This window comes from Ruditapes philippinarum, unplaced genomic scaffold (assembly GCF_026571515.1).
Source record: "Ruditapes philippinarum isolate M1 unplaced genomic scaffold, ASM2657151v2 ctg7597_1_1_1_1, whole genome shotgun sequence".
NCBI classification, from domain to species: domain Eukaryota; kingdom Metazoa; phylum Mollusca; class Bivalvia; order Venerida; family Veneridae; genus Ruditapes; species Ruditapes philippinarum.
Window position 1 is genome coordinate 1 of NW_026855763.1, and position 65,825 is coordinate 65,825.

The 65,825-nt window shown below is 33.2% G+C and overlaps 2 protein-coding genes, 3 long non-coding RNA genes and 1 pseudogene across 5 annotated transcripts; 2 read left to right on the forward strand and 4 right to left on the reverse strand.

Annotated features, from left to right (window-relative positions):
* Positions 1–4,762: 4,762 nt before the first annotated feature.
* Positions 4,763–14,615, forward strand: LOC132744293 (putative nuclease HARBI1). Its single transcript, XM_060732951.1, has 5 exons — positions 4,763–4,975; positions 8,972–12,062; positions 12,358–12,465; positions 13,245–13,440; positions 14,478–14,615. The coding sequence occupies exons 2-4, from the start codon at positions 11,356–11,358 to the stop codon at positions 13,432–13,434; spliced, it is 1,005 nt and encodes a 334-aa protein (XP_060588934.1). The 5' UTR covers positions 4,763–4,975; positions 8,972–11,355; the 3' UTR covers positions 13,435–13,440; positions 14,478–14,615.
* LOC132744294 (uncharacterized) lies at positions 13,879–18,043 on the reverse strand. The gene is made up of 5 exons (XM_060732952.1): positions 17,624–18,043; positions 16,197–16,364; positions 15,732–15,864; positions 14,886–14,936; positions 13,879–14,613 (listed from the first exon to the last, which is right to left on the reverse strand). The coding sequence occupies exons 1-5, from the start codon at positions 17,769–17,771 to the stop codon at positions 14,421–14,423; spliced, it is 693 nt and encodes a 230-aa protein (XP_060588935.1). The 5' UTR covers positions 17,772–18,043; the 3' UTR covers positions 13,879–14,420.
* Positions 18,044–19,887: 1,844 nt separating this feature from the next.
* LOC132744295 (uncharacterized) lies at positions 19,888–21,307 on the reverse strand. The gene is made up of 3 exons (XR_009627678.1): positions 20,886–21,307; positions 20,407–20,477; positions 19,888–20,154 (listed from the first exon to the last, which is right to left on the reverse strand). It is a non-coding gene; the product is annotated as an uncharacterized LOC132744295 (long non-coding RNA).
* A 4,117-nt stretch (positions 21,308–25,424) lies between these two features.
* On the reverse strand, positions 25,425–30,810 carry LOC132744296 (uncharacterized). Its single transcript, XR_009627679.1, has 3 exons — positions 29,251–30,810; positions 28,552–28,650; positions 25,425–28,159 (listed from the first exon to the last, which is right to left on the reverse strand). It is a non-coding gene; the product is annotated as an uncharacterized LOC132744296 (long non-coding RNA).
* Positions 30,811–33,041: 2,231 nt separating this feature from the next.
* Positions 33,042–37,258, reverse strand: LOC132744292 (uncharacterized). Its single transcript, XR_009627677.1, has 3 exons — positions 37,130–37,258; positions 35,040–35,214; positions 33,042–33,318 (listed from the first exon to the last, which is right to left on the reverse strand). It is a non-coding gene; the product is annotated as an uncharacterized LOC132744292 (long non-coding RNA).
* Positions 37,259–41,193: 3,935 nt separating this feature from the next.
* On the forward strand, positions 41,194–50,119 carry LOC132744297 (putative nuclease HARBI1; annotated as a pseudogene).
* Positions 50,120–65,825: the final 15,706 nt, after the last annotated feature.

Consider the following 65,825-nt stretch of genomic DNA (forward strand, 5'->3'; position numbering starts at 1 on the left):
GAACTATTCATGAAAATTGTTTGGAATTTGTGAGCATTTGAATGAAATTTTCTGTATAACTAGAACAGTCAAAACTGCAGAACTGGAGATATAAGCTTGCATACCTCTTAATGTTCTAAACTACTATGCCGGCAGCTTTCAGTATGTCTAAAAACATTAATCTGCAGTGCAAGCACTATCATAATGTCAAAAATAGAAAGCATTGGCTATATACTTGGTCACAGCTTCTGAAATATGTATTTTCTTCTAACATGTATGTGTGATTTAAAAAAAACTGTTCATGTAAAGTTTTACATTTGATAATGCAATTAAAAAGAAATAAATAATAAAAAAAAAACAACCTGTGTCTTGTTTACACACTAGGTGATTTATCATTTAGAAGCAGAATAGCTGAAAAGCATGACATGTAATTTAAATGCCTTCTTTTTGTATTATTTTAAAAGAACTTTTATCGCAACATTTCAATGAAAAAAATGAAATTTTAGCCATCTGTCTGTACTAGGTTTAACTTTCCATGCATAAATAAGTTCTACCTTTATCATGGGCTTCATACACTTATTTATACAAATTTAAGCAAGTCACTTCCTCCATCTCCATTATTTAATTTTTTTATCCTATGTAATGGCTAGCCTAACCCATCCAGTTCAGTCATCTTATATGAGCCGTGTCACGACAAAACCAACATTATGCGTTTGCGACCAGCATGGATCCAAACCAGTCTGCGCATCCGCACAGTCTGATCAGGATCCATGCTGGTTCGCTACCAGTTTCTTCTACTTGTAATATGGTTTGTAAGCGAACAGGCACGGATCCAGATCAGACTGTGTGGATGCGCAGGCTGGTCTTGGAGCCATGGCTTGGTCGCAAAACCCATTGTGTTGGGTTTTTTCGTGACGCGGCTCATGTGCTATTGAGTTTTTGCCAATACATAGCCATGGCCTTGACAAGAACCAAAATGGAGTATCCATTTCCCCCCAAATAATTTTCCCATTTTAGGCTATTTAAAACTTAAGTATTAGGTTTTATACTTTAGATATAGATTTTCATTTATTAATATTCATGTTGCGCCATTACCTTCCAAAAAATTCTACACTTTTAGTTTTTATATGGGTACCTTCTTGACATTTTTTCAAGCTTGGATTTGACAGTATCCGTATTAAACACCCGCGTTCTAATTTTAGACATTGAAGAAGCACTTCCGTTACTATTTTTAGTAACGGGAAAACCCCTCTTTCATTAGCAACCGACTTAAGAATTTTCTTAAGTGTAATATTTATTACTTAAGATATTTCTCAATCTTAAGAAATAATCTCAGCTAAGTTTTTCTTAAGTCATTTTCAGAATACGACTTAATCTTAAGATAAAAAATTTTCTTAGCTAAGATTTTTTTTTCAACTTATGTTTTAACTTAAGAAATAACTTAAGATCAGTTGTGAATACGGCCCCAGGGTCCGTATTCAATATACATCTTAAGTTAATCTTATCCTTAAATATGACCTTAAAGATAAGAAAATCTTAAAATCAGCGTTTTTTCTAAGAAAAATCTTAAGTGATATTTAATAAACATCTTATCTTAAGTTTTTCCTTAAAAATACGATTTTCAGTCCTTAACTTTAAGGAAGCCACATAGCAACCTTAACTTTGCTCTTAGAAATAAGGAATTTAGATTGATTCATCAAAAACGCCATTTTCTCGGGCAGGTAAATATCTTACGATGTACATGCGTGTTAATTGAAATATTTTTCGTTCAAAAATGATTTTATATGCTTATTTGCTAATTTGAAGGGCGATAATCGATGTATGTTCCGTAAAAGTCGCGCGTCACAGGTCGAATGTTTACATCGTTTAAGCTCAATTTACCTAAAACACGGGGGTGGAACCCCATATGAATCTCAAAAATGAGCATCGGTAAAAATGATATGTGAATTTCCGCTGCACCAGATGTGAAGCATAACACCAGATGTGACTGGAAAAATAGGCCGATCGCAGGGTAAGTTTTCATCTTTTTAAACATTTATATAAAATTCAATCCTTTTTTTAAGAAAATCGAAATGTGATTCTACCCTCCTGACTCTCCTCTATATTACCCCTTGTTGTTTTGGATTTCTATGCAGTCTTCATCGAGATATTCTTTCCGTCGTGGGTTCTGGTGTGTCCAAAACATGCAATATGAATGAAGAAAATGTCACTAAACGGACTCGAAAAACATAGATTTTACGAAATCTCACTACAGGTCGATGCTAAACATTCAAACAAATCCTGGTTTAAATATTTATTGAGATTTGGCTACATACAAGGGAATCGCTGCTCAAAATTGCATTTGAGCTCCAGATGTGCTGAAGAGATTCATATGTGCATAGCATGAAAAATTAGCAACAATCTAGAATTTATTCTATTGTGTATCATTCTGTAATAAATTCTATTATCCGAAATAGACACATTTTCACGAGACGAGCTTGAATAACATAGTATCCATATAGAAAGAGATATAATTATAAGACATTCTGCATACGAAAGGTTTTTAAAATACGTAGATATGGTGGGAAGGCCTTGCTTATTTTCACTTATTGACGTCGTGTGTACTGCAATCTTCCCCTTTTATGCCACCATGCATTAATTAATTAATTAATTATTCACTCGACTGCACTGTCTGCTTAATAGGAGAGTAATGTGAAGCGTGTTTGAATTTTATTATGATGCTGTAAGAAAGTTAGTGATAAACTTTTAAAAAAAGATCAAAGAAGATTTGCATATTTATTTTCCACATTAAGAAACGTCCCTGCAGAATATTTACATGGTTCACTTCATGCCCACAGTCGCAATTATGGGTCATTGCCTATCTGAATTTTATGCCTGCTCTGTAATTCTTTGAATGGTTTTAAAGAAACTTTAACATATCTTAACAGTATTTAGCGGACATGCGTAGCTCATAACATAGATTGTTTCCTGAAAATGTTCATGTACGCAAAAAGATCAATGAACTTATTCTCCGCTTTATAACTGTTATTTCAGTGGGAACTGTAAATTCCACTGTAAATTATAAACACTTAATTTTTTTCGTAATTCGTTTCTTTTGTTATTTTTAGGAAAATGGGTCGTTTTCTAGGCACAAAAAGGAAAGGTTTAAAACTTTCAAGAATAAAACGTCACGTGTATCGTTTTAAAAGAGGAAGTCATCAGCGCTTACATCTCCTTTTACGCCTTTTAAATTGTCCCCATGTGTCTAAAGATTCCGCGTATCGCAGACTCCAAAGTCCAAAAATTCACCAGAAAGTGCACGTATTACTTTTTCCAATTCAAAGAAAAAACGCTTAATATTCAATTAACAACTATTAAGTCCCATGAAATGTTCTTCACAGAAAGGATTTGCAAAGATAAATAAAATCAGTTACAATGAACAGATAGACATTATGGATGACATGGGTTACATAAAAAGTAACCGAGGTTTCGGGTGGGAAATTTTATTTATGGAGAGAAGCCAATCATAAATTGAAATTTTATGTTTATTAAAATTCTCATTTCTGTTTATCATGCGATAAAACAGTTATAATATATCGAACTCGACTATTATGTAGAAATATCATGACCTGGGCGGCATCTCGGGTTTTCCTTACAGACAATGTTCTCGGCCCATATCCTGTAAAGAAAAACCTTCGATGCCGCACCAGGCCATGATATTTACACATAACAGTCTGTCGCTATAACTATAACTTGTGGAATATTAAAGTGATAGATATTTTTATGAATGTAAACATTATTAAAGAAACATATTATATGACACGATAGCTTTACAAAGTTCATTACTCTCAGTTTGGTTTGTCCAAGTTACATATCATTTATTAGTGAATTGTTTATCATAAGAGGACTATCCGCTCTGCGTCAACATTTTCATGTACTCGGGCCTTTTAGTATTTCTAATGCTATTATAAGCTAGTAAGCTCTGTCACTGTGGTAATCAAACATACTAATGTTACAATTAAACTTTCAGCCAAAGATGCAAAACCTATATTGTTTCTATACATTGGCTATTCAATGATTATATGGAAGTGGTACGTAGTTTTGTAGATGGTTTTCACTTATGAATCTCTTCAGCACATCTGGAGCTCAAATGCAATTTTGAGCAGCGATTCCCTTGTATGTAGCCAAATCTCAATAAATATTTAAACCAGAATTTGTTTGAATGTTTAGCATCGACCTGTAGTGAAATTTCGTAAAATCTATGTTTTTCGAGTCCGTTTAGTGACATTTTCTTCATTCATATTGCATGTTTTGGACACACCAGAACCCACGACGGAAAGAATATCTCGATGAAGACTGCATAGAAATCCAAAACAACAAGGGGTAATATAGAGGAGAGTCAGGAGGGTAGAATCACATTTCGATTTTCTTAAAAAAAGGATTGAATTTTATATAAATGTTTAAAAAGATGAAAACTTACCCTGCGATCGGCCTATTTTTCCAGTCACATCTGATGTTATGCTTCACATCTGATGCAGCGGAAATTCACATATCATTTTTACCGATGCTCATTTTTGAGATTCATATGGGGTTCCACCCCCGTGTAAAATATTGCCACTATTGGAGGCGAACATTTAGAAGGCAAATGATTAACAGAGTCAAGATATACCATAGCATTGGCTAAATGCGCATATGTTTTGTTGTGCTTACGTATGTGATTTATAACCGGAATTCGCGAGTTTACAACTATGATTGAAGTAGACTAAACATCTTGTTTACATCACGGAATTTAAATCCGTGTTTACATGTATTATGATCCACAAACTCTTCAACAATAACTTCCGGTGACTGTTACCAGTTATAAACAATGAAGTGTTTAATTGGTTAAATAAAAACGATGATGCCACTGCATGAAAGCACATCTTCAACGGTAACTTTCATAAGGAAGCTTATATAAAAAATGGGCACACTGGATTACTTTTATATGAACAACACCGTTGATGTTGAGGATTTACAGGTTTGTAACCTTTAAACTTCGTGATTTTAATATCACTATATCATGGAAAAGACCCCAGTGTCTATACAATCTTCATCTGTTTTCTTTATTTTACATTACTATTTTAAATTTAATTGATACATTCAAGTACCCCCCCCCCCCCCCGAAATATACAGCAGGGTCTTATCCAGGAGATATTCTTATATATATATATGTGTGTAGGAACATGTATAATATCGTAGCATCTCTTAGTCTTATATCATGTATGATGTGTATTTGACTGCCTCTGTGGTCGAGGGGTTACTGGTTGGGGACCACCAAAACCGGACAACCACCAAACCCGGACGGCCCCGAAAATGCTTAATTTAGTATTTTCTTTGTTCAGTGGTTGTCAGTCACATTTTTATCAACAATAAGTGCATGTTTCTTTTAAAATTAAGTAAATGAATTTATTTCAACCTCTGTAAATGGTAATATTTTAGTGTCTATTTCAAGAATGTTAACGTTGAAATTTGGGGGTCAAGAAAGCAATGCCTGACCTCATATACCAGCTATAATCATTTGCAGAGTGAATAATAGAATTTCCAAAACTTCAGCATTTGTTGCTGACATATTGTATATCATGTTACAAATCAAAACACCCAGGCTTTAATCTGAATTAAATCACATATGATCATGTACATATCTGTCCGGACACATGGTACTGTAGTGTAGACAATTTAGGTAATTTTGATACCCTCCTTGTCGAGCCTCAGATAAAAGTGTCAATACAATCAGAAATAAACAAACTAGTTTATTAGTTAGGAGAAGAACCTAGCTGAACTGTGTCAAATTTTTTGGTCTCTAGGTTAAAAATTATGAAATCTGTACAGAAAAATGTTCCAAAAGTGTCCGGTTGATGGTGTCCGACCAGTAGATGATTTCTAATCCAGTTACCTCTCTGGCATAGGTTCGATCCCCAGGAGATGCTTTGGTAGTTTAGCGTTTATTTCAAATTTTGGGTAATATTTGGGTATTTCGTGCATGCCGAACATACATATGAGCCGCGTCAGGACAAAACCAACATAAAGGGTTTGCGACCAGCATGGATCCAGACCAGCCTGCACTATCAGGATCCATGCTGTTCGCTATCAGTTTCTCTACTTTTCATAGAGTTGGTATGCGAACAGCATGGATTCTGCACAGATGTGCAGACTGCTCTGGATCCATGCTGGTCGCAAACCCTTTATTATGCTCCCCGAAAAAATTTCGGGGGAGCATATAGTCGCCGCCTTGTCCGTCCGTCCGTCCGGCCGTCCGTCCGTCCGTCCGTCCGTCCCCTTTTCTTGTCCGGGACATAACTTTGAAACAACAAGAGGTATCAACATGAAACTTTGTAGGTAGATAGATCTCATTAAGTAGGTGTGCAGTGCACAAGAACCGTAACTCTGCCTTGCCTAATTTTTGAATTATTCCCCTTTGTTTATTTTTACACTTTGAACTTTGTCCGGGACATAACTCTAAAAGTATAAGAGGTATCAACATGAAACTTTGTAGGTAGATAGATCTCATTGAGTAGAAGTGCAGTGCACAAGAACCGTAACTCTGCCTTGCCTAATTTTTGAATTATTCCCCTTTGTTTATTTTACACTTTGAACTTTGTCCGGGACATAACTCTAAAAGTATAAGAGGTATCAACATGAAACTTTGTAGGTAGATAGATCTCATTGAGTAGAAGTGCAGTGCACAAGAACCGTAACTCTGCCTTGCCTAATTTTTGAATTACCCCCCTTTGTTTTATTTACACTTTGAAATTTGTCCGGGACATAACTCTAAAAGTATAAGAGGTATTAACATGAAACTTTGTAGGTAGATAGATCTCATTGAGTAGAAGTGCAGTGCACAAGAACCGTAACTCTGCCTTGCCTAATTTTTTAATTATCCCCCTTTGTTTATTTTACAATTTGAACTTTGTCCGGGACATAACTCTAAAAGTATAAGAGATATCAACATGAAACTTTGTAGGTAGATAGATCTCATTGAGTAGGTGTGCAGTGCACAAGAACCGTAACTCTGCCTTGCCTAATTTTTGAATTATCCCCCTTTGTTTATTTTACACTTTGAAATTTGTCCGGGACATAACTCTAAAAGTATAAGAGGTATCAACATGAAACTTTGTAGGTAGATAGATCTCATTGAGTAGGTGTGCAGTGCACAAGAACCGTAACTCTGCCTTGTCTAATTTTTGAATTATCCCCCTTTGTTTATTTTACACTTTGAACTTTGTCCGGGACATAACTCTAAAAGTATAAGAGGTATCAACATGAAACTTTGTAGGTAGATAGATCTCATTGAGTAGGTGTGCAGTGAACAAGAACCTTAACTCTGCCTTGCCTAATTTTTGAATTATCCTCCTTTGTTTATTTTTACACTTTGAACTTTGTCCGGGACATATTTCTTAATGTATAAGAGATATCAACATGAAACTTTGTAGGTAGATAGATCTCATTGAGTAAGTTTGCAGTGCACAAGAACTGTAACACTGTCTTGCCTACTTTTGGAGTTATTGCCCTTTGTTCATTTTGACACTTTGAACTTTGTCTGGGACATTACTCTAAAATTATAAGAGATATTAACATGAAACTTTGTAGATAGATAGGTCTCATTGGGTGGAAGTGCAGTGCTTAAGAATCATTACTCTGCCTTGCCTTATTTTGAAGTAATTGCCCTTTGTTTATTTTTACTTTTTGACTTTTGTCCTGGACATTACTTTAAAACTATTAGAGATATCAACATGAAACTTTGTAGGTAGCTAGATGTAATTGGATAGAACTGCAACGCTTCAAGAACCTAAACAAAGCCTGGTCTAATTTTGGAGTTATTGCCCTTTGTTCATTTTTTTTATACTTTCCTGTGTCCAGAACCTTCTCGGGGAGCATCACCCGGTTCAACCGGTTCTTGTGTTGGTTTTGTCGTGACGCGGCTCATATGTATGTTCGGCATGCACGAAATACCCAAAATTTGAAATATACTAAAAAATAAATGTTTAAGACTTTAATTATGATTTACAATATACACTCTCACTAAGGTATATTCAAAAATACCCAAATATACATTTTCCTATCATTGTGTTTTGAACCAAAATATACCCAAATACAGTATACTCCATTAAAGCTATTAATTTTAAATGGACACTTGTATGAATTTTTAACAAAATTATACCATTAACATTTAAATGTAGACAATAAATATTATACCTTAATTTTAAATCTCATGTATATTCATTAATGAACCTAGGTAAGCAAATGTCACAAGTTTATTTTCTAACAACATCAGAACTGCCCATTTCAACGAAATTAATGAAAGTTATAGCCTGCTAGGTCATATTATTTTATTAATATCAAATCATTTTATTATTATAATCTAATTTTATTCAAACAAAAATGTATATTGCTATGTTTGGGTGCATTTGCAGTGATTTTTTTCACTGTATATTACAGCTGTAGAAAGGCTGTTTCCCCTAGCCAAAAATAGGTATATTTTCCCCTAAAATTTGTAAATATGCTAATATTTTCCCCTAAAATGCCTTGTATTCTTCCTTCCCAGAACCATGACTTAACAGAATCTGCATCTGACTTATATCACCTAGAGGATAGAAATCTGCCCCTATACAGCCTCTGCTATGTACTGAATTGATATTATTTTTTTTCACATCAAATCTGTGGGTAAATTCCATTTTCAAGTACTGGAATTTGATTTCAGGTTCTCCCCCTTTTTTTGTTTTATCACTCTATATTTTCACCTTAAAGCCAGGTTTTTTGGAAAATTGAAAAAAAATCACTGATTAAAACAGATTTGGGTATGTTAGGGTATTTCGTGCCGCCATGTGTTGAAGTTCAATAAAATTGCTGTTTATGATAACTTTATCTGCTTCCATTAAATAATGATTATATTGAGTTCATGCAGACTATATAGACTAGTAATTTAACATTAAAAGTCTTATATAATTATTATGTATTTTTTTTTTTATTATTTCAGGTTCTCAGTCACTGGATGATGTATTTTCGTGAATTCTTGCATCTAAAAGTTCCACTATTGGATGGACACTCTTTCTCTTCAAGCAAACAGTGATTTTTTTTTTTTCAAAAGCTTGTTGTGCAGGAAAGACACGGTTAACCGTTTAAGGAAACATTCAATGAATGGCCGATTCAATTAATAGGAATTGAAAAGAAAATCAATACAAGATTTTTATGAACTTATGAACTGAACATTTCATTATTGCATTTCAGTATTGTTCAAAAAGGCCCCTGCCATGAAAATCTTAATTGGAACTGAGTTAAAAAAGTATCTCATTAAATAATCCAGTATTTAAAGCACCACATGAACCTATAAAAATTGAACATTTTGATATTTATAATATGTTGTGAAGTATATGTGTAGAGAACAAGTCAATGATAATTGAAACTATTAGTGAATAAATTTATAAATAAAATGTTGCAATATAATGAGCTTGTTGTTGCACCCATATGAATTATTCATCATTTACTTAAATGCTGCCATTATGATAATGAAAAAAAAACTTCCTTCAAAGTTGAAGCAATACATCTTTACTGGCTTAGACCTACTATAGACCACTGTATTGTATACAGAGCTGACACAGTATTCTCTTAGATGACTTGGGCATTTAAACTGAAATGTTCAAGGATTAATTGGTACCTCAAGTACTTGTGAAAGTTTTTAGCTCGACTATTCCAGAAGAATAAGTAAAGCTATTTATGTAGTCACCCGAGTGTCAGCGTTGGTGTCTGCGTTACCACTTATGTTAAAGTTTTTGTAATACCTTAAATATTTTCAAAGTCCATTGACATATGGCTTTGCAACTATGCACACTTGTTCACCATTATGACCCCAACCTGACAGGAGGAGGTAACTGTATCAAGCATTTTAACAGATTATGCCCCTTTTTCAAATTAAAATGTATTTTTAGGTTTGCGTACAACCTCAGAATTTTCATATTCTATTGAAACAAGTTGAAATTTTATAGTATTCTTTGAGAGCATAATAGGACTCTCTCCAAGGCCTATAACTGTAACATGGATTTAATGAAAACTTTTGTCCTTTTGTTATTAACTCAGAAATTTTTACATTATCAAGGCTCTTTACTATCGAGCACTAAGAATAGTCGAGCGTTGCTATCCTACCGACAGCTCTAGTTCTGCTGTTTGACTCAATAATGGCCCTTGAATAGAAAAAAGATGTTTTAGCCTGTTGATGATTTTTGTTTTTGTGTCTCTTGCTGCGCAGAAGGTGCAAATATTCTACACAGTATTCCTGAAATATAGGGTGTTCATTTGCCCCACAATACAACTGCTAACATGGCTATTATAAGGCTACACATGTGATCACTAATCACTCATTTTAATGTAATGTAGCTTAAACATTACATGCTCATGGACTAGTTGATATGATTGCTTTTTGTCAGTTATCTGTCATACACCCAAATTCACTGTGTTTATCATGAGTTACAATTATCTTTTGTCCAATTAGCATTGAATTCACTCCAATTGTAATATTTTAACTTCTAGGCTTTTCTTCTATATAACATATAGTGAGGCATTACCTCAAATTGAAGAGTAGTCATAAATAAATTGTATTACTGTCTATAGCATTGAAACCTGAAGGGATGTATATTAAAATCTCATACTGTTAAATTATTTACCCCAGGGTAAAAGTCTTTGTCTGTCTGTATGTCACAAATTTTTGTCCTGAGCATAACTTGATAGTTAAACAACATATTGACATGAAACCTACTGGGTATATTTTAAAAAAATAATATATGACAAATGGAAGTTATTTCCCTGCATTTAATGTCTTAATTTCAGTGCATACCACTCCAACAAATGATGACCGTGAAAATTAAAGTGTAAGCAAATGTCATGTAAGACAAATACAGGAACTGTCTGGTTGCTGTCTTTAATTGTCTCCCTTTCTTTATTTTTTTTATTTCAAATTGTATACCTCTTAAACTAGGAATGTTATTGTCTTGAAACTTATGAGTATTATTAAAAGACAGCTAGAGGAACTTATACTAATAAAAAGAACCAGAATTGCAAACAAATGTACATCACATTATACCCAAGTATTATCTGGCTTTTTGTATGGATAATTTATTTGCCGGATTGCATTTGATATGTAAATTGTAATGTAATTGAATCAAGTAAATTTTGTATAATCAATCTTTTTCAAAACCAATCTTAAAAGAACACCTAGTTATATTTTCTAGTTATACAAAGTAGAATGTGACTGATAGGGATTGTCTCTTAATAGAGAGTTAAATAGTTTATGTAACTGTTATATTTTAACTAAAATCTGTGCTTACTGAACTTAAGATTACATTTTATTTTTTAAAACCTTAAACAGAAATGACAAACCGCCTAACTTCAATAGACACAATGCCTAATTTAGAGGTTCTAAATAGGTACAGGCTTGACAAAGGTGGAATAAGGTATTTGGAGCAGTTATTGTATAACAAGATTCAACCCCTGGCCAGGAGAAATAACAGTTTGTCTGTCAGAGACAAGATTTTGGTAACTCTGAGGTACTTGGCCACCGGACCCATTCAGCTTAATGATGCTGACATACATGGTGTAAGTCAGCCTACAGTTAGCAGAGTTGTGACTGAGGTAGTCTCAGCTTTAAGCAGTCCAGACATTGTTGGACAATTTATCAAATTCCCTTGCACCAGAGAGGAACTGATTAAAAATCAACAAGAATTTTATGGCATTGCCAAATTCCCTAAAGTTGTAGGTGTGATTGACGGCACACACATAAGAATACAGGCACCTGCAAATAATGAAGAGCTGTATGTTAACCGGAAAGGCTTTCATTCCTTGAATGTTCAGCTAGCATTTGATCCCTTTGATCAGATCATAGATGTAGTGTGTAAATGGCCTGGATCTGTTCATGACAGCAGAATACTACAGCAAAGTGGCTTAACAACAGTATTTGAAGGAGGACACATGCCAGTGGGACAGTACCATCTGCTGGGAGATTCAGGCTATCCATGTAAGAAATGGTTGCTCACACCATTTATAAATCCCCAAACTAGTGGTGAAATTGGATACAACAGGTAAATAAACTAGATTATAAGTATACATGTTATAATAGTTAATCTATAATAACTTTTTTATTTAAGTCAGAAATATTATTCAATGTAATTCAATTTCTTTAAATACAATTATTAAAGAATTCAGAACATCTAACTAATATATATATTTGTACAATACATTTAACAGTAAAGTTAATTAACAAACATATAATAGAAAGAATTTGACATTAAAGGCCCATTAAGCCTTTGATATAATATTTCATCATTATCAACATACAAGTTTTGAACTTACTGAAAAATTTGGCAAACTATGCAGGAGTCATAAAATTACAAGGGCCAAAGTAGAACGTGGAATTGGACAGCTGAAGCGGAGATTTGGAGTTTTGCATCGAGAAGTGTCATTAAAGCCTGAAAAAGTTTGCAAGTAAAAACATTTATTTTTCTTATTATTCTTCATATAAAACCCCAAACAGCTGGTTCTAGTATAAATCATGTCCAAAAAAATATACAAGGGCAAAATTGTCGACAAATACACCCTTAAAAGTTTTGACAGAGATATGGGCATAAAAGAAATGTAGTATATATGCTCTTGGCAATATCCGGAAAATTCCTGGATATTTCATCATCTCTAGTGACATTTACCTTGCAAATATTAACCTAAATTGCATGTGTACCACTTATGGTCATGATAATTAGCATTTGTGTTACAATCCATCAATAAATGATGACTAAATGCTCCCCAAACAAAATTTGACCTCTCTATGTGACCTTGACTTTTGGTAGCAGGGACCTGGATTATTATCGGTAAACTTGTGATTTATTGTGTTTAGATAAATCAAATATGATTGTCAATTAATTTGTTTCAAGAAGTGGCCCATTAATATTAGAACAAATTCATAGAAATAATGATTCAATGTGCATTTAAAAAACAAATATTTAATATGAAATACCAATATTGCTACAACTAAGAAATGCCAAAATGTATCTTTGAATTTTGAATATAATAAGTCATATGACACCTTATATATACCTTACAGACACATAAAGTAAATGTCCCAAAAGTTCTTAAATGCAAGTTTTTTTATAATAAAGTACATTATGTGCATGTATGACATTTTCATTAATTTACAAGTTCATCATAGCATTGTGTGCATATGTTTAAATGTATTTTATATGGAATTGTTTGCACTTTTGTATTTATAGAGTAGTACTAGCATGTGCAGTGTTACATAACATTTGCAAGAGGCTAAACATTCAAATGCCATTACAAGATGATGATGATGATGACAATGATGATAACAGTAATGCTCAAGACAATACAATCAATGGAAACAATGCTGCTTTTCAGAATGGTCTAAGATTCAGAGATCATATAGTACAGACATACTTTTGATGATAAGTAAGTAAATGTTATTGTATAATTCAAAATGAAAAACTCAAAAATGAAGTTCATTTGCTCAAACTAATAAACAGACATAATATTATGCTTTTAAATCCAAGTGCTTCTTGATTCCTTTTTGATGGACATATAAATTGTGCCTGTTGGTATACAAGTAATTGTAAGTTCCAGGCAAAGTGACAATTTTTCTAAGTTAGTAATATATCTATATTTAGCAGCTAATAAAGTTTACTAGAACAAACATAAAATGTTATTCACTTATATGTCTGTAAAAACATTGTTTAAGCTAATTTGAAACATTTCATTATTTCATGCTTTCCAGTGTTTTATTGTAATATATCAGATGATTATATTCTGATTAATCACTAGTGAAATTTATAAAATATAATTTTCACTGTAGCCGGACTATATCTGAATGAACAAGTTTTGTGACAGACAGACAGACAGACAGACAGATGGACAGTGCACAACTAGACTTGGTACTGATCATTCCTGTAAAGTTTGGATCAAATTGCACCATTAGTTTATGAGGAGTAGTCCGGACAAGCTTTTGTGTATCTGGCAACACACAGAAATAACACCTTTTTATCAAAGGGCCATAACTCGACCAAAAACCATTCAACCGGAAAACCAGTGCAATATGCGCAAGGACTTGAGCTACAAATCAATCCTGTAAAGTTTCATTGAAATTGCATAAGTGGTATAAGAAAAGTAGCCCAGACAAATTAAAAAAAAATTATTAAAGGGCCATAACTCTGACAAAATTCATTGAACTGGAAAATGCTGACAATATGCACAACTAGACTTGGTACTGATCATTCCTGTAAAGTTTGGATGAAATTGCACCAGTAGTTTATGAGGAGTAGTCCGGACAAGTTTTGTAACAGACAGACAGACGGACAGAGTGAGACAGACAGACAACGGAGAAGTGATCCCTATATGTCGCCACTACTCTGTAGAGGCGACACAAAAACCAGCATTCATTGTTCAATTTTTGAAAAATACTGAATTTGAAGTTCAAGTTTCTTTCTTTTCAGTTGTCTCATACTTGAACAGTCTAAACATTGGCACTTTGCGCAAGATGTTGATGTTGATGGAAGACTTCTTTTTGATGTTTTCAGCCCCACTAGATCTACCTCACTGTCATGATCCGATAACATAATTTCTGTTATACTGTAAATAATGAATCAGTTTAGTGGAAAGTGAAAATGTACTGAGTAAAATGTTATTTTTCAGTACACAATAAAATATTATTTAAGGAAAGCAGATGTTTCTTTTTAATTCAGATATAAGCATTGTCCAACAGAGAACAAACAGCATTTAATATCAAAAGTTAACACAAACTGAAAAATAGTTTATGATAATTATGAGATAACAGGCAAAGACATATCTCATATTTTCTCAATTAAGTATTACAAAATCAATAATTTAAAAGTAAATTTTACATGTCAATATCCTCTGTTGTTTTGGTGTTGTCTGTGGTCTTCTGTGTCAGTCTGGACAAAAAACAGAAAAAATAGATAGTAATAGAAATGAAATCTTGTGAAAATAGATTTTGTAACATTAAACTCAAACATGACTACAATATATTTCTATGAATCACTGAAGAAAACAATGTTTGTACACATTTTATTTCATAGAAATGATAAAGGATAAATGATAACCTTTATGAAAAGCTGATATTTTTTTGAATTCCAGATAAGCATTGTTGATGTAATCAAAAGAGACCATTAATTCAAGTTCATTACAAGATAATAGGCTTAGACACATCCAACATTTTTGTATAAAGTATTGCAAAATCAGTAATTGAAAATTAAAATTGTTACATGTCAATAGCCTGTTAAAACACAATAAATATGAATGTTTTAGAATTTAAATATAATAAAACTGCTTCAGATGAACTGTTATTTTGAAATGAACTATCACCTGCTAGGTCTAGAACTTTCAGTGTACATTTGTACATACATGTACAGCATATGTGTTATCTTGTATGCTGTATAAAAACAGACTGGCTTTATCAAATTATCATACACAAAATATACCTTTATCGGTTTATACAATTTTGTGATGTAAATAAGTATTTTCTATGCATCAAAGAATTGGGTTTAACTGACATGATTATGATGTTCTTAAATTCTGAATTTTGATAACACAATTTTCTGACAGCTAATGGAAAAAGTTTTATAAAATGTCTGTATTGTTACATAATATTATGAAACAAAACAAACTGTATACAACTATTCATTTATAGGTTAAGTGTTTACTGTGTTAAATGATTAATAAAATGATACCTTTCTAACATCATCAAGGAAGAATCATAATGTGTAGAACCAGGAATTCCTACTGTATTTACTGAATTCCTCCCAATTACATCCATCACTGCCTCAGTAATTGCAGACATTTTTCCTGGTTGTGGACCACCACCTGAAAGATAAAAAAGTTAGGCTATAACTTAGATAAAGTGAATATATGCATCATGTTATCATTATTATTGACATTGATTGTTAATATTGATGTAAAGGAATTTCTTAATTTAAATGATACATTTTTAAAAAAAGATTGAATACTATACCTACATGTAGTTGGTGCTAGTGGGCCAATGTGGTTCCATTTCTTATTTATACTTGTAATAATGATAAGATTATCCAAGATTATCCAAGTAACAGATTGAATATAGAAAAGCCTCAAACACCTACAACACATAATATAAACATTTGCTTTACTCATGCTTGAATATTAAAAAAATTGTATGTTACCTGTAGCAGACTGTTCCCTCTGGAAGTCCTGATACTTTAACCTGTGTGTTTGTACAAGGTTGTCCCATTTTTTAACAATGTCCTCTGTCTTCCTTGGAACTTCTGCCACAGTATTAAAGTTCTCAGTTATTTTGGTCCAGTTTATTTTCTTTGTTGATGATGTTATGCCTGAGCAAAAAAGGAAATGCATATTGATGAGCGATAAAATATAATGCTTGGGTTTCCATACACTTTAAAGATATACTATGCTCATCTGTAGGTAAGATATTTTAACCTTAGAAATGTATTGAAATTCATGAAATTCTTACTGAATATGTTAAAAATTGATAAAATAATGAATATACTACACTGTAATACTATGTATGGGAAACTGCATTCCCTATTACATGTCAAATGAAGTTGATCTTTTCTTAAAAAACTGCCAGTTTTTTTAATGACACTATATATATATATATTCATATTGTGACCTCCTATAGTGTGACGAGTTCAAAACATAACATATCTACTTTAAATGAAGTCGAAACATTTTTATTTTATACATTCAAAGAGACTGTGTAGCAATTATTGATATTTTTAAAATTCAAATTTGAGCATGCTAACATGCTAACTTTTATAACAACATATATACAGAGTCTCTCTTAAATGTGAAAACACTGTGGATATAGTTTCTATCAGCCAGGTAGACAATCAAATACAAAGTGAATCAAATTTAAATTTCAATAGTATATGTTGGTTAACAGGAACTTGAAAGTTCATATCAACAATTACAGTAATCTTTAAGTTTCTAGAAAAAAACATCCTCCATACATGTATATTTATATAAAGGGATATATTAGTCTAGCACTGTGGAATTTTAATATATACAAGGATTCAATATTAAAGCATACAAATGAATAAATGCACCTTTTTTAAGTTATCATATTTTTATCCAATTTTATTACCCTGCCTCCTTATTTTAATAGTATCTCTTATCTATGTCTACTATCCCACACATTGTAGTTTTTGCGTTTTTGCAACAAAATGTCATAAAAAGAGAAAAATTCACCACAGATGAGTGCATTTAGATAGTACTAAATGGTTAATAAAAGTATAAGTTTTTGCTGTGTTTATAATTCTGTACTGGTTGGGGACCACCAAATGCAGACAACCACCAAACCCTGACAGCCAAGATAATTCCTGATATATTTTTGTTTTGTTCAGTGGTTGTCGATCAATCACTGTCACTTTATATCAACAACAAAAGCATGTTTCTTCTATTATTAAGTGTTAAAGTTTATTTCAACATAACAATAATCGGAGACAGTGAGTTTAAAATACATCGTTAGTCCAAGATCGAAGAAAGAATTGTAAACAAGCTGGTTATCTCCCTTCAACTCCCGCCATCTGTCAAACGTAACATTTCATGGTAATATTGGCAAAATACTTACTGCTGGTGAACTTATGGCGAACGTACTGGTAATTCGTCAGTGTTTTATTTAAGTTTGATGACTGCCCCATAATGTTTGCCAGCAATAAGCAGTCATTCGCCGAAAAATTGGCGTTTCGGCGTTTCTTTACGTCTGCTGCCTCCGCCATGTTGAATGAGACGCTGCGCGCGCATAATTCTCATTTCCGTTACTATTTTAAGCGATGGAAAAACCAGAATAGCCTGGCAACGTACTTAAGAATTTTCTCAAACGAAATAAGAAAATTTTTAACCTTAAGAAAAATTTTAGCTAAGAAATTACTTAAGTAGCTTTTTAAGTACTATTTAAGGATAAGAAAGATCTTATCTTTAGTTAAGGAAAATATCGCGTAAGGATAAGAAAAATCTTAAGATGTATATTGAATACGGGCCCAGAATTTAAATGCATTTTACACAAATACTTATGATTTATATACATTGTATTTGCAAACCAATCCTTGGCAATGGGTAAATATTTTAAAATATTTTACCAATGTTTAACTGCACTTACTTAATTTTTGTATGAAATTTTTTTAAAAAAGACATTCTAAAATAAAATGAACATTAAGACACTGAAAAAACACAATGTTGTTTATCATTTTGTCACCAAGGTCCGACTATCCATATTGTCGACAACACTACACATGTACATATTGCCTAGCCCATGTACACTACTGAAATTATATCTTCTGTAACTTTTGTTGCCGGTGATGTTGATCCCTTTAACCTTCTCTTCTCACAGACACATTGTTTCGCATCTGCAAAAATCGTGACAACATAATATGATAATTAAAAAGCAAACTTTGCATTCTTCTTTTAGAATGAAACAATTTTATGTCCGATTGAAAATTTAGGTACTATAGTGTGAAGCAAACTAGGATTGTGTTTTTAGAATTATACGTCTACATGTATATTAAATTGTCTACAAATAATTCATACATTAATGAGGTACTTTAAGCCTCAACAATGAATACAGTTTTTTTTTAGAAAATATATATCATGTAATCATAATGCATGTAATATTGTTAATCATAACGATTTTAAGTGCGTAAATTGCCTATCACCCAAAAGAAACCCTGACAGTGAAATATTATAATGTGTCATATAGGTAGGAACAATGAACAAAATGGCACCTAAACTTCCATACTGTTAGTATTTCTACTTCGTTAATTCGACATGATAATAAAATACCCAAATAACTATTCTTGATTTCCTCGTTTCATCGTTTATTTGTTGATAATGTTTCTAAAATTAATACTTAAAGCTGCATTAAATAAATTTCATAAAAACAGAAAAAGCGACATTTCATCAATAAATTGGGTTTCATATCGACTCCAGATCTTATTTTGGTGTCCAGACAAAATGAGTTTTATAAGCAAAAAAATGCAAACATGGCTATTAGAAGTAGTCATTATTTAACGGAATATTTCTGCATTGTAACGAATGTTTTCATAGAAATTTAATCTTTTTCGTGTGATGACTACTTTTTTTTCTGAACACCAGGCCTAATGCACCGTGAAGCTTAAACGGTTTGAGTGTGTTTGCACAAGAAAATCCCATAATTGTTGTGTTTCAGATAACAACTATAACACTGTGACGTACTGCATACACGAGCTGATTATAGTCTTTATTTGCATGTTACAATTCGTATACCAACTTGAGAGTTACCGTGGGGTTTTCCGTTTAAAATCATAATTTATGAACAATATTTGATGAAATTTACAACAAACTGTTTAAAAGGTTAATAAAACAATAGAATGCTTGGTTATTAGGCCGACGGCAAAATGATTTTACATCTTTATTTAATGCAGCCTTAAATTTACAGTCAGTGTTTTTCTTTCTCACATATGTTTGACTAGTCACTATATATTTTTTTCTCCCAAAATAACATGTTAACTCTCAAAACTCTACTATCTTGACTCTCACTCTTGAATCCCCTTAGAAAATCTTGTACCAGTCAGTATTTACTCTCTCAATATTTGGAGGTTACCCTAGTGTTATATGACAAACATAAGCCTTCTATATTTATGACGACAATTGTTACTAAAATCAAACCGACTGATTCCTGGAATATTTATAATGGTAACCGATTAAACAGTTATTGCAGGCCTCTTGACCAGAATTTATGAAGATAATCGTTGACAGGGTTACCATACTAAAATTTCACAGACTGATACACAATCTAGCCCCACAGATTTATCATAATAAATAATGACAACAAATGAGGTCTCAATTCCCATACAAACTTAATCATTAAATCAAACCTTAACCAGGTTAAAAATATTGACTGTTTTTCTTTGATATACCTGTTTATGTGTTTTTAAAAAATTCTTGACCTTTTCAAACAGAGCCCATTTAGCCTCTCTCAACTTGGAAATGGAAAACTCTTGCCACATCCAAACAACGGATTGATTTATGTTCGACAAAATGTATGAGGCAGGGCTTCAGGCTGTTATCTCTCGCTAAATATTGTCTTCTGCAATCAACCGTCTCATTTTATGTTTAGCCCTTCCTCTGAAAATAAGGTAAACATTATTATAAAGATTGTATTAAAATGATAGGGAAACACTTAAGATAATGTTGGTATGAGCAAACCCTTTTGTATGTACATTTATTATACCGTTAATCATGCTGTAAGATAATGATGTGAATTTGTCTTGATATATCAATTTCTGTTGTGTTAACCCACCTGAAAGACACCCAGTTGTTTTGTTTTCATTCTTTCAATAAGATATAAATGTATCTAAAAAGTCATTTTTCACTCACGTCCCATCTCCCTTTGTGTAGAAGTCATGTGCCCATCGATGCATCTTCTAGCCAATTATGCAACAACTGTTCTATAAATGTTGAAAACAACAATGAAAACATTAATTAATTATACATTACAACTGGATCTAGTATCATAAGGGTAGATTATCAAGCTAAACAGCATTTGGAAAAAAAATCGAAACAAATTTAATATGTTTGAAAAAGAATAAAATGGTTCAAGATGGGTAAAGATTAGATTAAAATCTATTTAAAATGCAATTTTAAGTCTGGTCTGTTAACAACTCATTTTATTTTCCTCACCGAATATGTCATCCTAGTATTTCAGTAAATTTTGTGTTTTAAAAGCCATTTTGGTAAGTGAAAACTATTGCAATAAAATTAGACTAGTCCAAATTGCCTAGATTGGAAGAATAAAAAATAGTTAAAAACATAAGATATAAAACTTTGTAGAGAAGTATAAGTAGTGTATAAAGTACCTTGATTAAGTAATAAAGAACACTCTGTTTGGATACGCTTTCCATATTCATGTAACATGCTGAAATATAAACATTTTGCTTAGAAATGCATTAATAGGTATTGCAATATACGTTTTGTTCACATGAAGTTAACATTATTTGATTTAATTATGATTTCCACCATTCATAAAACATGCCAACTCTTTGAAATAAGTTAAATTTAACATTGAAAAATAAACCCTATATTTTCGTGATTTTGGTCACAATACGCTTCCGTAGAAAAGAAAAATTACAGAACTTTTGAATTTACATTTTTTAAAATACACAGTAAAAATGTATGGTTATTTCTGTTTCATTTAAGATAACTGTACAAAAGAAAACAAAGTATGACAGTGAGTAAAAGATAAACACTCTTTTAATGATTACTTCATTTAAAATTGTGTTTAAAATCGCGAAATTATATGACACCTTTTGTCATCTGCATAATCGATTAGTTTGTGGTCAATTCTATTTATCTACAAACATATTTTTTTCTTAAAATGTATACAGCTGCACATAAAAGTGACTAAAATTACTCACCTTTGCTTTTGGAATGCGGGAATTGAAGATACTTCAGATCTTTCAACGAAAATATAATAAACGTGACGTCACCAGAAGTGCATAACATCAAAGTATGGTGTAATTTAAGAGACACTTTTGCATATCGATTTTTTCTAAACTTTATGATCGATTTTTCAGGATTCTGCAAGGAGTTTTTTTGAGGACTTTTTTTCTCAAAATGTAGATTACGTTTATCATTTATTTAATCGTGAAAACATTTGTGAAGGAATTAGTTTTACCTTTTTTTTTATTATGACTGGCCTATATTGATATATAACAGTACAGTTTTTTCATTGATACATATAGGGAAAAAACTCGACTGCTATATATCGGTCGAGTTTTTTTCGCACCTTGTATATATCAATGCAGTTTTTTTTCATAGAGGCTACAATGGGGCAGTGGTAACGACCATTCCCAGTAGCATAAAAAATGAAATCATAAAATAAAATAAAATAAATAATTATATAAATACAATGAAAAATATAAACAAAGATAATTAATGAAATGAAATGTACTCTCATTTAATCAAAAGGTACATCCGCTGAATGAATTATTTCCCCTGAAAAAAAATGCACCTAATCTTGAATCAATCTTGGTAACAGTATACAATCCGCCTCTAATATTGGATGTCTTTTGTTTATATTTCTTTTTGCAGCAGCGAAAACAGCTTGAAAAAAATGCCTTATCACAAATAACTGTAATGTAGCTAACGATTTATTTATTTATTTGTTTCTATTACAAAACAAGAGCCGGTTGAACCGGGTGATGCTCCCCGAATAGGTTTTGGACACAGGAAAGTATACCTCTTGCTGTGTCAGAGGTATGCCACAGACAAAGTTCAAACTGAAAAAACAACCCAAATATTGTGCACAACACATTGTCTCAATATGGTGATCATTCCTGTGAAAAAGTTTTAAAATCCGGCTTCAAATAACAAAATAATGGGCCGGACACGATTTTGCTGCAAGGTCATGCTGTGACCTTGACCTTCAAGGTAGCGACCCAAATGTTGCGCGCGACACATCATCTCAATATGGTGATCATTTCTGTGAAATATTTTTAAAATCCGACTTCAAATGATGAAGTTATGGACCGGACACGATTTTGCTGCAAGGTCAAGCTGTGACCTTGACCTTCAAGGAAGCGACCCAGAAGTTGCGCGCGACACATCGTCTCAATATGGTGATCATTTCTGTGAAATATTTTTAAAATCCGACTTCAAATAATGAAGTTATGGACCGGACACGATTTTGCTGCAAGGTCAAGCTGTGACCTTGACCTTCAAAGAAGCGACCTAGATGTTGCGCGCAACACATCGTCTCAATATGGTGATCATTTCTGTGAAATATTTTTAAAATCCGACTTCAAATAACAAAGTTATGGACCGGACACAATTTTGCTGCAAGGTCATGCTGTGACCTTGACCTCCAAGGTAGCGACCCAAATGTTGCGCGCTACACATCATCTCAATATGGTGATCATTTCTGTGAAATATTTTTAAAATCTGACTTCAAATAATTAAGTTATGGACCGGACAAAATTTTGCTGCAAGGTCAAGCTGTGACCTTGACCTTCAAGGAAGCGACCCAGAAGTTGCGCGCGACACATCGTCTCAATATGGTGATCATTTCTGTGAAATATTTTTAAAATCCGACTTCAAATAATGAAGTTATGGACCGGACACGATTTTGCTGCAAGGTCAAGCTGTGACCTTGACCTTTAAGGAAGCGACCCAGATGTTGCGCGCGACACATCGTCTCAATATGGTGATCATTTCTGTGAAATATTTTAAAAATCCGACTTCAAGTAACAAAGTTATGGACCGGACACGATTTTGCTGCTAGGTCATGCTGTGACCTTGACCTTCAAGGTAGCGACCCAAATGTTGCGCGCTACACATCATCTCAATATGGTGATCATTTCTGTGAAATATTTTTAAAATCTGACTTCAAATAATTAAGTTATGGACCGGACAAAATTTTGCTGCAAGGTCAAGCTGTGACCTTGACCTTCAAAGAAGCGACCCAGAAGTTGCGCGCGACACATCGTCTCAATATGGTGATCATTTCTGTGAAATATTTTTAAAATCCGACTTCAAATAACAAAGTTATGGACCGGACACGATTTTGCTGCAAGGTCATGATGTGACCTTGACCTTCAAGGTAGCGACCCAAATGTTGCGCGCGACACGTCGTCTCAATATGGTGATCATTTCTGTGAAAAAGTTTTAAAATCCGACTTCAAATAACAAAGTAATGGGCCGGACACGATTTTCCTGCAAGGTCGTGCTGTGACCTTGACCTTCAAGGTAGCAACCCAAATGTTGCGCGCGACACATCGTCTCAATATGGTGATCATTTCTGTGAAATATTTTTAAAATCCGACTTCAAATAATGAAGTTATGGACCGGACACGATTTTGCTGCAAGGTCATGCTGTGACCTTGACCTTCAAGGTAGCGACCCAAATGTTGTGCGCGACACGTCGTCTCAATATGGCGATCATTTCTGTGAAATAGTTTTAAAATCCGACTTCAAATAACAAAGTTATAGGCCGGACACGAATTCGGGACGTACGTACGTACGTACGGACGGACGGACGGACAACCCGACGACTATATGCTCCCCCGAAATTTTTCGGGGAGCATAAAAAGAAAACATTATGTCATTGCGATAAAACAGTTATAGTATATGAAACTCGATAGTTACTGGGGTTTAACACTGGCTGGGGCGATATCTCGGGATGTTTCTGAAAAAAAAAATTGTCTCGGCCTAAAGGCCTCGCCATTTTTTAGCAGAAACACCCTTGGTGTCGCCCCAGCCAGTGTTATATCCTCGTAACTAACTCGTTTCATGTACTATAACCATTACGTAGCAAGCAAGGGGGTTCGTAACCGTTCTTCTTTGATAATGAAATTAAATAAAAAAGTTATTTTTTTCGTTTTTCGTGAAATATGGTATATATATTTTCACGAAACATGATAGAATGCCACATATTTTCACTCTCCGTCCTCTTAATCTCTGAAGTAGCGTTAGTGTATTAAGTAAACTGCGAAGGGAGCGTACTAAATATGACATTTCTATCGTTATCCCTTTCACTGTCGTTACAATAAGTAAACCCCGGAAAAATGAACCAATCAATGGACATGCTTTCGAGTGCGGGTAACTAAAACTGCACTCCAGTTAACGCACTATGACTGTATATGTATACGACTGAAGTCTGACATATTTTCAACAGAAAGGTCTCCAAACTATGATACAAGACTAGACTGAATTTGTGTTCTCGGTATGGTAATATAACACAGCGACATTAAAAACTAAGATTTTCTTGCACCTCAGACAGGATTATCTACCGTTTACACCGGTGCTAGAAAACTCTGTCTTACACTCCCTATGTAAGACAAGTCCCGTGCTTTAAATGACGTCATTGACGCGCGACTTTAATGAATGAATCGCGTTCTTAGGATGACGTCATTTTTCCGTTATGAATGAAGTTGTATGTTCATACGCTACTATAAGAAAAAAGTGCGTAATGAGAATATCCGTTTTCATAATTTCTGTTCCAAAAGAAATTGACATGTAATATGCAAGAAAAGAATCAAACACCGGCTGTTGGTACAGGCGGGAATATCTAGCTCTCGGGAAACTGTTTAGCGGAAACTCGACAGAGCCTCGTTACCGCTCTAAACAGTTACCCTCGAGCTAGATATTTCGGTCTGTACCGGCAGCCGGTGTAAGATTCTTATAGTTTTTCATATTTAATCTTACGGGAATTTCTTTTTGTCTTTTTAAGTCCCAGGTTGAACGTAAACTATTCTACCAAAGGAATTACAATGGAAGGAAAATGGAAGCGCAACTCGAACATCTCTTTGCATAAATAATCATATTATGTAATAATAATGTTAACTAAACTAAAGAAACACGTTTTCTGATGTCAAATTGCTGTGCTCTATGGAAAAATGAGTTCTGTCAAGTAAACCCTCATTATACATAATAATTGTATCGGGACAAACGCACTGCGTTATGTACGATCAAATCGACCGCCGTCTGCGTTGTAAACAATTTTTGTCAATTCTTCTATAAAAATGGTAATAACAATTATAAAAGTTCCAAAATATGGTTGTTTTGTGTATTTATCATATATTCTTTGTAATGTTGGCGTATTTAGTGGTCGTTTTGCACACAAGTGTACGTGATTTAACCAAAATTAGGCAAAAGTGGCGTCCCCTTATCAAACTGTACATAAGTGATTGCGCAAATGGCAATGAATTTCACCGTGTGCGTATAATTAGTTGGTAAAGTACATATGTGGGCTTCAGTCTCACTAGCTTTTTTTCCAGTAAAACATTAAAGCATAAAGCAGAATTCAGTCGTAAACTTACCGACAAAACCAAACGGCCATATTTTATCCACCGTTTCTGCGATGAAATTTCTACCGCGGCTTCGATGGACCCACCGATTCTGTGAAAGCTCTGGCCAGTGTGGTTATTATGTTCTTGGTTTACAATTGTATAAATCATTTAACTATTCTTCGTAATAGTCTTATCGTCATTTTTTTACAATTTAACAGTCCCGTTCAAACTTGGTTATGCGTTATATGTTTTTTTAAATAATGACAATTTTGTTCTTAGTTGTATTTTTTTTTATTTTCTCGTAAGTATGATACATTATTATGCAGCAAAATTATATTAATATAAGACATATAATTATAGAGGATATTGAATGAGTGTAGTTTAATACTTAATTTATTCAACGAGTTCAATAAATTTAGTATTGAATCTACACGAATATAATATTCTATTTATCACATGTATCATGTATATAGAATAAGATCAGTAAACTGTTAAAATGAGTACACTGTAAAAACGGGCGTTTAAGTTTTAAACACATTTCGAAACACTTTTCCTGTTACACTTTGGAAACACCATAGAATGGAACACGTCACATGTTCCCGAATACACGCACAAATGTTCCAGTTTTAAACGCTTCCTGGTGTTTCAAACTGAAACACGTGACATGTTTCATAGCAGAACACTTATAATGTTACAGTTTGGGAACACTTGAACATGTACAGTAAACACGTTTGGTGTTTCAAACTGGAACTTGCAACATGTTTCCAAACCCACGTGTGCTGTTTTCAAAGCGTTCCTGATAAACATGTCACATATTTCAATTTCAAATGCATTACGTGTTTACTGTATATGTTCAGGTAAGATCAAAACAACTAAGGAAATACATGTACAGCATATTGTAACTACAAAAAATGCTAATGAAGTATTTTTGGAATTTATTTATTATAACATTATACAGTTTTTTTCATTTTTAATTAAACATAATTCAAGAATACAACTTTGCTAAACACAAGCATGAAATGAGCTGTTAGAGCGACAACATGCCTGCACAATTCTCAATGCATTTACTTCAAAATGAGGCATAATTACCTTGAATGGGTATTGGTAAATAATATTTTCGTATGTAACACATGTACAAAGTTTCGGCTAAAATTCTATGACTGGAGATACAACTTTCACACAAAAAAATACATAATTTTATATATGCAGAATTTTCTAAAAGGTACATCATTTAGTCAAAATGCAGAACAGAGTTATTGGTCTTTTTATGTGAACTTATATTTGCATACAAAAAATGTGTGAAGTTCCAAATAAATATCAGAAGTCCATGGTTGTCTTTCTTTGTCTAAAAAACTTAACATTGTGTCATGCAACATTAATGCTATAATCAGCTGCTAAGCTATTGCCTTACCATTTTTTAAATAATCAAGCTAAAAATTATGACATCATCAAACATCTGTTGCAAGAAATATGAAATTATTAATTTGTACTAAAATAGCCACATTTCTATTGGTTAAAATCATTCGCTTTTATAAAATATGTGTGTTTTTTCATGAAATCTTGTGCCATTTATATAAATGGATTGTGCAACAGTCATCCTCTGTAATTAGCATAGATGATCAGAAGCAATGTATTAATAATTCATGATCATCATTAAGTACAGTCTGTGATAAACATAAAATAAATAAATATAATTAAAAAGTATGTACTTACTAACTTTTAATTTACTTGCAAACCAAAAAAAAATCTACAGTTAATGAAACTATTTATCTTTGTAACAAAACATAGGATAAAACAATTATGGATTTACTAGTCATTAAATATGATGAGATGTTCACCCCTCAATAATGCCTTCAGCTTGCAAATATCACATTTAATTTATGAAATCAGTTCTTCAAAAATACTTATGATGAAGAGTGCGAATAGTTACATATTAAGGCATTATTATTAAGTTCAACTTTTCCTTTTATGATAGCTGGATCACTTAAGTCACATTGGCTTCTTTTCTTTTTTCTCCATTTCCGTGTTCATTCTCTTTAAATATTGAACAAATCCATAGCTCTTATGCCCATCAAACTGCTGCTTAAGTTCAGTTTGCTGAAGGAACCAAAGCACCTGTGTATACATACATATTTCATTCAGAGTAGCATATTAGCATAAGAAGTTAATCAAACCAATCAACACAGCTATGACCTCTATTGAATCGGCTGTCTTTAGAAGAATATGTGTACCATCACAAACAATAGCCATGTTCACAATACATTCATCTTTCTCAATTGCAACCAACTTTGGTGCCGACTCTGGCGCTGAAGAAAGAAGTCTCACAAGATTCCCATCATCTTCAACTGAAACAAATATCGATAATTTTTATACATCAGTTTTAAAAAACAACTGTTAGCATTTGTATACACCTTAGATATCATTCAATGTTAAAAGCATTTTAGCGTTATCATCAAGTGACAACTACCATGGAAATTATGTATTCTTTGTTAGAAAAGTTTACCTACATAAATCTGTTTTGAAATAAAACTCGCATTAATTATTTATCAAACAAGTGTGCATGCCAAATATGACATGCTGATAATTATGGAAATAAGATGTTAAGGTATATTCCCTACAAAGTTTTGATGTAAAATATGTACACAGATGTACAGACATGTCAATCACTGAATCACAGCTGGTCACATAAAAAAGAAGTTTTAGGACATTAAAAGATTTGAATATCTAACACCCTTACCTTACTTATTTGCATCAAATGCTGAGTCTTCTGGCCCTTTCCTTTTCTGTAAGCTGTTTCTGATTCTAAAGTCTTCAGCACTGCCACATTAGAGTCATCCTGAAAGCAAAATTATGAACTGACTAGGCTAACAGAAAGGTGCAAAACTTCAGATGAATAAGCCACGCCCATTTTTAACGGACTTTTTTCAATTGCTTATATTCTCATTTTCACCAGCATGTGAATTCTACAATGTAATCTCATACCCTTATACAAGTCCTGAATCAAGATGCGATATTTATTTATTTATTTATTATTTCAATTTCGATTTCAATTACGAATAAATTAGATAGCGAATAGTTTTAACACCAACTAAATGAAGTGACGTCATAATTTACATTGCAAATGACATCATCAATGTTCACGTCATGCTATACATGTAATCATAACAAACAGGCGATTTTCTTGTTAACTTTACTTTGCCGGCAAGCCTCGCCCTTACTAGTCCTTATCATCCTCGCCTGATAAAATTAATATCAAAAGACAGTAGCATGTTATTCTCTAGATTTATATGTTTTGATTAGATATTCTTGAAATACCAAAGTGGGTGGGGAATCAGTTTTATGGTTAATGAAAATGATTTTTTGCGCCCGTCTTAAAAAGATCTGCCTTTTTAACCTTTGAATTTGATCTACAAATACATAAGTACATCGTACTAACCTTTTGCTGTTGTTTTTCTATGTTTTCCTTGCTAAATTTACGCAAAAATGAAGAAAGGTAAACTTTGCGCCAAAAAATTCGACTGCAGCAGGAGAAAGGAAGTTAAATTCGTAACACCTCGGATAATATCAGAAGGTGTTCTTGATCGGCACTCATGACATACGCAGACTGTTCGCCCCTGAAACACCGGCGTTTAAGACAGAGACACTTTCGCATTAAATATTTCTTAACATTCGTATTGTCTTATCCTTACTGTTATGTTTCTGTTTACTGTTATGTTTCTGTTTTGTTTGTTATTAATAATCAAAACACGAGATGAGCTTATGACATAAAAGTAAACACAAACGTTTCATGTTTGCACACAGGCATGCCAATATTAACACCAACCGTTTAAACGCTGCACATTACTGTTTTAGTTATAAACACCCGTTCCATAAAGAAACGCATGTGTTTTTATACTGCACACAACGAGAACACATACGTTTTGTTAACAAACACCTGTGGAACGCGTCAGGCGTTACTATTTTTTACAGTGTAATCTTTCAATGACGCGCCTATAGTGTAATGCTAACATTAGCGCGCTTTAACGCTATGTTTATATATAGCGCAAATGACGTCACGTCAAAGTGTTATTAAACTAGTGTAATATCGTTTTTATTAAATGGCTTTATTACACTCCTGCGCCGCGGTTTATGTGATAAAATAGTCTATTTCATGTGCAATTTTCCAGCAATCAAGTTACAGAAGGAAAGAACGGAAGTTTGCGTCATTACAAGAGCTCATTTATCATCATACAGTCTATTACACCGACTTATACAGGCAGTGGATCAGCCGCAATTAACATGTGAAACACGTATTGGCCTACTTCGAGCTGCTCCGTTAAAGACTATACACTTGTGACGTTGTTAACGTCAAATTTTAAAGTTATACCGTGCGCCGGGTCGCTTTACATGTACATCGCATTAACGGCATAACATTTTCAGTTGTTAATGTTTCTTGTTGGTATTTTTCGTTTCATATAGAGGATGTGATTTATGTTCCGTGTATTTTTATGTAAATGCACCTTACATGATATCCCCACATATAGGTTCATATCGTGGTTAAATTATTAGGCATATGAAAATCCATTATTATACGATTGCATGTCCTGAAGACTTTAAAATCTATTTCAATTTTTACATATACACGTATAAGGAGGATTAATCATATGTCTTATTCACCGTGTATATCCAGTAACACCGGGATGTGAAAATAACGCACGATTCGTGCAATAAGTAACGCAGAATTGTGCAATAAATGGCGGATAGCTGACAGGATTTCCAAAGCGGTAAGTAAACTGGTCAACATATTTTTTATTTAATCGAACTGGAAAAAAGGAATAACCGCATACGGCTGCGGAGACCTCATAAAAACGACTTGAATCACATTTTATCAGCTTATTTCAATTTTCAATATCACCAAAAGTTTAGTAAAAGTCACTTACCTACCGAAAATCGAAATTATACGGTATAATATGCATTGCTGTACTTTTAAGAGCCGTCAAAAAGCCAAAATCTTGCTCAAAACGGTGGTCAAGTCATCATTTTCACGAATGATCCGTCATATATTGCACAATTTTGCCTTACTTATTGCACGAATCGTGCGTTATTTTCACACTCCGGCGTTACTGGATATACACGGTGTTATTTACAAGCGACAGTCACAGGGACGCTGATCATTTCCACTACACTAGTCTAGTTTAATCAGGATGATAACGCCTTATCAGAAATTCGTGCTTACTATATAGGCGGGGCTTAGTATGCTAAGTGTTCTGTCCCATGATTCAAATTATCGAATAATTTTTTTTCAGTAGATCTATACAATAATTTTTTTAATTATACAATATATATTTTCAATTCTAACACTCACGTGATTTTGTCACTATAGACAAAGAAGGAAAAAACTGGTGTTAAACTGCCAATAAACACCGGTTAGGGACTACTTGTATATGCGCTGTTATGTTTTCACCCTCGATTGTATACTTTACAAAGCATTTTAAAGCAACAATAAAAAACATTTTTATTTATATTTTCAGTTCGTATAATGTTTTCTTTTCATACAATACCGAAATAATATCTCACATACACTAACGCCACATATAAGATCCACATCAGTTAATAAATATTTTGACAAAACGGCGCCAATCCGTAAGCAGCGTAATGACGTCATCCTAAGTAAACAACTCATTCATAAACAAGCTGACTTATTTCATACAGACAAGAATGATAATTGGGCACTGATGTAAACACAATACGACGTAAGTTTTTATTGTTGAAAACTTGATAAAATAACGTTTTTTTTTTCTTATTATTTCTTTTGTTTAATAATTTCTATATCTTCGCAACAGTAGGGTGCGAAAATCGAACAGCGTTATAAAATCGGCACCGGAAGTTATTTCCGCTTGAAAAATAACATTAGTGATTTTCCTTATTTCATCGTGTTAGAATCGAAATAACATCGGCCTGAGAGGTGTATATCGGCTACTATTTAACACCGGTATTGTCGTTTTGATGCGACAAAATTAACCACTCAGGCCTACGGCCTTCGTGGTCAATGCTTACGCATCAAAACTCCAAACCGGTGTTAAATAGCCGATATACACCTGTCAGGCCGATGTTATTTCTTAAATATAGAACATACATAAATAGAGGATATTCAAGTTTTTTCTATAAATACATGATTTATTTTCAAATAAATATTTCATGAGTGGCGGTAGCCACGAGTGAAATATGGTAATTTTCATGCCACAAGATGAAAATAAATCTTGTATTTATACAAAAAACTTGAATTTTCTGTTTATTATATACATTTTTCTTTTTTTTTTTTTTACATTAAAATTTGAAAGACTTTCCCTTAAATTTTGTGTACTGGCAGAATTTAAAAGAAAGTAGTCCGGCAAGACACCAGTGAAAGAAAATACGGAAAATATGTTTCACTGCAGTGAAAAATAAATTTTTACAGTGAAAATATGGAAAATGAAAATACGCATTTTATTTCATCAATATTTCTCAATATTTCATTATTTTATAAGTATATAATAAAGAAACTTATCGCACACAAATATTTTTATGATGAACAAATATTCAGCAGGATTGAATAAATATATAGAGGATATTTCAAAACAGTGAAATTATCAAAGTGGTAATTTCACTGTTTCAAACAGTGAAATTACCAGTTTTAAATCACTGATATATTTCTATAAACCACCGAAAAGCATGTAATAAAATGGTATAGCATATAATATTTACAATGTATACAATATAAATATTGGATATAGAACAAAAATTTAATTTATTGAATATTGCAACGTTTAACATGCCATATTTATATATTACTGCGCGCTGTACAATTGCAGTTGATTTGCAAGCAAGGGGATTCGTAACCATTTTTTTAAATGAAATTAAATAAAAAGGTTACTTTTGCGCTTTTCGTGAAAGAATAAGATGGTTTATATTTCCACTCAACATGATAAAATGCCACATTTTTTTAATCGACGTTCCAGCTCTTGAATCATCTTTTATCATGTTTCGTGAAATTATATTCCATATTTCACTCAAACGAAAAAAGGTCATTTTAATATTTGATATATATGATTAATTCTATTTTATTAAATAATTGTAAGTCATAAACATTAATTTTGCCTTTTAAGTAAAAATATCGTCAAATATTTACGAAACAAATTTTCCACAGCTGCAAAAGAAGACGACCTCTCGCAAGGTTCTGTTTAAAGAAGCAAACCTGTATCCCTTGTTTTCATAAACAAAGACATTAGAAAAAAAGGTTACGTATAAGTGACTGAAGATATTGCAACAAAATAATGGATTACCTCTTTTCTTTCAAATCTGAACTTTTTAACTGCTCCATTTTCCATCATGTGAACATACTTAATATGCGGAACGTGATGATTTCTTTTTAGATTTTGAAAATGTTCATGCAATTCATCTGTTGACACGTCAACATCTAATTGGTCAGGAAACTGGTCGATATACCTTCTTTGTCTTTTATCTGTAGCTACGACCTTCACCTTAACTGAAAATTAATACTAAAAGTCTTGGATGTACAATCAATCTATGGCACAATGGGCACATTTTCCATAAGTATTTCTTACAAATATTAATAAAAACAATAAATGTATCATTTTGATTAAATATATAGAGGATATTTGTGTGTTTTGCCTGTAAGATTGAAATATAATTTCACTGAGTGAACACCAGATGCAATATGATAGCTGGTGTTCATGAATGAAATATATTTCAATCTTTCATGCAAAACAAATAAATTTTCATTTTATTTTATGCATTTTAAGTGATTTTAAGTATTTTATTACTGATTTTGCCGCGTAACGTCGCGCATTCTCCTTTGTGATGTCACCATATCATGACGTCACGTCATCAATTTTGAAATATAGTTCTGTTAAATTTTGATAATTTTTTAACATGATGTATGATGACATCGTCTTTCTTTTCCTAAAAAACAAAATTTACGTATGATGGCATTTATTTCTGCCTGTTATTCCATTTAGTTATGATTTTCTTTTCATCCTCATTCAGATATAGTTCGGCTACAGTGAAACAGTGAAGGTTGTGAGATTATAAACCAATTTGTTTTTTTGTAGTGCCAGCAATGCTGTTTTCAGTGTTACCCAAACAAATAAAAACTAGAAATTGTCACAGGTGCCGAACACCCCCCCCCCACACACACACACACGAAATTGTCACAAGTGCCGAATATCCCCCCTCCCCCACACACGCGCGCGTGCTTGTCAGAAAACGTGTTTTTATTAAATAATTTTGCACGTAGGATGATGATAAGCAGAATGCAGTTTTTTACAGATATTTTTCAAATGTTTGTGAATTTTTTGTCCTACATCAATAAAATAAATTAAAGTTTGGATTTGAAGTTTTCTTGACTTCTTTTAAGGGCAATACGTTCTTTCTCCCTGATATTTCTGTACTTCTACTCAGTGAGTTCTATCTATTTATATAGTGTCATGTTGATACCTTTCGTAGTTCTCATGTTATATCCTGGACAAAGTTCAAAGTATTAAAATGAACAAAGGGCAATAACTCCAAAATTAGGGTAGAAAGGATAACGGTTCTTCCACACTGCACTTCTCTCAGTTACATCTATCTACCAACATATTTTCAAGTTGATACCTTTGATAGTACTCAGGTAATTTCCAGGACAAAATTCAAAGTGTAAAAATTAACAAAGGACAATAACTCCAAAATTTGGGATATGACGATCATGGTTCTTATTTACTGCACTACTCAGTAAGTTTATATGCCTACAATGTTTTTAGTTGATACATTGTGATGTCCCGAACAAAGTTCAAAGTGTAAAAGTGAACAAAGGGCAATAACTCCAATATAAGGCAAGGCAGAGTAACGGTTCTTTTGCAGTGCATTCCTACTCAATGATTATATATAACTACAAAGTTTCAAGTTGATACATCTTGTCGTTTTAAAGTTATGTCCCGGAAAAGTTTGAAGTGTAAAATATGGGGCAATAACTCCAAAATAAGGCAATGTAGTGTGACGGTTCTTTTTGGACTGCTTTTCTACTCAATAAGATCTATCTACCTACACAATTTGAAATTGATATCTCTTTTAGTTTTTGAGCTATATCCCGGACAAGAAATCTGCAACGGGCCGACCGACCGACTGACCACCAGCTGACTCCAGTATACCCTCTTTAACTTCGTTTGGAAATAATATTTATAAGTAACTATTTGTAGAAAAAAATCGAACCTGTTGCTGGCATCTCTACATTTCCTTGTGAATAGGGAATGGCTTTGGCAATGCACGACTGACGATTCAAGCTTATAACAAAAACCATTGCAAGGAAGATGTGACTTATTAACGAAGTCTTCATTTCTCCAGCGAATAATTTATAGCAAGTTTATCTTCTTTGTCAATTTAGATTCTGAAAAAGAGTTATAATCTGTTTTAATTGCTGTATATATGAATATTAGATGTATTATTTTAGAGATATTGTAAATGGTATGGAAGTATAAAATGAAAAAGCATTTATAAAGAGATAAACATTTTTTTTAAATTTTCTAATATACATAATAATAGTTCAAACTGCGATTGACATTCTGGTATATAAGGTCAATTTATTTTTTTATATAATTATTTCTTTATCATAAAGAGTTGATCTACGAGGGTTTTTTTTTTTTTTTTTTTTTTTTTTTTTAAAAAAAACTTTTTTAAAGGGATGGGATGATGGCAAAACTGGGCAAGCATTTCCTTTTAAAAGGAGACTTTATTATAAAATATAACTAAAAAAGTCACTCCGTAGTTTACAATAAACATGGTCACTCAGGCGCTTGCAATATATTATGTAGACATGCACATTAGTTTAAAATTCTTAAAGTTCAATTATAGTTAAAATTTTAAGTTATATATATGTACGTAACGGATATATATATTCTATAAAAGGTGTCATCGTGAAATTAATATAATATAGCACGCTGTCAAAAAGCAAATACCCCACTATGTAAAGCCGAGGAAGTTTTATATTATTTATGATAAATGTGATTCATTCCGTAAAAAATGTTCACACACTGTCCCCAAAAGTATTCCAAACTCCATTTTCTAAATCATGGATACCCCCGAAGAATACGAAAACTTTCCTTAGCATACTCAATAGTATCATAAAATATTGAAATAGTTTCGCTCTCTCTATATATAATCTGGTTATCTGCCCCCGTGTGAGATAATTAAAACAGATTATATATATGGACACGATTTTTTTTGTTCGTATGTTAATATTTATTTTAATGAAAAGGAGAGATTTCCCAGTAAGATTGTTGCTTCGGGGGGGGGGGGGGGGCTTTATATTCTATAAAATGTTGCTTGGCATTGTTTTGTGGGCCGTGTCTGAAAATACTTTCTTACGGAATGAATAATATTTAATACAAGAAGGCAACTTCCCCGAGACGTTTGCATATGCTTGTTAAACTGTGTAGACAATTCTCCCGAACATTTGCCTTTTGAACTCTTACTATGTTATATGAATTTCACGTATTTGAATACAATCATTTTTAATAAGCTTCGGTTGTCGTCCTGGTAATTTAATGTTAACAGTACAATATCAATATCATTTCAATCATTGATTAAAAAAGTAATTTTTATTTACATAATCTATTGTATTCCTTTTGTGGCCTACAAAAATGAAGAAAAAAAAACCAAACAAACAAACGAAAATTACGCGCTTCCCTACTTTCATATTCACGTAAAATATTCATTTTAAACCCCCAATACATATTATTTATAGTTGCAAATAACAAATATCAAAATCTTTTATGTAATAAATCTTTTTTTTTTTTGTCATTTTTCAGAAGCCAAGCTGACAGCTTAGAATAGATCTAACCTTGTGACAAATGATTATTTGAAATTGATTGATTGTCAATTCTTCAGTAATAATGTCCAAAACATCGTCGGATACCCACGATTGATAAACATGTCACATAACATGCGAATGTTAATGGTTCGGCCGTGGGTATCCGACGATGTGTCCAAAACAGAATATTAATATCATTTCTTTGAATGCCAAAAGTGTAAAATATCTCTCTCCTATGAAAAAACTTTGAAATCATTTCAAAGCAAAAAATATATTTAGATATTTCACTTAACAGTAGATCTAAAACTTAAAAAAATCCTTATCCTTTTTTTTTAATCAATAAAAACGGCTTAACTGATTGAATATTGGTTGTCCCGGGATACAGTAAAGAACATTGAAACATTAAAAATAAATAAATTATTTTTAAACTTTTACTTTAATAATAAGCAAATTCATGTAGAACTATAAACAAAATAAATATTTCTTCGTGTACCTTTAAATCTGTCAATTTCTTTTATCTCAATGTTTCAACTATCTTTATTTGTTATATTTTCTGTTATCTTTTCGTGATTTACTTTCGTTCTATTTGTTTACATGACGTCAACATGAAAGTAGGTTTTCCCGTAAAAACTCGGTTAATAGTGACGTCATGATATATTGATAGTTAACAAAATGGCGGGATATTCTGTGGAATGAACATTTGCCTGGTATGTATTAACAAAACGAGGTTGAATATAACATAAACCGTTTGTGTAGATTAAAAAAAAGTTCCTCTTTGAGATATTTTTCTAAGATTTTCCTCTAAAGTTTCTACTTTTCTGGTAAAAGCAAAGTTTGATTTCTCTATGGAAAATCTCTGCTGTTTATTTTCCGACGCCATCATATGAAGATGAACAGGAGAAAGCACGTTTCCTGTTTTTTAAATGTACATGAGGTTCTCGGGGTCATTTCATGAATATTTCAAAAAGCTGGATCTACAAGCTGCAACAGTTTAGTTGCGGCAGACTCTATATGATGCAAAACTTCAAAAACGTGAATAAAATGCAAAAAAAAACATCAAGTCACATGGAGCAGAAATTGCACTTACTTTTATGTTTTAAGCGGAATTTAATCCCGTTGAATTTCGAAACAGATCTTTCTACGACAAATTCACATTCGGAAGATTCCTTCATTGCCAGTCTCCATCCAGTTCCGTAAATCCTATTTCTGACTTTTAAAACTTCTGAATGACAATCATGATGACTCCTAATCTTAGGAACTTTAATCCAGATGAAACATTGCTCCATATACTAGTCGATCCGGCTTACATCGGACATCGTCGGTCATCGGACACATTCACTCTGACGTAATTTTTAGAAGTTTTTCTCTACATACACACTGCTCTCGATGCTTCACTGTTTTCGGGAGACATACCGTAGAAAATACAAATCGAACTCGCCTTAAATGACGTAATTTTGTATCGGGTTTTTGATTGGTCAAAATAACGACTCTCTTTTATTCTACTTTCATTTTGACGTCACAGAAAATATCAAAGAACTCAAAAAATTCGGTATCTAGGGATCTTTACTCTTTTTATTTTGTTATCACTGAGAATTTTATCGAATAACTTCATAGCGTTAAATATGTATAAATTTTGCATTTTGTGGGAGAAATCAATAAAAACATTGAAATGTTTGATAAATATTTGAACAATAAAATTAATCTGTCCGATATTACCCTCACGGAAAAAGCACTCTATTTTTGCCCACGGCTTACATCGGACAGTATGAAAATTCAGTAAATGTTTGATTAAAGTCTGAATGCGTCCACACTTAAGACATCATATTCTAGCCAACGGACTTTCTAAAAAATAAAATCTATATTGATATATGAGCTCTGTTTTGCGAAAGCACAAATTATTCTTTTAAAAAACCTAGCTCTGAATTTCATTAGGAGGCAGCCAGCGGCCCATTTGTCCGCCTAAAATAAAATCCGAGCGGCAAAAAGAAAAAAAATCGGTCACCGGCCATGAAAGACTGTCTAACACGCTATTTTTATAATTTATTCATATTAAACCTACACTCATTCAGTACCCTCTATCGCATTTGCGTATATTTCTTGGGTTAGACGATAACGGGATTCTTGTATTCCGAAATTTCAAGAAATCGGGAGGAATACCTGGGGATTCCGTTGGGATCCCTAAAAAAATACAGTGCAATTTGAAAAAAATATTCTTAATTGATAACATAAAGTCACAAATATTCAAGAAAAGTCATGTCAGTAAAGCAAGGTTCAAGAAAGAAAAGTGGCGGCAATTAAATCTACTCCATACGCTAATTAACTAGTACTCTTTCTTTGTACAGTCAGTCCATCAACTCGTCTGTGATATAATATTTATAATATCTGTCATATGTTGCGGTTCGGACCGGAATATCCGTCCAGAGGTGACCCGCCCATTGGGCGGGTTACCGAGGGACGGATATTCCGATTCGAACCGCAAAAATATGTCAGATATTTTTTCTTGCATATTCTACAACATTCCATTATATTTTTTAATTCTTTATCTTTATTTTCAACGGAAATTTATATCATTACAGCCGTAACTATTTTCTTACAACAGCGTATGAAATTGCAACTTCATTCATAACGGAAAAATGACGTCATCCTAAGCGTGCCATTGTACAGCACGCGACTCATCTGGCACCCCCATGCCAGATGAAATTTCCGGCATGGGTAAAACACTAGTAAACGCCAGTCTGCTATGCAAGAAATATTGTTTCAAAAATGTTTTGGCTATAGAAACAATCTAGAACATGTTTATGTCATGCAATGACTTCATTATATTAAGGTTTGAAAGTAGAATCGCCAAATTATTTCACAAGTGGTGTACTTCAAACACGTGCTGATCAGAATTGCGGGCCGTAACTACGAAACGGGTTTTCAGAAGTTTAGTTTATTTAAATTTCATGCATTATCCAATGTTTATAAAGTTTGTTTCTTTGTGCAGAAATTCAGCAACACATGGGGGGGTGCCAGATGAGTCGCATTTTTTTACGAAAATTCACCATTATAGTCTGGATGGTTCTGTTGTAAATTTCATTTTTTTTCTCCCTAGAGCAAAGGTTAAATATATGATAAAAAATAATTCATACTTAAGATTAAAATCCTTTTTGGTAACTCACAGTTTTAATGCTGAAAAATATTGTGTAACTGTTTAAAGTTCTCTGAGGTCAATCTAGGCCACGCATAATTTACCGACATCAACTAAAAAAACTCCTTAGGTGAAACATGTACCAAAGTTACGTATATTTCATCTGACAGTTCTTTGAGCCAATCAGTGTTCTGAACTGCATGATCACTGCATGCGGTGAGCAGGGGCGTAGCCAGCTTTTTTAACTTGTAGGCAAATAAAAGGGGGTCTGGGGGCTTAGCCCCCAAAAGACAAAAACAAGTTCAGATTAAAAAGAGCAAAATGCACGTTCCAAAGTATGTTCAAGTAAAATTATCAAAGCAATAATTTTAAACTATGAATTTGATTAGATGCATACTTTGAGGATGGTAAATCATGCACACACACTTGATTCGATTATACGGCTTAAACTCACTACCAACTCCACTCTCGCCTGTTTTATTGTATTTTTGGGACTTTTGAAAATGTTAATTTCTTGACCAACTTGTAGCCAAAGAAACGTGCAAGAAACGCAGACAATATAGATATATAGGGAAAATGAATTTGCCGACATATATTTCTTTTATTAACAGTATAGAACATATAGTAAAATGCAGACGATATAGAGTATATATAGTACTTGCAAAGAAACGCAGACAATATAGATATATAGTGAAAATGAAAAAAAATTGCAGACATGTATTTCTTTTATTAACAGTATAGAACATGTAGTAAAATGCAGACAATATAGAGTATATATATAGTACTTGCAAAGAAACGCAGACAATATAGATATGTATTGATTTGATAAACACGTTTTTTCAATGATAATTATATTTATATTTTTACATTACAATGTTTTTTTTTAATAATTATAAATGCTTTATAACATTGTTTTATTAATTATTTAATGATTACTTTGTAGATGGACTAAGTATTCAAATCAAATAAAAATATGTTATGTTCTTTAAATTTGTTTTGAAATTTACTTTATTGTCCCCATTAAAATTTTGCTTATTAAAGTTAAAAAACTTATATTAGACATTTTATCCTAAATTCATAAAAGTTAATTCAAATCAAGCATAGTATGTCGAATAAACCTTTTTTATATCACTTTTTATTTTTTCTTAATTGATATCATCTTAATAAAAAATCATAAAAAAAAATGTATATTTTTTTAAAATTCTAATTTATTATCAAATATTCATACCTACAAATCTCTAATATCTTAAAATTTTAATCTTAAACATGCAAATCTAAACATCTTTTTAGTGTCTAATTTACACCTTCTTATTCTATATTGTCTGCGTTTTGTAAAAACACTCTATATCTATATTGTCTGCGTTTTGCTATATATCCTATATTGTCTGCAAAAGCGTCTACGTTTTAGACCGACCCCAAGATTACTCCCCTTTATTCTTTGCCAACTGACCTTGACATTTACTTCACAATCAACGACATTTTTCTACTAAAACTCAGTAGATATTTAACATATTTTATCAGTACTGTATGGTAGCAAGTAAATGAAGAGGGAAAGGGAAGTATTTTCTGTAGCTACTGTATTTAAAGAGTATATTTTTGTAAAAACATATTAATGTATTGATGCCTGTCATTATAAATAATGACTCATGTTTTTTTCGTACCACAATAATCTCGCGCCATGTGCAAAGCATGACTTATGCAGCATGTTCAGATTGACATTAATTCTCTTTCTTTCTAGAAAAAAAAACACTACTGTAAGATAGCTGAAGCCTTTGATAAATAAGTGACTTCTCTCATTTCTAATTCATAACAGAATCTATCAGTCTATGTAAGAAATATAAGAATTAAAATTAAATTTAGAAATTAAAATTAGTACATCTGTACTGTGTAGGTCTGTCATAAAAATAGGTCAAGTAAACATGTGCCAAGGTTTTATAGGACCAAGATGACACAAAGGCTGAATTAATTTTAAGGTCAAGCTTATTCCTATAAGTTAAGTATGACGCCATTTGAGATATAATCATATATTTTCTTTGCCCAGGCTTGAGAAACATAACCTATAACAAGTACGTAATGTCTGATATATTGGACTAGGGTCAAGCTCAATTTGAGTCCTGTTTATTATTCAAAACACTTTTACTTGATTACGACCATCCCAGCACAAACTTGGTTATAAACATTATTTTTGTTATACATAGAGGATATTGAACGAGTGTAAGTTTAGTACTGAATTTATTGAACGAGTTGAATAAAAATTTATTATACCAACCTCTGGCTAGCATAATATTATCTTATTCAACAAATTCAATATATTCAGTAATGACCTTACACAAATATGTTATACTATTTAACACTTTAACAACTATTATTTTAAAGTGCAAAAGAACCATTTACATTGACGCGCTGACATCTAGCGCGACTCAACTCTATGTTTGTATAATGCAAATGACGTCACATCCAAATATATGCATGGCCCTGCAATACCATTTTACGGAGTCACAAAGTTGGCACAGGTATGTGTCATGTGATAAGGTAATTTATAAAAGAAAGAATACTTAATTACATTTGATTATGAAAACTTCCACCTTTACCATGCTGGAAATCAAATAAATATTAGTGACCTTGTTATAAGAAAGGTGCACACTCAACTGTAACACACCTAGTATTTAGTTTGACTTTGTATTATTTTCAGTTATTGATAACACTACAGTTCCTTGCTAAAGGAGAGTTTTATAGTGAGGGAGGATTGACACATGGTGTGTCGAAAAGTTCAGTGTGCCGGTGCATTTGGCAGGTATTGTTTTTTTTTTTCGTGGGCTGTAATGTTGTTTCAACACTTTTAGGGTCAAACTATGATGACACCCCCAGCTTTACTTGTGGAGGAAGACCTCATCACATGAAGTCACCCTTTTGCATAGTTTCAGGCACATATTAAAATAACCGCAAACGTTATCATTATGTTACCTTATATTAATCTGTTGACCATGGACTTGGTTGTCAATAAGTTTTCAAAAAAGTTAGTTTTTAATAAGAGGTGGTCATTTTCGTTTGCGTCAAATATGACAGAGTGGTTTGAAAAACGGGTGGTATTATAGTTTCCCCCCTGGAGGGCGGGCTTGGTGGGCCGCGTCCAACTTTTGTAAATGACAAATCTGCTTGGATACCCTGTCTTATATATTTATAATGAGAATTCAACTCTATATAAGGACACATTTATTGTCTTGCTATTGAGTTAATGCTTAAAAAATAATGTTCAGTAAAATTGTAAATGGATCTTTTATGGAAAAGTATGCTGTTGTAATTAAGTTCAAGTTAAATTTTTCAATGTAACATGTCAACATGAAGCAGATAAATAGTTTTAACACAAAAAAATATCATTATTTTATCCTATAAATGTTGATACTAAATCAAACTGAAATCTTAAAACATTATGCCTTCTAGATTTAATAAGTGTATCTAAATAATACATTTTTATTATTTTAATCAATGCTTGAAATGAAATGCATATGGAAAATCCATATTAAAAAAAACAAAAATAAATGAATTACAGCTACAAAAATTTATATAGCATGCTTAATTATGTGAAAAATGTTATTTCATTTAAATGATGTATATTTTGAAATATTTTAAAAACAGGTAATAGCTGCTTTAGACCAGAGGCTTGACAATATCAAATTCGCCACAAGTCCTGATGAACTTGCTTTAATTAAGCAAAAATTCTACAAGATTGCACGCATACCAAACTGTATTGGTGCAATTGACTGCACACTTATTCCAATCCTTTCTCCAAGAGAAAGAGAAGATGTATACGTGTGCAGAAAAGGCTACCATGCCATCAATGTACAGGCTGTGGTTGATACCAATGTGAAGTAAGAAAAAGCTTTTTTTAATTTATTAAAAGGTACAACCTAATGGTGTTATGATATTTTCAATATAATATGTCAAAATCAATTAAATTAAAACAGAAAATTTAGTAAATACAGAATTATTTACTTACTTTCCAATTTTTAGTCTGGAGTGGTGGCTTGGCAAAGAGGCCAACAAGTTGGATTAAAATATTCAAAACCTTTGCTTTCATGAATAAGAAACTACACAAATGAATTTTTATGCCACCGCAGCATCTGAGCACTATGCAATGGCATATTGGTGATTCACCTGTGTGTGTGTGTGTGTGTGTGCTTTGATTATATAGTGAACTTAAAAAATCTTCTTGTAAAGACCCACAAGGCCTAGAGCTTAGATATATTGCATAAGGCATTGTCTGGTAGACCTCTACCAAGATTGTTCAAATTATAACCCTGGGGTCAAAATTGGCCCTACCCCAGGGGTCATTGATTTTCACTATATGTACATATAGTAAAAACTTTAAATACCTTCTTGTCTGAAGGTACAAGGCTTAGAGCTTTGATATTTGATAAATGATATCATCTATAGGTACTCTACCAAAGTTGTTCTAGCGTCAAAATTTGCCCCCCACCCCCACGGGGGTCATAGGTTTTCAGTAAAAAACTTAAAAAATCATCTTCTCTAAGTTGACAAAGGCTAGATATTTTGCATGAAACAATATGTAGTAAACCTCTACCAAGATTTTTCAAATTATAGTCCTGGTGTCAAATTGGCCCCTCCCAGGGGCCATTGAATTTCACTATGTACATATAGTAACAAAAAAAAAATCCTCTTGTCTGAAGGTACAAGGCTTAGAGCTTTCATGTTTGCTTTATAATATCATTCATAGGTCTACTATCAAACTTGTTCAAATTTTGCCCCTGGTGTCAAAATTGGCCCTGCCAGGGGACATTAATTTTCATAATGTAAACATAGAATAAACAGAAACTAAACCAAATGTTTTCTGAATTGGAGAAAGCTACAGCTTAGATATTTGACATAAAATGTTGTTTGGTGGACCTGTATCAAGTTTGTTTGAATTAAACCCTTGGGTCAAAATTTTGCCCAAGGGGACAGTGACCTACTTTCTTGTCCTTTGATGTATAGCCAGGACTCGAGCTAGTGGGCGATTCGGGCGAAATAGTCGCCGACATCCTACATGAAAGCGAAGATGAAGTCGCCCGATTTTATTGATCCATTATTGAAAATTACCAAGAATAACAAAAACTGTGAATAACATGTTGTGTGTGTTTGCTTTGTTTACCCTCGCCGCCTGAAAAAGGGACTGTCATGCATCTCAATCAACGCGAAATGTCATTAATCCGTTTGTTTACCAACATGTCATAGAAGTCTAATTAACAGACCCTCGAGGAACAATTAGACTCCGCCCACGGCGAGATTACCGATACGTGCGAGAAACCAATCGTAATTCACGTTTTAATCGAGGCGACATTATTAAACCAATCATTAAATCCCTAACATACAACTACCCATAACAATTATTTATGATGGACGGATCAAACGTCAATTAAATTTTCACTATCGAATGATTGTCAGAATTAAGAGGACCGCTCAATATATAACTGTAACTGTAATTTTAAATGAAAGTTATGATAACCTTTTTTGTCGACGAGTTTAATTTGATAAAATTGACGACGTATTACACTGTATTTATTACAAATGAAGTTAAATTAAAGATCGTTTCTTTCGTTATCTACTTTCATTTTCTTTACAACATAAGTGAATATGAATATAATGTCCGGCGCAAGCTTTTTGATAGTAAATCAGAAGGGAATAACTGTTAATCCGCCCATGATATGATCCATGATACTAGGAATCAACTATGGCTTTTTTATCTTCATTTAATGCAATGGTTGCATTACATGATACTCATTCTTATTACTATAAATTAAAATTGAATATTCTGTTGTAACACAAATCCAATTCATTTAATAAGATATGTACAGTGAGTCAACATAATTGCGATAACATACAACAAACATCGATAAATGAATCTCCTCACTTCTCCCTAAAGTCTCCCCACTTCTCCCTAAAGCAGCTGGAGGGAGAAGTGACTTCTCCCTAAATTTTGAACCTAGCTTGAGCCCTGATAGCAATGAAATTTTGACTATGTGCACAGCTTTAGTTGTAAAATTGAACTTTGATATCAGGTGACCTAGATTTTGATGATGTGACCTAATTTCTTGTCCTTTGATGAAATTTGAACTATGTGCACAGATTAAGATGTAAAGTGAACTTTGATATCAGCTGGCCTACATTTTGACAAAGGATCTTACTGTGTTGTCCTTTGATGTACACTCATGGAATTTTGGCCATGTGAAATATGATTTTCAACACCAAATTCAAAAGACTCAACTGCATTGTTCCTACATTACTATTTAGTGTTGTATTAATGTGGCGGCATAGCATTTTTCAGAAATGCAAACTTGTTGATAATTAATTTTTGGTTCATTACTGTATTCAAATAATAAAATATATATATAGAATACAAAATTCATTTATATAACTTTCAAGGGACTCTACAGAGTTTATCTTTTATGCACCAACCAAAAAAGTTGGGGAGCATCCTGTGATGAGGTTAATCTGTACATATGTACACCCTATTGTCATAGTCGGCATGACAACTTGAGAAAGAGTAAGTCATGGTTAATGTAACTAGCTAGGGACAATGCACAAATTCAGTAGATGACTGCTATTAATTTTGAGGTCAAAAGTCAAGTTCAGAGTGACACCTAATGAAAAAAAATTGATCTATGTAGGATTCTCAAATTTTATGTATTAGCTTTTATTACCTCAGTGGAGCATCTTTAAAGTCTGTATTCATATCATACTTTCTTCTTTTCCTAGATTCACCAATGTTGTAGCGAAATGGCCTGGTTCGACACATGATAATATTATATTTGAAAACTGTGGACTTAAACAGTGAATAGAAAATGGAACCCCTGGCTGGTTGATAGGAGATTCAGGTTATGCACTCAAAAGTTACATGCTAACACCAAAGGTACAATTTCTCTATCATGAAATTCATATATCTTTGCTAAAGTGTGAGATAAGAAACAGCAAACAAGTTTAGTTTAAACATATCTGTTTAATCTAATATTATTTCCAAAATTAGATAAAATAATTATAATATAACATTAAATTAGTACATGTACATACTCATTCAAATGAAAAAAGAAGTTATTATGTCATGGTCCTTCATATTCTGTAATATTAAATGTATCACAACAGAGTATAATTTTCAATTATTTATGTATCATCTTTATATTTCAACAATTAATTTATCATTTATTTCTAGATACAAGCTAATCTAGGAAATTGTGATTTGTTAAATATATTAAGTTGTTTATAAATGTAATGTATTTCCCTTTTAACAGGATTAAACAGGTGAAAAAAGAAACTTCAAAAAGTCTTAATTAACATGTCATTGTAAGAAATGTAAAATATCATAATCATAACTATAAATTCAACAACAATGGAAAAAAAAACTTTTGTTATATCTGATGCAGATTAATCCATCTACCAGACAAGAGGTCTCATTCAATAATGCACACAGCAGAACACGAATGGTGGTTGAGAGAGCCTTTGGTATATTAAAAAGTCGTTTTCGGTAGGTCATTAATTTGTATATTTGTTACTATACACTTAAATGTAATAATTTTTTTAACATCTTATCACTTAACATTATAAAAACTTAATAGTCTATTAAATTTAAACAGTAATATGTTGCTTAATGCTATATGCATATGATAACATAACTATTTTTACTACAAGTTCAATTCAAACAATTCATTATCTTGTATGTTTTTCTTTTAGTTTAAAACAAACGTTTTGATTTGTAACAATTTAGAAGAATGTAAGTAATAAATATTGTGATGTATGTAAATAAACTGTAACATTTACACCATTGAGAAATATCTGAGATGTTACTATACTAAAATTTCATTAAACTAAAATAAATGGACAAGAGGACCATACAATTGCTTTATTTATTACATGCTTCTCAACACAGCCTAGCCAAAAATATTTGATATTTTTAATTGTGAAATTACCTTAGATAAATTTAATTATAGCCAGGTTATATTTTAATGAAAATGAAAAGAATTATAAACCAGGAAATTAAACAAGAGGGCCATGATGGCCCTGAGGTCGCTCAACTGTATATAGGCCCCCCACCCCCCCCCCCCCAACGTTGCAGGGCCAATTTAACCCAAGGGCTTTTATTTGCACAAACTTGGTAGACACCCATAAAAAGATGTTTCATGCTAAACATCTGAGCTCTAGCTCATTGGGCTTTTTAAAAGAAGATTTTTTTAAGGTTTTTACTATACACATATAGTTAAGAACAATGACACCCCTGGGGCTGGGCCAGTTTTGACCCCAGGGCTTTTATTTGAACAAACTTTGTAGACACTTACTAGAAGATGTTTCATGCTTAATATCTAAACTCTAGCTATTTGGGTTTTTTCAAAGAAGATTTTAAGGTTTTGCTATACACATATAAAGAAAATCAATGACCCCCGGGGCGGGGCCAATTTTGACCCCAGGTCTTTTATTTGAACAAACTTTGTAGACACTCGCTAAAGATGTTTCATGCTTAATATCTTAACTCTAGCTATTTTGGTTTTTTCGAAGAAGATTTTTTAAGTTTTTGCTATACACATATAAGGAAAATCAATGACCCCCGGGGCGGTGCCAATTTTGACCCCAGGGCTTTTATTTGAACAAACTTGGTAGACACCTATTAGAACATGTTTGATGCTCAATATCTTAGCCATAGCTCTTTGAGTTCTTTAAAAGAAGATTTTTAAAGTTTTTACTATATGCATATAGGGAAAATCAATGACCCCCCGGGGCGGGGCCAATTTTGACCCCAGGGCTTTTATTTGAACAAACTTGGTAGACACCTATTAGAACATGTTTGATGCTCAATATCTTAGCCATAGCTCTTTGAGTTCTTTAAAAGAAGATTTTTAAAGTTTTTACTATATGCATATAGGGAAAATCAATGACCCCCCGGGGCGGGGCCAATTTTGACCCCAGGGCTTTTATTTGAACAAACTTGGTAGACACCCATTAGAACATGTTTCATGCTAAATATCTAAGCACTAGCTCTTTGGGTTCTTTAAAAGAAGATTTTTTAAGTTTTTACTATATGCATATAGGGAAAGTCAATGACCCCCCGGGGCGGGGCCAATTTTGACCCCAGGGCTTTTATTTGAACAAACTTGGTAGACACTCACTAGAAGATGTTTCATGCCAAATATCTAAGCTCTAGCTCTTATGGTTTTTTAAAAGAAGATATTTAAAGTTTTTTTCTTTCGGTTGCCATGGCAACCAGAGTTCTGCATGGAATTAAATTCTTTGAACAATTTTTAAAGGTGACCACCAAAGGAACATTCCTGTGAAGTTTGGATGAAATTGGCTTGGTGGTTTATGAGGAGATGTCATTTAAAGTAAAAATTTACGGCCGGACGCCGGACGAAAAGCGATCACAAAAGCTCACCCTGTCACTTTGTGACAGGTGAGCTAAAAAAGTATTATTTCATACACACTTTATATTTTTACAGGTGCCTTCATAAGACAGGAGGTTGTCTACAGTTTTCTCCAGAAAAATGCGCTAAAGTGTGTGTTGTTTGTGCCAAGTTACACAATCTGTGTATAGATGATGGTATGGCACTTGAAGACATTGAAATTGAGAATGATAATAATAATGACATGATTGTGAATAATGAACCCAATGCAATGAGGGCTAGATCAAGTATTATAAATACATTTTAAGGTACATGTACAATATAAGTGTGAAATGTTTCATTCTTAGTTCCACTATTCAATGAAAAATAGTAAAGATATTTTTATGACCCATGAAAAGGAAATTGTTTCTTTTCACATGAATATGGTCCAATTGTTATATGCTTTGGAGTTGAAAGTAAACTTATATTTGATAATTTCCACAGTAAATATTGAAATACAAGACAGATATTATTACAAGGTTACAGAGCAAAATCAGTAAAAATGACTTAAGTTAAAATGCATGAAATAAATAGAACATTTGTTTTTCATGCATATCAGACATGGATTATCTACCGTTTACACTGGTGCTAGAAAACTCTAATCTTACAACCCCCATGTAAGACAAGTCACGTGCTTTAAATGACGTCATTGCGGCGCGCTTTTTATAAATGAATTGTTCTTAGTATAATGTCACTTAACTGTTAGGAATAAAGTTGTAAGTTCATACGCATCTATAAGAAAAAGGTGCGTAATGAGAATATCAGTTATCATAATTTGTTTTGAAAATAATTTATATGTAATGTGCTAAAAGAGAATCAAAAACCGGCTGTCGGTGCAGATGGGCATATCTAGTTCTCGGGGTAACTGTTTAGCGGAAACTCGGCAGAGCCTTGTTACCGCAGTCAAACAGGTACCCTCGAGCTAGATATTCTGGGCTGCATTTCATGGAGAGTCCTAAGTCTTAAGTTTGTCTTAAGATAAAAATTGTGACAATTTTGCATTTCAAAGAAAGTCTTAAAAAAGGTCCTAACTTATGACTCCTATGTTTATGACCAAAAACAGTCCTAAGTCTAGGAGTGTTTTAAAGGTATCTTAAGATTGTCCTAAGTCTAAACCACTCCAAAATCAAACAACTTTTTGTTGAATTTTGTTTTGAAAACTACATTTGTATCTAGAATGATAGCTAATGGTCTAATTAATAAAATAAATCCGAACACCAATATCTTTAATTCAGTCATTAACGCTGTACAGACCTTTCAAGAGTTGTTTATGTGACGTCACAATGTAGCGCCAAATATCGCGTGCAAAACAAGACGCATCTATAAATAAAAATATTACTGCGCGCTGTACAATTGCAGTTGCGTAGCAAGCAAGGGGGTTCGTAACCATTTTTAGCTCGACTATTCGAAGAATATGAGAGCTGTTGTAGTCGCCCCGGCATCGGCGTCAGTGTCTGCGTCGGTTAAAGTTTTTTTGTAAATTCAAATATCTCAATTATTGCTTGAGATATTCAATTGAAACTTACAATACTTATTTATAGTAACAATGTACATCAGATCGACAAGTTGGATAACTCTGCCTACAATATTTACAGAATTAAGTCCCTTTTAACTTAGAAATTTTGGTTAAAGATTTTGTAAATTCAAATATCTCAATTATTGCTTGAGATATTCAATTGAAACTTACAATACTTATTTAAAGTAACATTGTACATCATATTGACAAGTTGAATAACTCTGCCTATAATATTTACAGAATTATGCCCCTTTCTTACTTAGAAATTTTGGTTAAAGTTTTTTTTTGTAAAGTCAAATATCTCAATTATTGCTTGAGATATTCAATTGAAATATTACAATACTTTTTTAGAGTAATAATGTACATCAGTTTGCAAAATTGCATAACTCTGACTGCAATATTTGCAGAATTATTTGCCCCTTTGAAACTCTAAGAAATTTTGGTTAAAGGTTAAAGTTCTTCAAAGATATTTACTTGAAACTTTACACATGTGCTTAGGATCATAATTGGAGAGTCGTAATTGTATGTCACTGACCAAGTTCCATAACTCTACTCGCATTTAGGCTGATTTATCTCCCCTTTTCTACTTAGTCTATTGGTTAATGTTTACATGCAAGTATTACATATCTCAATAACTATTAAAGATATTTATTTAAAACTTCACATATGCATTTAAACTCATAATTGTAAGTCACTGACTAAGATCCATAATTCTATCTTGAATTTAGGCTGATTTTTCTCCCCTTTTTATACGCCCGTTTGAAAAACGGGACGTATTATGGGAACGCCCCTGGCGGGCGGGCGGCGTCCAATTTTGTCCGGAGCATATCTCCTACATGTATGGAGGGATTTTAATGAAACTTCATAGAAATGTTCACCACTATGAGGAGCAGTGTCGTGCACATGAACCAGGTCTCTAGGTCAAAGGTCAAGGTCACACTTAAAACTCATTGAAAAACGCTTGTCCGGAGCAAAACTTCCACATGTATAGAGGGATTTCAATATTACTTGGCACAAATGTTCACCATTGTGAGGCGGAGTGTCCCGCGCAAGATTCAGGTCCTTGCGGCCAAGGTCAAGGTCACATATAGAAGTCAAAGTTCAGATAAAAATATGAAGATGTGTATATGGACCATTTAGTCATCATTTATTGAGGGATTGTAACACAAATGGTCATTATCAAGACTAAGGCTGTGATACATATAATTTAGGTCAATATATACAAGGTCAAGGTCACTAAAGATGATGAAATATCCAGATTTTGTCCGGAGCATATCTCCTACACGCATGGAGGGATTTTAATGAAATTTCATAGAAATGTTCACCATTATGAGAAGCCATGTCACGCACATGAACTAGGTCTCTAGGTCAAAGGTCAAGGTCACATTTAGAGCTCATTGAAAAACACTTGTCCGGAGCAAAACTTCCACATGCATAGAGGGATTTCAATATAACTTGGAACAAATGTTCACCATTGTGAGGCGGAGTGTCGCGCACAAAATTCAGGTCCCTGCAGCCAAGGTCAAGGTCACACATAGAGGTCAAAGTTTAGATGAAAATATGAAGATGTGTATAGGGACGATTTAATCATCATTTATTGAGGGATTGTAACACAAATGGTCATTATCATGACTACGGCTGTGACACATGTACTTTAGGTCAATATATGCAAGGTCAAGGTCACTAAAGATGGTGAAATATACAGATTTTGTCTGGAGCATATCTCCTTTATGCATGGAAGAATTTTTATAATACTTTATGGAAATGTTCACCACCATGATATGTATTGCTCCATGCATGATCCAGGTCTCCAGGTCAAAGGTCAAGGTCACACTTAGAGCTCATTGAAAAACGCTTGTCCGGAGCAAAACTTCTACATTCATAGGGGGATTTCAATATAACTTGGCACAAATGTTCACCATTGTGAGGCTGAGTGTTGCACGCAAAATTCAGATCCCTGCGACCAAAGTCAAGGTTACACATAGAGGTCAAAGTTCAGATAAAAATTTGAAGATGTGTATAGAGACCATTTAGTCATCATTTATTGATGGATTGTAGCACAAATGGTAACTATCATGACTACAGGTGTGACACATTTAATTTAGGTTTATATTTGCAAGGTCAAAGTCACTGGAGATGATTAAATATCCAGATGTTGTCCGGAGCATATTTTCTACATGCATTTTTAATGTTACTTTATAGAATTGTTCACCACCATGAGACGTAGTGCCCTGCACATGAACCAAGTCTCTAGGTCAAAGGTGAAGGTCACAGTTAGAGCTCATAGAAAAACGCTTGTCTGGAGCAAAACTTCTACATGCATAGAGGGATTTCAATATAATTTGGCACAAATGTTTATCATTGTGAGGCTGAGTGCCGTGCATAAAATTCAGGTCCCTGCGACCAAGGTCAAGGTCACACATCCTGTGCATATCTTCCCTACTGATTTGTTTTAAGGTTAATTTAACAACACAGTGCCAAGAATAAAAACTTGCTGTCTCCAGATTTTTGAATTTTCAATTGTATATTTAATGTAGGAAAGATACGATAATTTATTTTTTTTTTTGCGGTGGTTCTCTGGTCATATAATTTCGATGATTCGCATATTGAAAATGTAAGCAACGATTGATTCAATAATTATTATACTTACATATTCCAACGTCTGCAAGATAATGAAGACATAGAGGGTGAAGGCAGTCCAAGTCAATATAAAAGACATGCGCATGCTTGAAATTGGGAGTATCCGTTCCGTTCGGCTCGAAGTAAATCTGGATACCCGGGATTCGAATCTCGGATGGTGAAAGTCATTTTCACTGTGATTGATCATACCACATTTCGAAGAGTACCTTTCCCCTAGCATGTACTGAAGTTATCAGCACGTTGCAATTTAGAGTGAATGCAACTACATGTAGTACTGCGAAGCTGCTTGACAGCCTGTCCAAGAAAATGTGGTGGCTGAAATGTGCTCTGGTAAATTAATTGTGACTTTCTTTGGTAAGGAGGTTAAACCACCTATGTAATTATGGAATATGTTTTGAACATCTTAAATATTCTATCATGCTGTAGATGTTATGAATAATTAAAAAAATCCTTGGAGACAGCAAGCTGATCAAGAAGCCAAGTGACTAACAGCATAATGTCCACACGTGATCCTATCTGATAACCGATTACATCTGTATTGTATATTCAGCATGGTAATAAAACACGAACAGTAACAAACAATGACAAACAGCTATATCAAAATACATCATAAAATTGTTCTGAGTAAATGATATTCAACAAACAAAATCATCCAATGTTTTTGTTTCAAAGTTTATTTAGTTATAGTAATACAGGCATTCGAGGGGTTTGTTCCTATCCAGTTATTCATTTCTGCAATCCTGTCTTTGTTTAAAGATCCTGAAACTCATTTTTAAATCATAAATATGACGCTCAAGTAAAGATTTATCAACATTGTAAGTTCTAAAAACCATGAATTCCGAATTTACATTTCATGAAAATAAAGGGGGGTAATTAGAAATTTATGTTCGATAAAGTCTGAGCAAAATGATTCAATAAGAAATGAATAAATATATTTTAATGATTATCTATAATGCGTATTAGCATTTGTATTACATATTAAACATATTATCCGACATTTGGAAATTCATTTAGGAGAATAATTTTATACATAAATAAGATTTCATTTAAATATTGTTACATCCTTAATGACATTCAGGATCTTTAAAGATATTCATTTAAAGCTGCATTTTATAAATTGTAGAAATGTTTTGCCGTCGTACTATAAACCTAGCAGTCTACAATTTTGTTAACCTTTTTAACAATAAAGTTAAAAATCTTATAAAATACTGTTCAGAAATTATAATTTTAAAAGTGAACCACAAGGTAACACTAAAGTTCATATACGAATTTTAACAAGCAAATGAAGACGGTAATTAGAGCTGTGTATGCGCTACCCTTAAAAATTAATAATTGTAAACGGCAAAAGAAGGATTTTCCCATCTAATCAACTTACCTTTATTAATTATATGGTTCACAATCAACTGAGAAACAAATAAAGTATATTGTCAAAACTAGTAAATAAACATGTATGCATGTAGTGGCATGTACACGAAATTCAGAAGCAAAGTTGGCAAATGCAGGTAAGGCCCGGAATATAATAGCTTCTTGGGGACTCCGCCGGGTTTCCGATAAACTACCCGGAAACAGTTATTTCTGGCACTTAAAAGCGCTGGAAATCAATGACTAAGGACTAGACAAAAAATATAACAACACTGAAGTACGAGGCAACTAATTACGGCTGCGACACGACACATGTTAGTACTATGAAGCTGTGGAAAGCTGTGACATCTGCTGTGGTGATATATACATATCTGAAAAAAAGTCTCGAAAGCATTAAAATCACATAATTGCATGAAAATTGCATACTCTGTTTGATTGAATATGTACATGAGGGATAACTTTTAAAGTCCAACATCCCTCACTGCCTCTAGCACCGGTTTTAGCGGTACTCAAATGTCAAGGATTTAACTCAATACAGGATTGGAGCAGTACCTCTAGACGCTTGCAGAAATCATGATCGCAAAATAGACAAATATCGTTTTTTTCGCCGATTTTTACATTTTTCATTCATTATCATACATGAATCGGTGTGAAAAGATGAATAAGGCCTATTTCAGTTCATTCCGTTGGGTAAAAAGGCAAGATTTTAGTATTTTATGATTCAAGCGCCTTGCCCGGTAAGTACCGGTGTAGCGTGAGATTCGTCAGACCCGTGAAAAATGTAAGATCTTACGAATCTCACGGGAGGGTCGTGAAAAATGTCAGACGTGAGAAACGTAAGACTATTTTAGTGGAGAATATTTCCTGTTGCAATTAAATTAAATACTGTCAATATTTCATTGCATCAATAAAGTAATGGTTAAAGCGAAAGAGTTTGACTGTTTTTACGAGTAAATAATAACAATTTTAATCAATGTTTCGGCTTTAAAATAGCCGCTCGGAGGTTCATGATTTTCTACAAATTAATTTGGATTTTTATATTTTGCATAGATCTACTATGAAGTAAATATGAAGTAACTAATGGACCACTCCTTACGTTTTTAAAATAAAAACATACAGAAGTGAATGTTGCTGTCCATCTATGAGTGAATTACACAAATGCCGAGTAGTATATTGAAATCATCTTGTTCGGCCCTAAATGAACTCGACCAAGTCGATCATCTCGCCCACGATTTGCATCCGTTCAAATAATCCTTATGATCTGTTAAGAAATTATCAACAGACGTTTTGTGATAAATAATAACACCAGTGGGTATTAATTAATTTTACATAGGCTAATACTTGAACAGGCTGGTGCTTTAAACCTATAGATACCACACTGTGACAGACCCAGCACAGTGTTGGGATAGTGTAAAAAGGTAATTCTAAAAAAAAATATACTGTATATATAATATATAGACTTTATTATAAATACAGTATATATATATTTTTTAGAATTACTTTTTTACACTATCCCAACACTGGGCTGTGTCCCTGTGATAGATACCTTTTATCACAGACACTTGGGGTGCCTTTAAAATCCAAATAAGATATATCTTTGTCAATCCCAGCACATGTACTGATCATATATAAATTAATATAAGCTGTTTTGAAAAAAAAATCATATTTCAAGGTCTAAAATAATACACACACACGAGCTCCACATCCCAAGTGACTGTGCCTTTTAACTGCACTGTGCTGTCCTATAAACTTACATGCTAGAAGATCTTTCGTTTTAGCAGAGGAGATCTACACATTCTTTCAAGCATCACTGGTTGCAGAATACACTATTGCAGGAATGATTGGGTACCAAATTTATTTTAAGCACCAAACTATAATCTTACAGCAATGCTACACAAATAAATCAAAGTTCCTGGCAAGTTCAAACACAACCATAGTTAGGTGCTCAACATTTTATATTTCCAAATAATGTATAACCCCAAAAAACATGTTTCAATCATAAACATGATCTTTAGACTTGTAATCAAGTTTTCACTTTTCAAGTCATTACAGTCAGGTAATTAACATAAATTATAACTGAAGAAATAGAGGATAGCCAAGTTTTTTTCTATAAATACAATATTTATTTCATTGCGTGGTATAAACATAAATATTTCATGAGTGGTGGTTGCCACAAGTTAAACATGATAATTTTCATACTACAAACTATTTATAGAAAATACTTAAATTTACTTGTTTATTATATGCATTTCTCTTTTTTGACATCACAATATGAAAGGCTGAATATAGCAGAAATTAGTCTGGCAAGACACCAGTGAAAATATGTTTCACTGCAGTGAAAAATATTTTTTTTTTGCAGTGAAAATAAGGAAAGTGAAAATAAGCATTTAATTTCATCAATATTTCTCATCATTCTATTTATAAGTATGTAATAAAGAAACATAACCTGGAAATACCATATTTCCAGCTTGGAAAGAGGTGCACATCTTCTCTTCGAAATGTTATTTTATATTCGTTTCTGCCGGGTACTTACATACCAGTCGAATACCAAATATTAAATAAATACCCAGATTCTTTCATATATATCAAAACACAAATCAGCAAAACAGTTGTACAAACATTAATTTTATCAATAATTAATATATTAATTTCAAGTAAGTTATTTTACTGTTTACTATCTTTAGGGGCGGGATATAGTGGGTTTATAATAAAACTGACACTGGAGAAGTCATTATGGCAAGTTTCAAACCATAACTGGAGTGAAGAAGGAAGATACACTTAGATATCATTTCTGGCTTGCACCAGAATAAAACTTATAATATAAGTATACTTAGACATTTTATATACTTTATATTTATCAGTATTTGTCCTAGATGCTAACTGCTTGCTAGATAGTCTCAAATTAAGAGTATTTTTTTCCTTATCAGATCTGAATTATCCATGCTAGAGGTATTGGTAAACATGTCACAACAACAATTTCTTGCATATCAGACAGGATAATCTACTGTTTGCGGGGGTGCTAAAAAACCTTGCTTACACCCCTGGCTTTAAAGGGAATTTCTAGCTCACAGGTTACTGTTTACAGAAAACCCTGCAGAGCATATTGCCGAAAACAATTATGCTTAAGCTAGATGTTCAGATCTGTACTGACTGCTGGTGTAAGATTTTTATGTTATAACCAGTATGACTGGTTCCAGTTTGAATACATTCAGTGGTTTGTAGCAACCAAAGTTTAATGCAAAATCATTAAAACAGAAATTTGCACATTTCACCTAGAGAAAAATCCTTTTTAAGCTATCAAGCACTTTGAATATTTAAATAATAATATTAATAAAATTATAGGTTAGTAATATGCACATTTTTGTAGTTTAACTGATCTGTTTAGTCACACTAATCTTGTTTTGTCTAAGTATGAATCATTTCCATAAATAAATGACTAAGTTATGAATCATTTCCATAAATAAATGACTAAGTTAAGAAAATGTAAGCAAAATTTCATTATCCGACCTGGATGGTCAATGTCATTTAAAGTTATAGCTGGTTATATGGATTTCATTAATTTGACCCTGACGGTCAATGCAATAACTTACCTTCAAGTTCAAGACCATTATGAGTGAAGGTCAAGTTGTGTCTGATTAGCTTGAAGGTCTATCCTAACAGATTGTTGTTTTCAAGTTTGAAGAAAATCCATTCAAAATTATCAAAGTTATAGCCACTAATAGCAAAATAAATCAAAATTTTGACATTTGACTTTGAAGGTCAGGATCATTTATGAATGAAGGTCAACTTTTGTCTAGTCTACTTCATGGCCCTGTCCAAAATATTTGAGCCGTGTCACGACAAAACCAACATATATGGGTTTGCGACCACCATGGATCCAGACCAGCCTGCACATTAGCGCAGTCTGATCAGGATCCATGCTGTTCGCTTACAAACCCTATTAAAAGTAGAGAAACTGAATGCGCACAGCATGGATCCTGATCAGACTGCGCGGATGCGCAGCCTGGTCAGGATCCATGCTGGTCGCAAACCCATTATGTTGGTTTTGTCGTGACACGGCTCATTTTGTGGCAAAGTATGAGGACAATACAGCAGGATCTTAGTAATGTTATGAATCACTTATGATCAAGGTGTAAGTTTGCGGGCAACAACAGGAACACTGCCATGACTGCAGCAATAGTGAATACCTCTATTTTTTTTTTCGTAAAAAAAATTCTAATTAAAAAATTCAAACAAGGTAAAGTAGTGATTCTCTGGCACTGTAATTCTTCAAAATGGTCTCTATCGATCAATGTGTGAAGTTTTTATCAGGGGACATCTCTGGCAGAGTGGTTATGGTTGTTGACTTCAAACCACTAGCCCCTTACCACTGTGGATACGAATCCTGACAGGGACTTTAGATTCTTTCATGTAATGAAGCTATAATAGCTAGCTTAAGGAATGTCAGTCACAGGCTCTACTCGGGTTCCAGTCTGGACCAGAAATAATGCTAGTCGTAGTGCTTATGATTATGTTTCAAATAACAAATGATACATATGTACTTCAATTGTGTCAGACAAAGTGTGTCCTAACCCTAGACATAAGTGTTCAGGGTAAAACACAGCAATATCAGATGAATTTATGGTTTGTCGCAGCTGTTAAGGCAGTCTGATGACAGCTACAATAGCTTCAATTAGTCATCTTTACATATTTTCAAATATGCTTTACCTGGTATACAACTATAATTGTTTCTTATGTAAAACTAAATGAAGCATAATTGTTTAATACAATAACAAGAGCTGTCACAGGAGACAGCAAAGCTCGACTAATAAAATAAGGAGGACAAAACTATGAAAGAACAAGAGCGATCAGTAGTCACATGTCTCGCCTAATGATGTGGATTTATACCAAAATAATAAGCTGATCTTTAAAGCAGATCAAGCATTGTTATTTGTGTGCACAATTTATATTAGCTGAATGAACATACAGAAGATCCAAAAAAAGATCAAGGAATCCACTATTCAAGCAATATTAAGAAATAATTAATGACATTTTTGTTTCCTTGCATAATTCATATATGCAAATGAAAAACCAGGATCAGCTCTTTCATGTACAATGTACAAATTCTACATGGTTAACCGGTCCCATGTAAGCTGTATAGCTTCCTCAAATGTCCCTCATATGACTGTGAGGGGTCAGCAAGCTAAACCACTTGGCTGCAGTCAGAGCCCCTGTTTTGCATTAAAATTACACATGTATGAAAAAGAAATACCAAAACCTCTTATATATGACCACTTGATAAACTATCTTTAATGCTTGCAAACACATGTATTTTTTAAGTCCTGTATATACTTGTGGTTGAAAGTTGACAATAAATAGTTTTGGATAGGTTTATCAAAAGCAAAACAAGTTAAAACAGCTGGCAAATTCATCCTATTTTTAATGAAAGCACTAAAAAAGTATTGAAAATTTTAAATGTGAAATGTTGTGAAGTGAACAATTTTTTTTTTTACAAAATTTGCTTGCAATCCACATAAATTACCAAAAAGGAGATCAAAATAAGCAAAAATAGCCCTAGGACCTTGCACTGTGTTAGTAAGACAGTAAGAGATATGGTGGTAAACACTGACATTAATTACTGCAAAATCCAGTCCTTAATCATAACATGAAAATTATCATTTGTATATGTACTTGAATTTAAAACATTTTTTCTTTTCTACATTTTTATCAAGTTTTATTTTCTTGAATATTTTGGCTCATCTGGAGGCATGCCGCTTTAAGAGCCAAAAGTATACTTTTATTAAAAAAAAGTGGGCCTAATATTTATCTGGCTCGACTAAACCGACAACTACCTGCGCATGCGCAGAACGTAAAGTCTTACGTTATTCACGGGTCTGACAAAATTCACGCCACACCGGAATACGGTATTTAGTGTGGTGCTCCAATCCTTTTTTTAGTCCCACTCAAATGTCAACACTTAAAAGCGCATGAATAAATTATACCGATTCATTCATAAAAGTCAGAGGGGTGATATAATCCTAAGCAGGAGTCTCATCTAACACAATGATATTCATGTCTAACATTTGTCTGATTTGTAAAATACATTATAAAACTGAGATTGTTTAGCACATTGTACATGAAAAGAATATATCATTAATATATATTAATATATCATCATGTTGTTATCGGGCAATTTTCGATCTAAAATATGAATTTCTTTCTACAAATGTCATGCTTTCATTATGTTACATGTAAAAGAATGGAAGAAACCATTTAATCCTCTAAGAATAAAATTATTCAGTACAAAAGACGAACAACTATCGGTGTAAACGCGGTAAAAAAATATGGTGTACATGGTTTTCATGATGTCATCTTCCGAAATTTTGACGTTTTATTGATTAACCAGCAAGTCACACAGATATTATTTAAACCGGAATTAAATGTTTACCGTAAAAAGTAAACATAACCGAATAAGTTCACGTACGTGAATACTTCGGCATGGCGTTTTGTATGTAATATTTAACAGAAAATAAAATCTACAACGAAAATAGTCTTCGACATAATATGATAAAGGAACTCGGGTACTTATGTACAGTATTAGTACTGTAGGTATTATGCTGTGTTAGGCCACATGTGTCACAAATCACATTCGTCACAAGTTTTTATGAATTTGTGACGAATGTGATCACATTCGTCACAAATGACTTTTGTGACGAATGTGATTGACCAAAATCGGGTAAAAATGCCAATCACAAACGTCACAAGCAAAATTGAGAATTTTTAAACAGGCGAATCACAAATGTCACAAGTTTATTTTTCAATATGTGATACACGGAATATCATAAGGACAATCGTGGTTATATCAGTGCGATAGTACAAGGGCGACAATGCAATTAATCGATATTGTGATGTCGACATCACGATACCAATATCTTTTCACCACCATTGCATTATCGCCATCGTACTAACTTGTTGCAATATCGTATCGTCGGCATTGTATTGTCTTCATAGAACTGTCGCATTGTCGTAATGGTATTGCTATCAAGTCGTCTTACGTTCTCGAAACCTTCAAAAAATTTTGGTGACAATGCACGGCATAGTATCAGACTCAACTGGAAGTGATCTTTTACCTCTGTGAACCCTCAAATTTCTTCCCACCATACAGCGACAGTCTAAAGGAATCTCACAGACTTAATCTTAGTTTCAGTACAAATTATGACCATATTTACACCAATGAGACCATATATGATTGTTTTGGGAAGTAGCTTGAGACCCCCGTTGACTTTCAGGATATCTAATTAGAGATTAGGACCTTTTGACATCAATGAACCTTTTTTGGTCTGACAGACTTTTGACTTCCGCAGACTTTCAGGAATCTTGGTTCAATTAAAGAGTATGACATTTTGACATCTAGGAACCTTCTTTCCTGAGACGATTTTGCAAGTCTGTGCCAATTGCTTGCAGACGCTCTATGGAACTTTCCATATCTATTCCACTAGTAATAATAATATAGTTAATTCGTTTAAACAGATCGTGTCTTTGTGGCGGGGCCGCTTTATCGTTTCGACGCGTCTTAGCTTTTTTTCGCCTTTTATGATTAGATAGTTTCAAACGACGGTGTTTAGTGAATTTTATAAGAGGATATTTGTTTGTTTTTGAGTGAATATGAAATATATTTCACTGAGAAGTGAGAAAAAAAAATGAAATATGTATCACGAGCGCGTAGCGCGAGTGAAAATATGAACATTTTCTCACTTCGATGTGAGATATAGTTCATATTCACGAAAAGCAAACACATTTTCTTTTTATTTTATGTGCCTTTTGAAAAGTGCTTTTAGACCGTTTACTACTGAAGCGCGGAGACTACGCGCGCGTAAACAATATGACGGCAAACGTTAACGCTGCAAGCAATATAGAAAAAATACGTTTAACTGAAATATATCTTGATAAAAAAGCAAAATTGAAGAAACACTTGAAAAACAATCTCCAAACAGTTAAATAACGCCAAAATATATTAAAAACAAATGTTTGTGAGGAAATGACGTCAACGTCATTAGACGACGTCAAAAGTCCCTCGCTTTTTAAAATAAATTATACATTGTCGCTGAACAATGTTTTCAAACGATTTTTTTAATTCTATAAAAACTCAAAAATAAATGAGCAGCATGCAATATATAAAAGGTTTATAGAGAACAGGTTCTGGTGTGGCCTTAATGCGATTATGGGTCTACGAAGATCGGTATTAGCCCTCGGCTCTTTTAGTGGGCCAAAATCGAATAAAAGGCACATCAGACCTTGTAATAACCTATAAATATATCCGGCGCCTCTTAAACCAATGAAGAATTCGTGAAGCTTTATTCAGGGAAGTATTATAATTGCGGCTAGTATTGTGCAATGTGAAGTTTGGCTTTTAGTGCTTCTTGGAATCCATGTTGGTTATTCATTAATACTTTTATATTCTAGCATAAAACTGCCGTTATAAGCCATGATTTCGGGGTGTTTTTACCGCAGGACCAAAAAGGTCTTTTAACAAGGAAGATTCTAGCGCTCTATGCGCTGTTTAAAACCACGCTTTTTGATATACGTTTTCCGTGGCAGCAGCGATCAATACATTGGTGGCCGCGGACGCTGCTTAACTAAAACGGAAATGACGTCACGGTCACATACAACGCTGACGTTCCCGTGCAATCCGAGGAAAATCAGTGATGTTGCTTGATTGTGTATGGATTGTGTTAGATTTATGCATGCTTTATGCTAGAATAGCCCAGCGTTAACGAATGATTGTTCCGTGTCATAACAACTGCTGAACCCTCGGGATACGTTGGGTCGGGTACCAACTAATCCCTTGGGTTTCTACAGATATTTTAACACGAAAAAAAGAAACATGCGTTATTCCTATATTATATCAGAGTTCTTTAGTACTGACGGCTCATCTAGGGTTCAATATGGCGCGGTTCATATAGTTATTTTACCAGTAATATCTATAAAAGGAAAGTGGTTAAATGAGAATCATGAAGGAAGTTGAATAAATAAACTTTAAAGAAAAGCTTAACATTTCTTGTTAGAATATGATTGGTCTTGCGAAGCTATAATTACACGAGGTCATTCAAATATCTTGCAAGCAAATCGCTGAATTTAATGTTTTACCAGCCGCAGCAATCATATACTGATTGAAAATTAAACAATTGGCAGATACATTTCGAAATAAAGACTCCGGCTAAATAGTCGGTAAAGCATAATATTTCAGGGCCCATTATCACTCAAGGTCAGCGGCGATAATGCAGCATGCCTTTTTGTATTGAAGGTTCCCCACAATTAAAATTAGATATATTTAACATTTGAAGACATGAACATACTTAAGTTATCTGAACTGAATGATTAAGCAAGCCAGGGGGGTCTTAACTTCGGTAAGTGCACGTCAATATAAACATCTCCAGCTTTGGTATTTAGATGTACCCACATAGTTTTTGGTTTAAATTATTCAGCAGATTTGTTGAAGAATAGGGTTGAATTAATGCCTTTCTATGATACAATAAATGATAATAAATTATGGTCATAACTCTGTATTAAACGGCCTATAACGGAAATACTGATGAATAGATGATGATGATGATGATGGATATGCACAATCTTGTTTTGTTTGTTTTATGTGTTTATCTAAAGTCGCCGGCCGGAAAGCCCATATAGAGCGAGCCGTACCCTCAGTCGGACCAAATCCCTTTAAGTGTCCGCGTCGAGAATTTTTCGAGATGCGGCATCTCCTCTTTATATTAAACTAAATTTCGTTGAAATTCCTAGAGGCGCGAAAAGCAATAGTTCTATATAGCAGTGTTTTATAAAATAACCAACAAACAACAAGGGGGCAATAGTCTGTTTTTTAAAAGAAATAGGAGATATGCTGGTTATATGTGCAACTGGTTTGTGAATGAAGGTTCCTACAAAGTTGCAGCATTCGATATCCCCTCCAAGAGAGTTGGCTGAAAAATAGCGTGGAAACGAAATGATTCCATATACAGTGTATAATAACTAATCAATGGCCGGATAGTGCGGAAATTAAATCTGGACTGACAGGCGGACGAACACCTATAAACAGTCGCATCACTCCCCGATATTCATCAGCGGGGGAGGGGATAAAAATGTCTGTAGTTTTAGTTCCAATAATTGATTTTGCAGTCTGCTAAAAATTGTGACGTTTGTGACTCAGTGATAAAAGCATTGAAGAAAACAATATTTATCTCTAAATTTGTGACATTGGTGATTTTAAACTCGTGACGAATGTGATTGTCTAAAACATGGATCACATGCATCACAAATTTGTGACGAATGTGATCTCATTCTTTCACAATTAGTGACGAATGTGATTTGTGACACATGTGGCTTACAATGCTGAAGACAGTTATGTGAATCATGCGAAAAAAAATACCACAGGCTCAAAACTTCTACTTTTAGAAAACAACGCTCTTTTCCAAAGCATGGTGTTTAAGTAAATCAAAATAAAAATAACTTAAAGCGCTTAATGGCTTTAAACTATATATATATAATAACATAGTTATCATTATTGAATTTACGTTAAGGCATATATAACGTGAGCATAAAAAGTGATCGTATGCAGAAGTTAGGAAGTATTTTGGAAAAAGAAAAAATAAATTTCCTTCTGTCATTCTCTTTTCCTACACAAACATATACATCTGACCTAATTCATTTAAGAACAATTCTACAGATCATATAATGTTCGGGTAAACTCGATAATGTACATCAATTACAGAAATTTCCGAGTGTCATTGTCTCAGTACAGGAAGTTATTCATGTACCGTAAAGGTACTAAACATAACCGAATAAGGTTCACGCATGAACACTTTCGTAAAGAAAAAAGAAAAGAAAAGGGGTAAAACGAAAAAAAAAAAGTTATAGAAATAAGATTCAACCTTTAACGAGTATAGTATCGTGTACCTGTTCGCAGTTTAAAATTTCTCAATTAATCTGCACTCTAATTATTTATTTTATTTATTTATTTGAGAATCCCAGGCGTGTGTTTTAGCTCATGGATCTACTCTTTTCTTTAAAGACTTTTCTTTCAGGTTTTATGAAAGTATATATGTTCATCATAAATATGAAGAGGAACACTTGGCCATGTAGTTTAATA

Bases quoted from the DNA above. Each gene is read 5' to 3' on its own strand.
- LOC132744293 (XM_060732951.1), top strand. From the start codon at position 11,356: ATGACAAACCGCCTAACTTCAATAGACACAATGCCTAATTTAGAGGTT. The intron at 12,063-12,357 runs GTAAATAAACTA...CAAACTATGCAG, and splicing joins GGTGAAATTGGATACAACAG to GAGTCATAAAATTACAAGGG. The intron at 12,466-13,244 runs GTAAAAACATTT...TTGTATTTATAG, and splicing joins AAGCCTGAAAAAGTTTGCAA to AGTAGTACTAGCATGTGCAG.
- LOC132744294 (XM_060732952.1), bottom strand. From the start codon at position 17,771: ATGGCGGAGGCAGCAGACGTAAAGAAACGCCGAAACGCCAATTTTTCG. The intron at 15,865-16,196 runs GTAACATACAAT...TTTATCTTTCAG, and splicing joins GAGGGAACAGTCTGCTACAG to GTGGTGGTCCACAACCAGGA. The intron at 14,937-15,731 runs GTATCATTTTAT...TTTTTTGTCCAG, and splicing joins TCCTTGATGATGTTAGAAAG to ACTGACACAGAAGACCACAG.